At 39.1% G+C, this 70,907-nt stretch overlaps 9 protein-coding genes across 12 annotated transcripts in view; 6 read left to right on the top strand and 3 right to left on the bottom strand.

Moving 5' to 3' along the window:
- LOC109830360 (filament-like plant protein 3) overlaps nucleotides 1-7,824 on the bottom strand; it is a 12,931-nt gene extending 5,107 nt beyond the window's left edge. Inside the window, exons 1-2 of one of the 3 annotated variants that reach the window (XM_020397609.1) lie at nucleotides 7,341-7,824; nucleotides 6,997-7,181 (exon numbers count right to left, since the gene is read on the bottom strand). In XM_020397609.1, coding sequence (XP_020253198.1) covers nucleotides 6,997-7,107 — 111 coding nt within the window. In that variant the 5' untranslated portion in view covers nucleotides 7,108-7,181; nucleotides 7,341-7,824. The remainder of the gene's footprint in view (nucleotides 1-6,996; nucleotides 7,182-7,340) is intronic. The other 2 variants (XM_020397608.1, XM_020397610.1) reach the window with 2 other exon arrangements.
- LOC109830359 (fructose-bisphosphate aldolase, chloroplastic) lies at nucleotides 9,992-13,550 on the bottom strand. Its single transcript, XM_020397607.1, has 6 exons — nucleotides 13,401-13,550; nucleotides 12,477-12,746; nucleotides 12,006-12,115; nucleotides 11,824-11,914; nucleotides 11,082-11,351; nucleotides 9,992-10,423 (listed from the first exon to the last, which is right to left on the bottom strand). The coding sequence occupies exons 1-6, from the start codon at nucleotides 13,548-13,550 to the stop codon at nucleotides 10,145-10,147; spliced, it is 1,170 nt and encodes a 389-aa protein (XP_020253196.1). The 3' UTR covers nucleotides 9,992-10,144.
- LOC109830357 (dehydrodolichyl diphosphate synthase 6-like) lies at nucleotides 20,892-23,845 on the top strand. The gene is made up of 3 exons (XM_020397606.1): nucleotides 20,892-21,011; nucleotides 21,098-21,157; nucleotides 22,835-23,845. Exon 3 carries the CDS (start codon nucleotides 22,844-22,846, stop codon nucleotides 23,696-23,698), a length of 855 nt encoding a protein of 284 aa, XP_020253195.1. The 5' UTR covers nucleotides 20,892-21,011; nucleotides 21,098-21,157; nucleotides 22,835-22,843; the 3' UTR covers nucleotides 23,699-23,845.
- LOC109830869 (calcium-dependent protein kinase 28-like) lies at nucleotides 28,237-46,154 on the top strand. The gene is given in 12 exon segments (XM_020398230.1): nucleotides 28,237-28,341; nucleotides 28,609-28,737; nucleotides 37,033-37,195; nucleotides 38,526-38,540; nucleotides 43,788-43,913; nucleotides 44,175-44,267; nucleotides 45,096-45,158; nucleotides 45,232-45,347; nucleotides 45,481-45,648; nucleotides 45,729-45,953; nucleotides 46,031-46,093; nucleotides 46,095-46,154. Coding segments are annotated over 12 exon segments (1,326 nt in total).
- On the top strand, nucleotides 47,207-51,861 carry LOC109830356 (calcium-dependent protein kinase 28-like). The gene is made up of 7 exons (XM_020397605.1): nucleotides 47,207-48,004; nucleotides 48,366-48,509; nucleotides 49,577-49,729; nucleotides 49,803-49,921; nucleotides 50,946-51,113; nucleotides 51,198-51,421; nucleotides 51,498-51,861. Exons 1-7 carry the CDS (start codon nucleotides 47,413-47,415, stop codon nucleotides 51,502-51,504), a joined length of 1,407 nt encoding a protein of 468 aa, XP_020253194.1. The 5' UTR covers nucleotides 47,207-47,412; the 3' UTR covers nucleotides 51,505-51,861.
- LOC109830355 (calcium-dependent protein kinase 28-like) lies at nucleotides 52,830-56,373 on the top strand. Of its 2 annotated transcripts, XM_020397603.1 has the most exons (7): nucleotides 52,830-53,892; nucleotides 54,402-54,545; nucleotides 54,836-54,988; nucleotides 55,061-55,179; nucleotides 55,239-55,406; nucleotides 55,592-55,816; nucleotides 55,891-56,373. In XM_020397603.1, the coding sequence occupies exons 1-7, from the start codon at nucleotides 53,316-53,318 to the stop codon at nucleotides 55,957-55,959; spliced, it is 1,455 nt and encodes a 484-aa protein (XP_020253192.1). In that variant the 5' UTR covers nucleotides 52,830-53,315; the 3' UTR covers nucleotides 55,960-56,373. The 2 variants fall into 2 exon arrangements, with proteins under 2 accessions (XP_020253192.1, XP_020253193.1); XM_020397604.1 differs by lacking the exon at nucleotides 55,891-56,373 and having other exon boundaries at nucleotides 55,585-55,725.
- LOC109830354 (integrator complex subunit 3-like) lies at nucleotides 56,455-58,759 on the bottom strand. Its single transcript, XM_020397602.1, has 2 exons — nucleotides 58,521-58,759; nucleotides 56,455-58,448 (listed from the first exon to the last, which is right to left on the bottom strand). Exon 2 carries the CDS (start codon nucleotides 58,071-58,073, stop codon nucleotides 56,592-56,594), a length of 1,482 nt encoding a protein of 493 aa, XP_020253191.1. The 5' UTR covers nucleotides 58,074-58,448; nucleotides 58,521-58,759; the 3' UTR covers nucleotides 56,455-56,591.
- On the top strand, nucleotides 61,864-63,042 carry LOC109830868. The gene is made up of 2 exons (XM_020398229.1): nucleotides 61,864-62,174; nucleotides 62,265-63,042. The coding sequence occupies exons 1-2, from the start codon at nucleotides 61,864-61,866 to the stop codon at nucleotides 63,040-63,042; spliced, it is 1,089 nt and encodes a 362-aa protein (XP_020253818.1).
- LOC109830867 (AP-3 complex subunit beta-1-like) lies at nucleotides 68,899-70,032 on the top strand. Its single transcript, XM_020398228.1, has 5 exons — nucleotides 68,899-69,223; nucleotides 69,301-69,474; nucleotides 69,571-69,630; nucleotides 69,688-69,747; nucleotides 69,821-70,032. Exons 1-5 carry the CDS (start codon nucleotides 68,899-68,901, stop codon nucleotides 70,030-70,032), a joined length of 831 nt encoding a protein of 276 aa, XP_020253817.1.

Genomic DNA, 70,907 nt, shown 5'->3' with positions numbered 1-70,907 from the left:
CGAAGAAGTTGGAGCTTCCGACCATCGATCTGAAGCTGGATGGACCTAGTACGTACCTGAGCTGGTCACGACAGGTGAGATACACCCTTGCAAGGAGGAACCTGGAGGGTTATCTGACAAGAGAGGCGACAGAGCCGGATGAGGACTCGGAAGGAAGAGATGAGTGGAAGTCCACTCACATGTTGGTGTATATCTGGCTCCTCAACTCATTGGTCCAGTCGATCGCCGTCACAGTTGATGGCATTGAGAAGGTGAAGGACGTCTGGGAAAAGTTGAGGAGGACCTATGATGGAGTAGGGAATAACTTGCGGGTGTTCCAGATTAAGGGAGAAATTAACGCCACAGTCCAGGGAGAGCGGACTGTACAGGAGTATGCTACAGAGCTGGAGCGTCTGTGGCTAGATTATAATCATTTTTCCCCCCAGGCTAGCTGCAAGGACTTGGGATGTAAAGAGCGGGAGGCCTTTCTACAGGAGAGGACTATGGTGTTTCTCAAGGGATTGACATCAGAGTTCACTCGGCGAATCGCATTGCTGCTAGCTCAGCCGAAGATTCCCACGCTTGAGGAGGCTGTCTTTGCTATGATCCAAGAGGAGACTCGCATTCGGCTGCAGGCGGGGACATGTGGACTTCCTATGGTGAAGTCAGCACTGGCAGCCTCTAGCAACACTGGATCTAGGGGAGAGACTCGGCAGTGCTACAACTGCGGTGCGGTGGGTCATCTACGGCATGCTTGCACCAAGCCATCCAAGGATGGAGATTCGGGTGGACGTGGACAGTTCGGAGGTCGTGGTCGTGGCCGTGGGGGTCGACGAGATGGAAGAGGAGCAGGGAATCGGGCGAATCTGACGGTAGCAGAGGAAGAAGAAGCTGAGGTGGTTGTTTGTTGTGAAAGTTGTTGTTTTCATTGCTATCGAATCTATTACAACTTTAGTCGTTACAATAAACTCGAATAAAATAAAATAAAAGTTGATCTTTTTATAAGATCTCCTTACACAATGAAAATAAAAAGTTTATAACTTTATCAAACAAACGCAGAGATCGTTTATCGGTCTTCTGCTTGCGTGGGTGTCTTTGCCTGTGCCGGGGTTTATCCGTGGACCACCGTCGATCAGATCTGATTGCTGAAAAATTGGGCAGAGCTTCGTCTATCCGCGAAGGGATCGAGAAAACTGTAGCGCTTATCTCGATAAAAGCGAGATAATTGCTCTTCTTAGAATTACCACAACGGGATAATACTAAGGATTGGATGCGGGTGATGTAGATCTGACGAATCTCTCTCTCTTGCTTTGAAGAACTAGATCCGATCTCTCCTCCTCCTCTCTTAAAATATGTGCACTTTAAGTCTTCAATCCGGCAGGGCTTCGCCGCGGCACCAGAATTCCCGCCTCTCAAAAAATAAGGCCTAAGACTTGTATTTACAGGCTTGAGGGGATAACGGAGCGGTTAAAACTGATCGAAAACCGTCAAAAACACGTCCCAAGTGCGAGACAGCTCGGGGTGTCTCGCACCCGTGCGAGACAGTCTGTACCTTATTTAGTATTTTGGCTCTAATTTTTTCATCTGAACTCGGATTTGAGTGATTCAAGATGTGTTGGAAAGCTGACAAAGAGATCTACAACTTTCATGTTTTGAGTTTCTTCAGATTCTAACGAAATCATGGTCAAAACAGCTCCACAAGTTCCAAGACACCTTTGGGTGTCTCGGCCAGGTTTGTTTTGAGTTTCTTCAGATCTGATTCCCACTGTGGTCGCCAGTTTGTTTTCGTCGAAAGTTGCCTTCATCATTGATTTCATTAAACTTTAAACGTTACAAATGAATTCAAACAACAAAGAATAAAAATTATAACTTTCTTGAAAATAAACACAAGATCCGTTCGTCGTCTCTTGCTTGCGTGGGTCTTTAGCCTGTGACGGGGACGTCGATATCCGTGGACTACCTGGCAATCAGATCTGATCCAGAGCTTCGTCGATCCGCGAGGAGATCTAGAAACTTAAAGCGCCTATCTCGGATAAAGCAAGATATTTGCTCTTCTTAGTATTAACAAAACGTGATAATACTAAGGATCGGGTACGGGTGATGTAAATCTGACGAAGAAACTCTCTTACGTTGAAGGGCTCGATCACTCTTCACTCCGGCAGGGCTTCGCCAATTCTTCAAAATTCCAGATCTTGAAAAATGAGGGCCTAAGGCTTTGAGGGGATAACGGAGCGGTTAAAAATGCTTAAAAGCCCAAATCTATCTTGGAGACACCCCAGGGTGTCTCCACTTGTTCGGAGACACCCTAGGGTGTCTCCCATTGATCCGAGACACTCCTTTTGGTGTTTTTGACGGTTTCCGCCGTAATTCCTTCGTCTGAACTCAGATTTGAGTGATTTGAAGTGCGTTGGAAAGTCGACGAGGTGTTCTATAAGCTCCGATGGTTGGATCATCTGTAGAATGAATGAGGCACGAAGAGCATTGTTCCTTTTGTAAACATCGCGGGGCTCCCGATTAGCCTGTACCTTCGTTAGTTCACGTAGTTCGTCGATTTACTTCAAGCGTTCATCGACATCAATCGAACTCCTGTGAACCGGATAGTGACGTTCATCGTCATTCCTTAACACCGAGCTGTTCGTGGAGACCTATAGGTAATTTTCGATGCCTACAGTGGTCTTTACAGAGGAGGATCGTGCTCTCCTGACGATACTCAGAAAAAAATAGCAAGTAGCAAGGGATGGAAACTTGAGGAGTGGGACTGAGGAGGCATCCACTTCGTTCTTCGCCAGAGGCAACACTGCTACCTATGCTCATCCGACTAAAGGTACTGATGACATACATGCTCTTGCTTCTATGTCTCCTGACAGATCATCAGAGTGGATAATCGACTCCGGTGTGTCTCGACATGTGACAGGTAATGCTAGTGAGTTCTCATCATATACTCACTTAGCATCGCCTGATAGTATTCAAACAGCTGATGGTACATTTCAGCCGGTGGTTGGTAAGGGTACAGTCGATTGTACTAGTTCTGTAACTTTGTCCAATGTTTTGCATGCTCCTTCCTTTCCAGTCAATCTTTTATCCATTAGTTCTATCATCCTCCAACTAAAATGCATTATTTCTTTTGATATTCCCAAGGTGATCTTTCAGGAGAAGGGGACAGGACGGAGACTTGGGACTGGCACATGACGTAATGGACTGTGGTATTTGGATCGTGAAGGGCTAGATTCAGCTTTGGTGTCAATGGTAGAGAGCGCAGAAGTAGGATCTGAGATGAGTGCTGAGAGTGTGTTGATGCTTCATCACAAACGCTTGGGACATACTTCTTTCGGTGTTTTAAGTAGGTTGTATCCATCTTTACTTGAGAAAGTAAATAAAGAGAAACTTGTGTGTGATGCATGTAAGTTGGGAAAGCTTACTAGAAGCTCTTATGTTAGTTTTGATCATAGAAGTTCTCATTATGAATGGATACAAATATTTTGTTACCTTCATTGATTGCTTCTCTCGCGTTACTTGGTTATACCTGATGAAGAATAAGAGTGAAGTGTTTGGCTGCTTTCAAAACTTTCATAGGTATGTTCAGACTCAATATAGAGCAGTGGTGAAGGTATTGAGATCTGATAATGGGACAGAGTACACCAACAGGGTGTTTGGAGAATACTTATCATCTCAGGGAATACAACACCAGACTACATGTCCATACACACCAGCTCAGAATGGGGTAGCGGAAAGGAAGAACAGACATCTTTTAGAGGTTGCTAGAAGTATGATGATCTCCATGAATGTCCCAGAAATATTGTGGGGGCAAGCAGTATTGACTGCAGCGGTGCTGATCAACAGAATGCCCTCGAGAGTACTGAATTGAAAGTCTCCGTGTGAGACGTTGAAAGAAGATAATGGTGGTATTCTTCCACTGAAAGTATTTGGCTGTGTGTGCTTTGTGAAGGATAACAGACCATCAGTCGGGAAGCTTACCCCTAGAGCGGTGAAGTGTATTTTTATGGGATATTCTGCTACTCAAAAGAGATATGTTTGCTGGAGCCCGGTGGAGAAAAGGATGTTCATGAGCATGGATGTGTGCTTTCGTGAACTTGAGCCATATTACACACAGAAGGTACCCTCATCCGTTGGTGACTCGCCCAATACTGGAAGTATGAGGCGAGAAGAGGAGAATGGTAAGAGGCAGATGAATAATGTAGAGAATAATATGGAGAAATCGATTTCTCTAACGATTCCTTGGGAAGGAGAATTGGTTGAGGAGGAGCAGGATAATAAAGAAGAAGAGGATAAGGAGACAAGAGGTGTTAGGCCCACGGCTCAAGGGGAGCTACTTACCTATAGTAGGAAGGGGAAGCAAATTGCAGAAACAGTACCTACAGTGCCACTAGTGCCAAGTCCCTTATCAACGCCTGTCCCGACTCCTGAGACACCTACACCACCATCAGATTCCTCTCAAGGTGATATCATTCCTCTCCTTACTCCTCCCACACCAATGTCAGTACGGAGGACTACTCGCAGCAATGCGGGACATCCTCCCGATAGATATGGTTAGGATCTTGCCCAGTTTGTATCATATTCTAATATTCATCCTGCACATGGAGCATTCATTGCATCATTGGACTCTGTTACTGTACCTAATAATTGGCAGGTTGCTAAGAAGGACCCAAAGTGGAAAGCAGCTATGCACGAGGAGCTAGGAGCTCTGGAGAAGAACCGCACTTGGGAGCTAGTAAAACTACCAGAAGAGAAGAGAGTAGTTGGATGCAAGTGGGTCTTCAATGTGAAGCAGAATCCAGATGGACAAGTTGAGCGCTACAAGGCTCGTCTGGTGGCAAAAGGGTATAACCAGACGTATGGAATCGACTATGATGAGACTTTTGCACCGGTAGCGAAGATGAACATTGTTCGGACCTTGATTTCTCTGGTAATAAATGATGGATGGAAGCTACACCAACTAGATATGAAGAATGTATTCCTTCATGAAGATCTGGGGGAAGAGGTATACATGAAAATACCACCAGGATTCGACACAGATCAGACAATGGGCAAAGTCTGCAGATTGAAGAAGTCTCTCTATGGCCTGAAGCAGTCTCCACGTGCTTGGTTTGACAGATTCAGGAGTGCTATGATTGGTATGGGATACCAGCAGATCAACGCCGACCATACCGTGTTCTTTCGACGAAGTGGAGGCCACATTACCATGCTGGCGGTATATATGGATGATATGATTATTACAGGAGATGATGAGAAGGAGATTGCCCAACTCAAAGTGAGACTGGGTAAGGAATTCGAGGTGAAAGATCTTGGCTTGCTTCGATATTTTCTTAGGATAGAGATAGCTCGAGGAGCTGAGGGGATTATTCTCTCCCAAAGAAAGTATGCACTGGATCTTCTCAAAGAAACAGGGTTGTTAGGGTGTAAACCTGCAACTACATCGATCGATCGATCAGAAGTTCAAACTGGGTGTTGAGGCTGGAGAACCAGTTGATCGTGACAGATACCAGAGACTGGTGGGCAGGTTGATCTATTTGAGTCACACACGTCCCAATATCTCTTTTGCAGTGAGCGTGGTAAGTCGCTACATGCATGATCTGAGGAAGGGTCATATGGACGCAGTATACCAGATTCTTAGGTATTTGAAAAGTGCCCCAGGAAAAGGATTGATGTTCAGGAAGAATGAACAAATGAGCATTGAGGGTTATTGTGACTCTGATTGGGCTAGCTGTGCTGATGACAGGAGTTCCACCTAAGGATATTGTATCTTTATAGGAGGTAACTTGATCTCGTGGAAGAGCAAGAAGCAATCAGTGGTGGCGAGATCAACAGCTGAAGCAGAGTATAGAGCTATGACCTTAGGAGTTGCTGAGTTACTATGGTTGAAGAGTATGCTGGTGGATCTGAAGCTGGATCAATGAGCTAAGATAAAGTTGTGGTGTGATAACAAGTCAGTCATCAGTATCGCCAACAACCCAGTGCAGCATGATAGAACCAAACACATTGAGATCGATAGGTTCTTCATCAAAGAAAAGTTGGATAGTGGACTACTTGAGCTAAGTCATGTTTCAACTAAGGATCAGGCAGCAAATTGTCTGACTAAGGGACTTAGCTCAGTAGATATGGTTAGAGGATGTGACAAGATGGGCTTAGTGGATATCTTTCGCCCATCTTGAGGAGGAGTGTTGACATATGAGTAATATGTAGGGACTTATTTGTAAGTTGTATTTTGTAGGGCTTATATAAGCCCAAGAGATCTCATAATAAGATTTAGGGTTTTCTCATATATTTCAACTAAGATCATCATCTAGGTCAGCAATAGTCCTCATGGTCTTGATTTAATTCACTGCATTCAACAGCATACTACTAAACGTAGAATCGAGAATCAATTCGATGATCTTGTCTTCTGCGCTCACTGATCAAGTTTCATATTACTGTACCAAATTGGGTCCCGAGTAACATAATGAAAGTATATCATCATGCCAGAAAGAACATACGATGAGATATATCTAAAATCAACTGTTTATGCTGCATGTGCTTACTCTGATATCAAATACATGCAAGATCTGATATCTGACAGTTATTCCTAAAAACCGAGAAATGATGAACCCCAGATATCTGAAGATTTAATCGGCCTACTATCAAATATAAGGCAGGTTACTGATAGAGCCAGGCTAACCTTGTAAATGGAGAATCTGCAGATACAAATGGACTCAATAATTAAAAAGAAAGTTGATTACAGCTGCGACATGTAAAAAGCCTGTCGACTTAAATGTAATATCAAAGAGGCAGACTTTTCATATCATTTTAACGTTTCAATATGTTTGCCAATAAAGCAAACGGAATGAGAACATAAAGCTCGAATATACACTACAGTCAAAGATTTAACAAGAGCGTATAGATTTGCTAAGAACTGCAGCAAAATTTGAACGGCCCAAACCTTAAAAATCACATAAACTTTGAACAAGATCAATTAACTCAAACTTAATTACAGATCAAAATGCTGGTAGCATTAAAATTCACCTGATCATCTGAGTATCTCTCAGAATGGGATGACGCCGATCCTGAGCTCTCGGTCTCTCCTGGGCTCTTATCAGAAGATTTCCTTCTCCATAGCCAGCTCTTGGGGTCCATATTTCAATTCTTCAGGCATTCAAGGTTTACTGACGCCCAAATTTCAATATTTAAATCCCCAGTAGATCAAAACTCTCCGAAACACAACAAAAAGCCATAAGATAAACAAGAGAGCTAGCAAGATAAATTTTTTTCCTTAAATACACAGGTGAAAATAGGAACATAATGCAGCAAACAAAACCCAAATAAATAATTTCCCTTCAAATGTCCCAAAAAATACATATAAATCATACCATAAAACTCAAACGTAGTGAGTACCCGTCACTAAAAACCTCAAAAGAGAGCCACCCACAAGCTCAAAATCTCATCTTGGCGAGGATCCATTGAGGACTCTCACTCAGGCCATTGGGAAAAGAAGGGAGGAATCCTTGAAGGAGCTATGGAATGTTGGGATATTGAATAAATTCTTCAAAATATAACCATAATTGATGCAGGGGAACACTAAAAAGCTATTCTTCAATTAGCTTAAGCAGTAAAACTCTCACTTTTTTTGGGAGAACGCATGTGAAGAGGAAGAGAAAGTCACTACTGTTGGTTTCTTTTTCAGTCTTTGGTCAGAGGGAAACCCATTTTTTTAGTATTTTCTTATTCTTTTGAAAAATAAAAAAATTGGGTTCAGCCTTATTCCCGCCAGATAACCCAATTCTTTTGTTTCCTCAATAAAGTTCTATTTTCTATCTCTCTCTCTCTCTCTCTCTCTCTCTCTCTCTCTCTCTCATATGCTTTAAAAAAAACTATTTTCTCTCTCTGCCTGCAGTTTGAGTATTAAATAACAACTCAAATTTTTAGTACTGTGTGCAGGGATTAGAGATTGAGTAGTTCTTATTGGCGATAAACAAGCAAGGACTAGTACAGATAATTGATATTTCAGAAAAAGTTTCTTCCTTGATTTGGGCAAGGGAGCAAAGCTCATAACCTTGTCAGCGGCCCCACAAAAAAAGTCTATTACTTTACTCAATCAACTTCATTTGGTGTTCATAATTTTTTTCATCCTTTACACTTGAGGTTATGAAATTTTTAGAAGTACTGGATTGTTACTGTTCAATATTCAAATTATTAAATTCAAATTCAAAGTGTAATGGTTACTTGTACCTTAGTTAATGTACATGATTTGGATCCACTAGAGCATCTCCAACCCAACTCCAAATACCTATTTTGATGCAAATCCAGCGCCAATTCTTCCTCCAACCCAACGCCAAACTTAGCGTCATTTTAAAGGGGTGCTACAGTATTGTGCCAGGAATGGCGCAACACTGTAGATATGGAGATTTTGGTTTTTCCCAAGTTTGCCCTTATAGTTTGTTATAACAAATTAAATATTCCAATCATATCTCATTTTATAGTTTGTAAATATATAGAAGGAATAATCTTTTTAATGTAAAATTTGGTGTAATGGTTGGAGATAGAATAGTGATTTGGTGTAAAAACTACACCAACTTGATGTAAAAACTACATCATTTTGGATTTTTGGGTAGGAGATGCTCGGTTGTGATATTTCATACTTCTAAACATCAACAAAATCAATACATCGATGGCAACATAATCTGACTAAAGATGCACCTACTGTTTACATAGATTAAGAAACAGACCTGCATTGAGGACATTGGCTTCCTCAAATTTGAGATTTAGTTTCAATAAGACGAATGAATCTTTAGTTTTAAGCAAACCATAAAATAATCTTCATCAAAAAGGGAGAAGGTGGATGTATTCTGTTGACTGATATGATATCAAATTTGTTGGGATTACTTGAACGTAAAGGGATTGCATACTATTTGTAGTGGTCCTAGGGAAACAAGTACATCTAACATAAGTTTAGACAGTTCATATAGAATTAAAGAACATATAATTCACCAATATCATAGTTATGTATACTTGATGTATGTGACAATGAATCATAAAAGCTTTATGCCAACAGAAAAGGTACAAATATCTAGATATTTTGTATTTTGATTTTTGGACTGAACATGATCTGAATTCAAGAGAATTAATGTTAAGAGTATGTTCTTATATATCCAACAAATATATTACATTTTCAATGGATAAATAAGATGATCAATCTAAACTTTTTTGCAACATGAAGCACAAGTGCCAACAAGGTGGCTTCTCTTTTCAATCTCTTATTTAAACACAAAATAGTACAGGTTCAACAGGCATTTTCGTAAGAATGTCTATTTATGCAGTTAAAGTTGTGCAATTAGACCATGCATTTGTAAAGATAGATAATGAAGCCATCTAATAAAGATTGATGCTTTTGTAGCAATTAGACAATGCATTTGTGAGAAAAAATTTGTATTTATCCTCCAATTTTTGCGTTATCATTTCCATTTCTTTAACCATTTGGTTTATTAGAACAAGTAGAGCAATGTCACATATAGAACCAGAACCTGCACAGACCTGCATTTTTCACCAAGTAAAAATAAATTCTAAAAAATTGTTATAACCTGGTTCATAGTCTTAACATTAAGTACCAGATTAAGCTTTTGTTCTTATTGTTATCTCGATATTTTTTCTGTTTGTTCTCTAATTTAAATTACTTTTATCAAAAAAAATCCTAATTTAAAATTTTAAAGGTTGAGAGGATCCTATGTTCCAGTCCGTCTACTAGTTTGGTTTCTGTCAATGAAGCAGAATCTATTCATTTTCTTCTACAGAGTGAATGGTCCTCTTCTTGCAATCCGTCGAAGTGTCAATAGTTCATATTCTTAGTTCAGTGCATTTTATTTTACTTGTTCAAATCTTAATGAAGCCTCAATCTTTATGTGATCTTATTGCACCTTTGATTTATGTCAATTTGATTGCTATCAGTATCCTATGACTTTGATATATAAGGAATTCCTAAATTTAAACTTTAATTGTATCAAACAGTAGCTCTTTATCTCTTACATCCCATAAAAATGATATACTCTAAAATACAACTCTAAACATCCACAAACACCTAGAAATCAAATTTATCGAATATATCATCCATCCTCTTTGTTTTCAATCCAAACAAGCATTATCACATTACAACACCAAACACAACCTCAGGTACTACTACTTAGTAGCTGTAGTTCTTGACATACATCCCTTGCTTGGATTCTTCAGACTCTCCTTCACCTGTGTACTTTCCGAGCTGAGCGAGCGAGTTGGCCTTGGCTCTTATGAGCAGCGCATCCTGAGCGGCCTTCACGTTCTCTGGCCTCCCTCCCCAAGTCTTCAAGCATGTATTTTGAAGCGCTCTCGCGTAGGAGAAAGACACGTGCCATGGGTTCGGGCTCTGGTTCATTGCATTCAGGTTCAGTGTTGCCTCAACTTCAGACTGGCCTCCTGACAGGAACTGTAATTTAGCAAATAGTCAGTTTCTTGAGGTTCAGAATGATGAAATTTCTGTCCTAGAAATTCCCTAATCTTTGTGGTGCTTTGCACAAGACCCTAATAAACATGGGTAAATTCACATGTGACATGTCTAAGACATTTTATGGACTTTTGGATTTACTGCGAGAGTTTTTCAGGTTAGGTACCTTACCTTTCATGTTAACGCTGTTTATGAAAATTTTGAATGGTCCTAGGGCTTTTCCCAAATTTATGTTGGTTTTGTGGAAAATTCCCCAAAGTTTGCAAAACCCCTTGAATTTTGGTGGTTTTGCATGACATCACCATAAACTTTATGAATTAGAGAAATCCTCCTCAACTTGTTTGAGTATGGTGACTACTACAGTTACTTTAAGTTAATGTAACCTGCACTTCTTGGATTGTTATACCTCCCTCATTTATGAAATATAACTTCTATATTATCCTTTTCGGGTAAGGATAGATAAAAAGTAAAAAAGTGCAGTTTAGACTTTTTCCTCCGCATGTTAACTCCATAGATGAAAATTTTAAATAGTTCAGAAAAGTTTTTTGTAAAAAATAAGTTTTAAGGATTTTTTTGGTGCAAATCACCCCCAAAATCAAGGGTTTTTTTTGTGTGAAATTTACCCTTCTGTTTTCCTTACCATGATTCCAGGAACAGCTGGTGGGATTCTTCTGTGAAGGAGCTTGAGGGTGTATTCTGCAACTTGTCCAGGGGTTGCTCTCTCTTTGCATTCAGCTCCAGGCGTGACCATGCTCGGCTTTAGTAGGATTCCTTCGAACATGACATTGTTCTCGGCTAAGTAAAAGAAGACCTCAGCCCACACTTTTTGTGCAATCTCGAAGGTTCTGTCGATTCCATGCTCACCGTCCAACAGTATCTCTGGCTCGACTATTGGAACCAACCCGTTGTCCTGAAATCACATTGACATGAACAAATGATCGTTTTCCCCCTTTTTTTTCCTTATGCATCCATGATATTACTTATTATTACTATGTAATTATAACTGGATTACGAAAACAATTAACTGAGAAATTTTATTATATTTCAAGTAATTCCTTTTCCGCTAGCCTTCATATGTTTTTCTTCTTTGTATGATAAATGCTTGGAATGATTACTTATTACTATTGGGTACTGATTACTGTTGTGTATAGTCATAGTTTCAGTACTAACACAATTGGTTTACATAGACGATATTTCCGTTATAACTGACTTATGATGAATATTAACTGATATTTATGTGAATTTATCATGTTCATGTATTTTCTTTATTGTCAGGTTCGATTTGTTTTCTTCTTCGTATGTAAGCATGATTACTGCTTTAAATTTTTGCTGAAATACTTGAATTATAATGAAAGCTAGCCAAGAAAAATTATGAAATTTACTTGTGCGATGGCAGCATATCGAGCCAGACCCCAAGCAGCTTCCTTCACTGCAAGAGCTGATGGACCGTTGGGGATGCTGACAACTGTGCGCCTGTAATATTCACCAACAGATGTAAGTCTGTGAAAGAACATGCAAACCCAAGTAAAAAAGCAACCGTATTGAGAAAACTATGTATATTCACCATTTAGCAAAGCGTGCGCCTTGCTGATAATAAGCCGCGCATCTTGATGCAAGCCCGTCCAGCCCTTGGCACCAGGATTCGTCGTTCGAGCCTGCAAGCGGCACTAAACCCTGACATACAACGCAAAAGTCTCATGCCATGAGACTTCATAATCAAACAATGGTAAATATATTCAGCTAAATGATCATGTTCTTCCATTCAGTTTTATTTTATTAAGGGTTATCTCCTCCTAAGGGTTGTCTTCTCCTTCAAGTTACATATTATTGTATCATTTTTAACTGCTGTAATCTTATTGCTTCTGCTAACTGGTTTATTTGGCCTCATGGCACATGATCAAACCATCTTAATCGAAATTTCCCCATTTATCCTCAACAGGAGCAAGCTAACCTTTTAGGGTGTCTCCACAAGCCCCTTGTAACATTCTCACATCAGCTACACTTACAAACATTCGTGTAACGAACATTTAAATACCTTGTCGACTTTGATCCCTGGCATTATGTTCTGGCTCGTGAGAACATCAACCATCTTCTTGCCATCAACAGTGGATTGATAGAGAGTTTCCTCGAACAGTATAGCACCTGAAATGTACTGGCCTAGACCGGGAGCTGAGACCAGCAGGGTCCTGTAAGCCTGTCGGTTGGCCTCGGTGTTCTCTAGTCCGATTGAGGCTAGACGTTTTCCGCAAGTTGCATTTGATTCATCCATGGCCAATATTCCTCTTCCTGGTGATGCTATGCTTTTCTGCAACAATTTTTAGTTTTGTCCAAGTTTAGTTGACTCTGTTTTTCTGAACATGTCCTAAGAATTAAGCTCATGTATGCTATGAAGATTTCTGAATGCAAAAAGTTTGGTTGACTCAAGTATTGATCTGACAAGAAATCCTTTACATCAAAAATGGGTCATGTTATCTTTTACTGTTAAACTGTGAAGAGACCTGAATCTCTTTAACACAAACACGTACTGATAATTTGTATGTTGTTGGTGCTTAAAGATTGTACCTGGATACAATTTCAATAACCTGGAATTCTAATCATTGAAGATGGTATACTGATACAATTTCAATAACCTGTAATTCTAATCATTGAAGATGCTATACTGATACAATTTCAACACATAACTCTAATCATAGAATATATGCTTCATGACTAATCTCCAATTCTTCATTAATCTGATGTATGTTTCGTATAGTTACAAGCAACACATATTACAACCTATAAAGATTTCTGATTCTACAAACTTCTGTTTATTCAAGTTTTGATCAAGCACATAATAGCTTCCATGTTTTTTTATAGTACTACTAGATTGAATTCGAAGCTAAATATATGTTAATTCTGTTGTTTGCATACATATGTTTGGTATGTCTGAAAATAACATAAATGATCTTTAAGTACCGACCGCAGTTTTGACAAGCTCGTCAGAGTAAGCACCAGCGCGAACTGTGAACGAGACAGCTATAGGCTGGCTGTTTGATACAGTACTCTTTGCTCCGAGCCATTCTGATTTCCTTGGGAGGAAAGAGGACTTGAGGAGAGTAGCGGATGCCATTTGGACTGGATGAAGGCAAGAAGAGCAAGAAACTAGCCCTCTCTCTTTGCTTGCAGGCTACTGTCAAATGAGTAGATGGTAGTTAAGTAATATAAGGTGATCGAGTGAGGATATGAGATGTGAGGCTGAGGTTGGCCTCAGGATTTCAAAGGTGATGAGTGCATGATAAGCTGCAATCCTTTTGCTTTTTGTCTTTGTGTTGAAAATCTTTCAGTCGGAAATACATGTTTTTCTCATCATTGAGTATTGATTTATTTTGGTCCATGTTAAATGTTTGTGGTCATGTGAGAATTGGTTAAAGTGGGGAATTTTTCTGGTTTGTGTTTTTGTTGTGCCTTAGAATTTCACTAGTGATTGACATGAGACTTGTAATGAGTGGTAGAAATTTTTGTTGTGTTTCATGTGTGAGGACTGAGGAGCTAGAGCTGTACATGTCTGTGTATACTCACAATCATGAAAAATATCATTCCTTAAAAATATTACTGTTAAAAGTTTCCATAAATATGTTGGATCTGGGTGTGTAGCCCAAACTCACATGCAGGCGAGCTTCTCCAGGCGAGGACAAAGCTCAGGTGAGGGTGAGCTCCAGTCGGCGAGCTAGAGATCTCATGACCAGGCGAGCTCGGCAGGTCGTCAGCCTGTCGCTAGGGTTTCCCTATAAAAGGGAAACCCCGGGGCACGGATCCAGTGCTTCTTCTCGCGCACAGATCCAGCCACGGATCCAGTGCTTCTTCTCGCGCACAGATCCAGTGCTTCTTCTTTTCTCCAGCGCTTAGGGGGTTATTCATTGGTGTAATTTGGGGATAATGAGATAATTTTTGGAACATCACTTTTTGGTGTTATTCATTGGGGTAATTGGAATTGGAGTCAACTTTGTAGTGTTATTGGTTTGTTGGGTAATTAGGGGACAAATACTCCACTTTCCCCTAAATTACACCAACTATATAAAGATCCCCTCCACCCCTTCCTCATAATTATCCCAAATTTACCCCATCCTCCATATTGGAACAATGTCGTTCCACTTTGAAGGCAATTAGGATAATTTTAAAATATTTTTATATTACTTAACTAATACAAGCTAATTATATTATAAATATATGATATGATATATAAAATATAACATATATTAATATTTTAATAACATAATTTAATAACATATATTAATAATATTATATAATAGTAATTATAGTATAATATATTTATTATAATATTATATAATATTGTAATAACATATATTAATAATATTATGTAATATATTATTATATAATATTAATTAGTAATTATAGTATAACGTATTTATTATAATATCATATAATATTTTAATAACATATATTAAAATTTTAATAACATATATTAATAATATTATATAATAGTAATTATAGTATAACGTATTTATCATATTATATTATACTAACATATATTAATAATATTATATAATAACATATATTAATATTTTAATAACATATATTATTATATAATATATTATTATATAATATATTAATATATATTTATAAATATTTATTATGAGTTATTATATATATATGACACACTATTATAATATAATATAATGAATTTACTAATATTATAAAATTTATGATATATAGTAATATAATACATATAGTTTGAAATATATATATATTATACTAAACATTATACCTATTAATATATATTATTGGTAATTTATCATGTTATATATATATTATTTTAATTTTAATATAATACTTTTAAAAATCATTACATTGAATAAAGTAAAATATTATAATATTTAATAAAGTACATTAATATTCAATGATAGCAATATTAAATATATTAAATGGTAAATAATATATTATTAAAATATTATATTAAATATATTTATTCTATATATTATATCAATTATATATAATGTAGCATACCTAATATAAAATGTTAATTAGTAATTATTTGTATAACATATTATATTTTTGTATAAATAAAATAATATATTATATTATTAAAATATTATATTAAATATATTGATTATATATATTATTAATTATTATATATAGTATAGCATGCTAATATAATATAATACAATATAATATAATAATTAATAATAGTAATTTGTAAGTATAGTACAATATATTATATTTTAATATAAAGTAAAATAATATTTATAGTATAATAATATACTAAATAATATACTAAACCAATTGGATAAGTTAATTTAGAAGTAATTAATAGATAAAATTATATTTTAATAAGGTGCCACATCATCAATTATCCCACATGAATTGTCAAATCAAATGCTAAAATTATTCAATTATCCCACTTTATCCCACTTTACCCCACTCAAAATATCTCAAAGGGGTAAAATTGTTCCATTGGAACACTTTTCTCCCTTGACCCCAATTTATCTCAACCAATAACCCCCCCCCCCCTAAGGAGTGATTTTGGGGAATTAAAAAGGGACAAATTTAAGAAAAGGGAATTAAAGAGAGAGCATTTAAGAAGAGGAGTTGTATAACACTGTAGCTATTGTGTTGTGTATTTATTGAGAGATCTCAGTTTGAGATCTGTTATAAGCGTTGTAATTTCTTGTTGATTAATAAGAAATTTACTGTGTGGCTCCCGAGGACGTAGGTAGTTGTCGAACCTCATTAAATCTTGGTGTATTTTCTTTATACTGTGTTTATGCTGTTTTAAGGATTTTGACATAAATTCCTAACAACTAGTATGAGAGCCTAAAACGATTTAGAGGAAGTCAGATTCAAGTGGAAGCGATGGTCGCAGATGAAGGAAATATGAGATTAGAGAAGTTTGATGGATCAGATTTTGGATTCTGAAAAATACAAATAGAGGATTATCTGTGTCAGAAAAATCTATATCAACCTCTTTCAGGGAAGAAGCCGGAGGGTATGAAGGAAGAAGATTAGAATCTTCAAGACAGAAAGGCCCTTGGGGTTATTCATTTGACGTTAACCTGCAATGCTGCTTTTGACATTGTAAAGGAGAAGACCACGGTGGGTCTTATGGCAGCACTCTCAAATATGTATGAGAAGTTATTAACATCAAATAAAGTCCATTTGATGAAGCGGTTGTTCAATCTGCAAATGACGGAAGGTGTGTCGGTAGCACATCATCTCAAAGAACTCAATACAGTCACGACTCAATTGAGTTCAGTTGATATTAAGTTTGTTGAGGAAGTTAGAGCGTTGATCCTTTTATCTTCCCTACCAGAGAGTTAGAATGCTACAGTCATAGCTGTAAGTAGCTCGACGAGAAGCAACAAGTTAAAGTTTGACGACGTTCGTGATCTGTTTCTCAGTGAAGAGATCCGATGGAGAGAGTCGAGTGAAGCTACAACCTCTTCAATATTGCATACAGAGTCAAAAGGTAGAAATTCAACCAGAGAAAATAGATCATAGGACAGGAGGTCTAAATCCAGGAATCCCAGCGGTCCAAGGCTATCGAGTGTTGTAAGTGTGGAAAAACCGGGCACTACAAGAATCAGTGTAAGAGTGCACAGAAGGAGTGGGAGGCAAAGACAGATGCAAATGTTGCTTCCACCTCAGGAGAGTGCACAGAAGGAGTGGGAGGCAAAGACAGATGCAAATGTTGCTTCCACCTCAGGAGGAGATGATGCATTGATATGCTCTTTAGAGAGCAAGGAGGAGTCTTGGGTGTTGGACTCTGGAGCATCATTCCATGCTACTTCTCAAAAAGAAATCCTCGAGAAGTATATCTCCGAAAACCTTGGAAATGTATACATTGGTGATGATTAACCATGTGTCATTATTAGCAAAGGTATAGTGAAGATTAAGTTAAGTGGGTCGGTATGGGAGCTGAATGATGTCAGGCATATTCCCGACCTGAAAAGGAACTTAATCTCAGTAAGTCAGCTGGCTAGTAAAGGCTACAGTATGACTTTCCATAGTGATGGTTGGAGGATTTCAAAAGGCGCAATGACGATTGCTAGAGGCAAGAAGACTGATACCCTGTATATGATAGCAGGTGCACATTGTTTGATCTCAGTTACAGTAGGTAATGAGACTTTAAAGCTGTGACACCAGAGACTCGATCATATGAGTGAAAAGGGGATGAAGATTATGCACATAAAGAGAAAACTCCCGGGTTTACAATCAGTAGAGATTGATATGTGTGAAGAATGCATACTTGGAAAGCAGAAGAGAGTTAGCTTTCAGACAAGTGGCAGAACCCCATGAAGCAGAAGCTAGAGCTCGTTCACTCAGATGTTTGGGGGCCAACCACCACCGCGTCTATTGGTGGGAAACACTACTTCGTGACTTTTATCGATGATCACTCTCAGAAAGTATGGATCTACTTTCTGAAGTACAAGTCAGAAGTGTTTGAAGCTTTCAGGAGATGGAAAGCTATGGTCGAGAATGAGACCGGTCTGAGAATAAGGAAACTCAGAACAGACAATGATGTTGAGTATGAAGACACCAGATTCAAGAAGTTCTGATATGAGAACGGGAACAGGATGGAGAGAACCATGTCCGCCACATCTCAGCACAATGGTGTAACTGAGCGGATAAACAGAACGTTGACATAGAGAGCCAGAAGCATTCGTATACAGACAGGTCTACCAAAGCAGTTCTGGATAGAAGTAGTCAACATAGCAGCTTACTTGATCAACCGAGGTCCATCTGTTCTATTGGAGCACAGAATACCAGAAGAGGTATGATGCGGAAAGGAGGTAACCCTCTCACATCTCAGAGGTTTCAGTTGTGTAGCTTATGTATATATTAGTGACCAAGGTAGGAATGAGCCTAATCCCAAGTCTAAGAAATACACATTCATCGAGTATGGTGAAGATGAGTTCGGCTACTGTATTTGGGATAATGAAAACAAGAAGGTGATCAAGAGCAGAGATGTGATATTCAACGAGAAGGTGGTGTATAAGGACATACATAAGACAGATGCCGGTGACTCAAAGAGCGAGTCAACATTTGTAAATACAGATGATGTCCCAGATAACCTCTCTGAAGAACCCAATACAGAAGGTCCTCAGCCAGAAGAGCCAGTTGGATAGAACGGTGCACAGAAGCTCAACACACCAGCTTCGATATTGAGGAAAACTACTCGTCCTCCTGTGCCTAACAACAGATATGTGAATTATATGTTGCTGGCAAATGGAGGGGAGTCTGAAAGCTTTAATAAAGCTTGTCAGAATGGAGATGCGAGCAAGTGGGAGTTTGCTATGAAAGAAGAGATGAAATCTCTGATCTCCAACCAGACATGAGAACTAGCTGAGTTGCCCATGGGAAAGAAGGCACATCACAACCAGTGGGTGTATCGAGTGAAAAAGGAACAGGATGGTTCTAGAAGATACAAAGCCCGACAAGTTGCCAAAGGATTTCAACAGAAGATCCAAGGAAGTAAGAATCAAGCGGATATGTTGACAAAGGCAGTGACCTTTCAGAAACTGGAGTTGTGCGCAACTTCAGTTAGCCTTCATGCATAGGTGATGAGGGTGGAGCCACACAAGAGGAAGTGCTTGTTAATATAGCCTGCTGACGACGATTTGGTCTCCAAGTGGGAGATTGTTGGATCTGGGTGTGTAGTCCAAACTCACCTGCAGGCGAGCTTCTCCAGGCGAGGACGAAGCTCAGGCAAGGGTGAGCTCCAGTCGGCGAGCTCGAGATCTCATGAGCAGATGAGCTCGGCGGGACCCTCAGAGCTCGAAGTTGCAGCAAGCGAGCTCAAGACGTGGTCCAGGCGATCTCGAGCTGGTGGAGCGCGGGCGAACTCGAAGCAAGCAAGATCGAATTGCTACAGGCGAGCTCGAGCTTGAGCGCTGCAGGCGAGGGCGACAGGCTGTCGCTAGGGTTTCCCTATAAAAGGGGAACCCCAGGGCACGGATCCAGTGCTTCTTCTCACGCTCAGATCCAACGGCGGCCTCTTCTCTCTATTCTTTTCTCCAACGCTTTTTTCTCCAGCGCCTAAGCAGTGATTTTGAGGGGATTAAAAGGGGAGAAATTTAAGAAAAGGGAATTAAAGAGAGAGGATTTAAGAAGAGGAGTTGTATAACACTGTAGCTACAGTGTTGTGTATTTATTGAGAGATCTCAGTTATTTTGTTTGAGATCTGCTCTAAGCTTTGTAATTCTTGTTGATTAATAAAAAATTTATTGTGTGGCTTCCGAGAACATAGGCAGTTGCCGAACCTTGTTAAATCTTGGTGTATTTTCTCTATACTGCGTTTCTGCTGTTTTAGGGGTTTCGGCGTAAATTCCCAACAAAATAACATTTTTAAAGGAATATTTTTGCATCCGTCCAGTTCGATACATGAGCTTGGTCAACAAAGACGAGACATAGAGATTCTAATTCCCCATTGGAAAAACAGTTGAAACATTCCTGGATGATGACTCAATAAAAGTTAAAGGTTTTGAGTTAATTGTGTCCTAGTAAATTAACTATTTCATCTCTGTTTGATTGTGTTAAGACTTGCTACTATTGGTTAAGGTGGAGAGAATATGAGGCTGTATATGACTTCGATGTAACTTGGTTTGAAATGGGCTAGGGATGCCTTAAAATACACATTTCGTCGCATTGTCTTTGTTCGTTTACAAAGCGTTAAGTTGAGACACCATCTGCATTAGCCATTTGCACTGGACTCGAGTTGAAAGCAAACGTGGAGATATGTTAGGAGTGACTCACATACATTAGGTTCAACGTGTAGGGTTTAGTCTCACATGAAAAAGGCATGAGATGAGATTTAGTTCTATATTATAAAAAACACTTAAATGAATATATGGTTAAATATGTTTGAGCTTATAACTCAACAAGGATTAATCCTACTGAGTCCTAGAAGATTAAGATAATTCATGCCTGCTCATGGGTCTTTACCACTCGACACTCACTATAAGGTTTAGGGTTAATTGCGGATAGAACCCGGAGTGAGCTTTTTTGACTCGAGATCTATCTGCACCTATGTTTGAGCTTATAACTCAACAATGATTAATCCTATTGAGTCCTAGAAGATTAAGATAATCCATGCCTGCTCATGGGTCTTTACCACCTGACATTCACTATAAGGTTTAGGGTTAATTGCGGATAGAACCCGGAGTGAGCTTTTTTGACTCGAGATCTATCTGCACCTATGTTTGAGCTTATAACTCAACAAGGATTAATCCTTTTGAGTCCTAGAAGATTAAGATAATCCATGCCTGCTCATGGGTCTTTACCACCTGACATTCACTATAAGGTTTAGGGTTAATTGGGGATAGAACCCGGAGTGAGTTTTTTTGACTCGAGATCTATCTGCATCAATAGAGCTACATGGATCTATCCGCAATTGCGCTATAATAAAAGGGGTTTATCTGCAATTAACCCAACCATAAATAGAGAGTTAAAATATCTTTTTATAACAAGGAAGCTCTGAACGCAAATTTCGGAGATCATAAGGCCTCGCCTAAAATCGGCCATCAAGCTCTTATCCTGTGACCACTGACGATTAAGGAAAGTATTTATTTATCCGGTAAGCGAAAGTTTACCTTATACCCTAATCAACATCATAATCTCTTTCTTTGAGTCTTTGACTTCAAACTGCTTGTGTTGTTAAAGAGACCACCCCATCATCAACTACTTCAGATCAAATCAACTCTTGGGTTCCAACTGATCGAGGTAAAGATTCCATTTTGTTGGGTTTTGAGTACAAGAAAATAGTTTTCTTTTGCATACTAGATGTTTGTTTAAATGCCGCAGTAAATATTTGCATGATGAATATCTGTGGTTTTATTCCTTTTAAAGAACTTTCCCAGATTCTAAAGCAAAGTCTTTATTGGCTCTGAATCGAAGAATCTCAGTTGGCCATGAACTGTGAGATCTAGGTGGGTTCTGTAGTTGGATAGCTGGAATTGTAGTGTATGGAATCTTAAGTGCTGGGTATAGTGGTTAACGAAGTGGGTTCATATTTTTCTTTGTGGGGGGAGATTTCAGGGTATTTTGAGGTTCAATTTTCATTGATTAGTGTGATATGTCAAGGTTGAAAGGTTTATACTTCATACAAATATTATAGACACCAAGTAAAAATAGCATTCTTTTTCGGTGACTATAGTCTACTAGCATTTCTTTGGTAGATAAAGATTTTAGGTTCCCACCATCTAATACATGACTTCTAAATGTGAGTTCTCCTATGTCTCTGACGAATGGTTTTAGAATTAATCCCGTGACTTGGGCATCACAATGTTGCTTCTGAGCTTGTGCTGGGACAATATCCAAGAGGTGAGCTTGGTATTCCAATGGCACTGGAACTACAGAAGCATGATAGCATGCCATGCTCTAGTTAATCTCAGATTGACTATATTTGACAGTTTCTGTGGGTAAAGACAAAATTGGTTTCCCTCTCTAACAACTAGGTTTTAAACATGAATTTTCCTTGCCTCTAACAAGGAGGAACACTTTTGTTTCAATCTACTAGTTTGTACTATTAAGCTACTTATACTAAGATTCTAACTTGATAATGATTACAAGATACTGAATTCATTACATTCAAAAGCTTAAACTTGCAAATTGTAGATGATTAGCTTCATTCTTACAAAACAAGGTAATGCGAGTATTATATATTGACTTCTTTTTGTACATTTGATCAGTTCAAATAAAGGTCTACCTATTGTTTTCGCAGCTTTCACAAAATTTGATCATATGACACTAGCTCTAAACTTTGTCCTGGGGAAGTGACTCTTGAATATTAACATTGAAAGTTGATCATGCTGGTCTAAACTTTGTCCTGGGGAAGTGATTCTTGAATATTAACATTGAAAATTGATCATGCTGGTCTATGGAGATATTTTCTATGTAGTATTTTTATTTTAATATAAAATAAAAAAATTTCTTGAGATAAAAAAGATTAAATTTTGAATCTATTGTTTAATGTTAGATATATTTGTGTTTACATGTATAGATTTGTGGAATTCTGATTATTCTCTTAATTGATATACAATGTACATTGAATTAAGTGCTATATTTTGTTGTAACTGTAAGGATAAGCAACAGCATGGATAATATTCTTTTGACATATGCACATTTTTGAATTAATTTTTGAAGCATGTTTGTCATCTCCGGTTCATGAAGCATTTCCTAATTAAAAAGTCTCACATTTTTTCTTTAAGATCAGATTCTTCTGATTCGCTAAGAATGACAAGGAACCATATTTATAGTGATTATGCATCTGCGTATAAGTTAGAACCAAATTATAACACGTCCTTAGATAAATATTCAATAAAACTTATCTAAACCCATTTCTAGATAAACTGGATGCATCATCTTATTTCTATCTTGATTTGTGCTATTTTTTTGCAGAATCCGTTAATGGAGAAAAAATTTGAAATAAAAGGGTCCACTCTCCTGGAAAGGATATGGGGTTTCTTTAGAAGATGCCTCTTTTTAGTTCTCTCCTTTGGTCCGATGCCTAGCCATATAGCATTCATAATGGATGGAAATCGTAGATTTGCCAAGAATAAAGGAATTAAAGAAGGCGGGGGTCACAAATTTGGATTTGCCTCTCTCATCCATATTCTCCAATATTGCTATGAAATGGGGGTCAAGTATGTGACTGTATATGCTTTCAGTATCGATAATTTTAAACGAAATCCAGATGAAGTCCAATCTCTGATGCATCTGATGCAGGAGAAAATTGATGAATTGCTCAAAGAAGAAAGTATTGTGAAAAAATATGAGATTAGAATTAATTTTTTGGGGAACCTGAAGCTTTTGAGCGAGCCAGTGAGATTGGCAGCTGAGAAGGCAATGAATAACACTGCCAATAACAAAGGACCAGTTCTGTCCGTATGTGTAGCTTACACATCCACCGATGAAATCATGCATTCCATTGAAGAATCATGTATGACTAAGAAGAAAAAGATACAAGATGGACATGCTAATGGTTATGACGATGATGATGATATCAGAGATTTCATTTCAGTATCTGAATTGGAGCAACATTTATATACAACAGATTGTCCTGAGCCTGATATTTTGATTAGGACTTCAGGGGAGACTCGTTTGAGTAATTTCCTTCTATGGCAAACTGCCTTTTCTCACTTGCAGAGTCCAGTCGCTCTATGGCCTGAGTTCTCTCTCAGGCACTTGGTATGGGCTATATTGGAGTATCAGAAGGTCTGCCCTTATTTAAGAGAGTTAAGAAGCAAAAATAAGAAGAACTGAGGGTGTGCTTTATGAAAGCTGTGTACTCTATAATTATTGCACTAATGATTCAATATGCTGTACACCAGTTGTAAGTTAAGCTAAGATATGGATCTGAAAGCAATACTTGCTAAATATGCAGGCTCTTGTACACTCTCTTGCAATGGAAGTGGCTATTTTTGTGAAGTTTCCTTTTTTCCTCTCTCTTGGCAGATAATTTTGATCTAGATTTGTGTTTGCTTTATTTTTAACTGTTTTTTAATAAACCTGATTAAAATGTGTTATCTTATGTGCATTATGCATTTTTTTACTTTCCTTGTATTGTACATTACTAATGGATACAAGTGCTCTTGAATTAGCCGAAGTCTGAAAAGGTTACAGTAATTACTCTTTTTTATCTTGTAAAAACTGAATGCTTCATGCATCGTTCTAAATAAAGCCATTAATATTGCTGATTTGAAAGCGGGTTGACACTGCTGTAGTATTTGTCTATGGACTCTATACTAATGTGTGAATCTTAATTAACCATTTAAAAGAAACTACTCACTTATTATGATTTCAGCAAGCATTGTCCCAAGACTTCAATCAGTGCATCTCCTGTGAAAGTTTCATCTTCATTGTTGTTTACCTGAGTTTCTTTCAATAATGGTTTGGTCTCTGAGGTTTACAGAATGCTGACCTATCTACTATCAATCTTTTATGTTCAGAAAAACCCCCAACTCTAAAGTTTTTACGAAATTGTTTTTTGATAAGGTTAAAGGGGAAAAAACCCATATGCCATCAAGGTGCCAGGTTGAAAAAATTGGATATATGATGGGGTTTTTGCATGGATGGTTGAAAATTTTGGGGGTTGTATGACAATTCCAAAATTTTGGGTGGTTATCACAAAATGACAAGCTTTTGGGGGGTTATGTAAGGTTTATCCTTGTCCTAAACCCACATGGTAACTATATATGACTGTCACACTCTCTGTTCTGCTAGACCACGTTAGCCCCAATTTCACCACAAAAGAAACCACAACCAAGTCTCTAATGCTCCGTTTAGATACCATGATGTTTTATTTGTTTCCATTGTGTTTTTGCCAAAAACAAAACAACATGCGTTTGGTAACCATAGTGTTTTTTTAGATAAATCATCCTCAAACTAAAAACACAACACTTATTTCAAAACACCTTTTAGGTGTTTTAAGTTTGGTGTTTTGATTTTGAGTTTGAGAATGTGTTAATATAATATCTAACATAATATATTAAATGTAATTAATATAGAGTTATTATCAACATGCTTATTATACTATACTATACTATATTATAGTTAATTTAATATATTAGTAATATTTATTAAATAATATAAAAATATAATAAATAAAATATCTTTTATCAATATTTAATATGTTAATAATGTATTATATAATAAATAAATAATAATAAAATATAAATAAACTAATAAAATATAATAAAAAAGATATTGATAATAATAATAATATAATAATGATATAATAATATACTATACAATAGTATAATCACTATAATATTATTAACTTTTAATAAATAAACTATAATAAATTAATAATTATAAAATATTATATAATAGTAACATAAAATATTATATAATAGTAACATATTAATAATACCATAACAATATAATAATATTATTATAAACATATTGTCTAGTAAATACAATATAATATATAAAATATTAATATATTATGTAATAAATAATATACTTTATCATCAAAGTTAAAATAATTTTAATAATAAAATAATTTATTGCTAACAAATGTTTAATGTAAAATAATATTTTCATAATATAATATATTTATTAATATCACAAATACAATAATATATATTAAAGTACTATTAATAAACTCTAACATATTAAAACATAATATATTATATAATATTAAATATTTATAATATATTAATTTATTATTAATAACATACTAGTAATAACATAATATTAACATTATTAATAATATTATATTATATGAATAATAATATAATATTCATATTATATTAAATAATAGTATAATATTATATTAATAAGAAAATAACATTATTTAGAAAATTTTAATATAATATCATACATAATAAATTTTGATTATACCAAGAATAACCATCTAAATATAAATGTATTTAAAATTAATAATGGTATACTTAATAATTATAATATAATATAACTCATTAAAGTATAATATAATATTATAATACATTATACAATATTATATTACATTACATTTAATACTTATAATACTATAATAATATAAACTAAATATTATAATATTTTATTTATAATATATTTTATTATAATTAATATATAATATATTAATTATATGTTTAATACTAATATTATAATGGCTCAAACTAGTGTTGACAAAAAATACTTACATTGTGTTTTAAAAATATTTTAAGGGAAAAACACAACACCATGGTGTTTTTTTTCAAAAACACAACAAGAAAAATACCATGGTATCGAAACGAAGCCTAAAATTATTGAAGTGTATTTTTTTATTTTTTATTTTTAGTATTTGCCCATGAATAACATTGTTGGTATCTTCTCTCAAAATTTTTGAAACAAATCTCCATAATCCTATACCAATAACTAATACTTGATCACCATTATCAATGCCTGAACATATTTACCAATCCCTGGCTATCAATTTTCCAAAGCAGCACTCACCATTATTTCCATGTTGGGACAAACCCGAGGTCCAATAGAGCAATGTCCCAGCGAATAATAGACCATAAGTAATAAAATGAACACAGAGATTTACGTAAAAAACCCCCTAAATGAATTTTGGGTAAAAACTACAGACAAAGATAGAAGAATCCACTATGAGAAAAATTTAGGAGTTACAATCCCTCTTCTCAATGAGAAACTCTCTCTATTTTTCTCTCCTTCTCTCTCCCTCTCTCTTTCTTTTCACTCTTAATTGGAGACACCGAGATGATAAGAACTTAACGCCAAGAAGAGCTATATATAGGTGAGTTTGCGATAGGTGCGCACTGTTGCTATAATGTTGCTACAGTAATATTTAGTAGCCCGCGGTTGGTGATTACTGTAGGGGGGCATGTGTTTACTGTAGCGACATGTGTTTACTATAGACACGTACAGTAACTTTCCATCAATCTCCCACTTGAAGATTTGATTGAGTATCAATCATATCTTCACATCATTCTTTCTATCTTGCCATTTTCATATTGCTCACGTCTCCGACAAACCACAAGAGGATCGACACAAAATAAATTTATCAGTATTAATTGCTTTTGTCAAAAAATCTGCTAAGTTGTCTTTGGTATGAATTTTCTGCATATCCACTGTTCCTTCTTCCACTTTCTCACGAACGAAGTGGTACTGAACTCGAATATGTTTTGTCTGTGATTGAAAAAAGATGGATTTCTTGCTAAATGTAAAGCACTCTAACTGTCACAAAATAGAGAAATCTTATTTTGTTCATGTTGAAGTTCCTCGAGCACCATCTTCAACCATATCGCCTCTTTACTAGTTTGTGTAGCTGCTACATATTCTGCTTCTGTTGTTGAAGTAGCCATAACTGACTGCAATTTTGAAATCCATCTTACAGCTCCGCGAGCAAGTGCAAACACATAGCCTGTGGTGAATTTGCTATTATCATGATTACATGCATAATCAGAATCAACATATCTAGTGACAATAAAATCTAATCCCCAAAACATAATGTAACATTTGGGGTTTTCTTAATGTATCTTAGGATCCTTTTATAACATTCCAATGCTTTTGACTAGAATTCGCCATGTATCGACTAACCACTCCCACTGTTTATGTAATGTCTGGTTTTGTACAAATCATAACGAATATTAAACTTCCCATTGCTGATGCATACGGTACTCGAGACATCTCCATCCTCTCTTCTTCACTGCTAGGACTCATACAGGAGGATAACTTGAAATTAACAGGAAGTGGGGTAGAAATTAACTTACAATCTTATATCTTAAAGCGTCACAAGATTTTCTTCAAATAATTCTTCTGAGAAAGCCAAATCTTCCTATTAATTATGTCTCGATAAATTTGCATCCCTAGAATCTTGTTTGCAGATCCTAAATTATTCATTTCAAATTCCCTAGCCAACTGCCTTTAATTCTTTGATACGATCTTTGTTGGGGTCTACAACCAACATGTTGTTAACATACAACAATAAGATAACAAAATTATTTTCACCAAACCTCTTGAAATATGCACAATGGTCTGAATTATGTCTATTGAATTCAAGGCTCATGATGAATGAATCAAATCTCTTATATCAACACCTCGGCACCTGCTTTAGATCGTATAGAGATTTGTTTAATTTACAAACCAAGTTCTCTCTTTTTTTCTTCAAAACCATCTGGGCGGAGCATATAAATTTCTTCTTTAAGACCACCATGAAGAAATGTTGTTTTCATATCTAGCTGTTCTAGATGTAAGTTAAATATAACGCTCATAGCCAGGACTATTCGGACTGTTGTAAGTCGAACTATAGGAGAAAATATTTTGTTAAAGTCAATACATTCTTTCTGAGCATATCCTTTTACCACCAATCTAGCATGATATCACTCTACTTGATCATCGTCATTTCGCTTGATCTTATAGACCCATTTATTTCCAATGGTCTTTCTTCCTACATTGCTACCATCCACAAAAATGCACCTGTATTATTTATAGCTTCATAAAAAGTTGATGGCTCTCCATCCTCTGTTAGAAGACAATATGTAACATTACTCTTCGTAATATACTCCGAGTGCCAAGTCGGTGGTCTTCTCTCATGAGTTGACCTTCAAACTTCTGGATCCTCGGACTCGACTGGTTCTTGTACATCATGCTCTGATGTTACTTCAGAAGAATTTGGATTTTCTACCTGAATAGCTACACTCTCTGAGTCCTTTATTGAACTGCTTTTTTTTTTCTTCACTTTGCAGTTGGTTCTCTATAAAGATAACATCTCTGCTGATAATAACCTTGCGGGCCGTGAGATCCACAATCGATACCCCTTTACTCCTTCAACATACCCTAAGAATATGCATTTTCTGGATTTTGAATTCAGCTTTGTAATTTCTTGGGCATGGTATATTACGTACATTGGACTTTCAAATATATGGAGGTTGGAATAATCAGTTGGCTTGCCTGTTCACATCTCTATCGGTGTCTTTAACTATATTGCAGTTGATGGAGGTCGATTTACCACATAACAGGTGATCTTTACTGCTTCCGCCCAAAAGATTTTATCCAGATTTGCAGTTGCCAACATTACTCTTGTTTTTTTCAATAGAGTTCTGTCCATCCGCTCCGCCACTCTATTTTGTAAAGGGATTGTAGGCTGTCTAAAAATCATAATAGATAGCTGATCCCCATCAAGCTTTAATGATGGGAGTTACAATCCGACGACTCCCATATCTCGATGATGAAAGTTACAATCAGATGACTTTTATGTTAACAAATGAAAACTACAAATGGAGGATTTTCACATAGATCGAGAAGAGTTATAATTCAAAGATACTCCCGACAACTGATGAAAACTCTATTCAGTGTTCTTCACAATCAACGGTGAGAGTTACAGTCTAACGACTTTCACACCCCATAACAGCTAAAGTAAAGGTTATTGAACAATAGTCCTTGCAACGCTCTACAGAAGAGGTTACAAGTCAACTAGGCCCTTTTAAACGTGGAATTCATTTTCGTGTTTCAATTCCTGAAACGCAGGCGACCCCCGTGTTTCCAAGCTTTAACAAGCAAAATGCAAGCGACCCCGTGTTTGCAAGACTCAACAAGCAAAACACAAGCGGCCCTCGCATTTTCGATATTTGGTCAATACCCAACTCTGCGTCTCAATCCTAAGACGCGGAGTTAGGGTCCTGAACGCCAAATTGGGTGTTTCCGAGCTTTCAAATGTCGTCAGAATCAAGGAAGCTTATGAGGATTCTGAGTCTGTTCATTTGGTGATGGAGCTTTATGAAGGTGGAACATTATATGAAAGGATTACTCAGATGGAGGATTGTGTTGTGTGCGGCGCGGAAGCGGTCGAATCACACACAATCCAAACAAGAGAGATCACAACCAAATAAACAAGCACAATCACCACGGAAGCGGTCGAATCACACACAATCCAAACAAGAGAGATCACAACCAAATAAACAAGCACAATCACCAAATAACACAAATCCAAACAAGAGAGATCACAACCAAATAAACAAGCACAATCACCAAATAACACAAGAGATTTACATGATTCGGCATATTGCCTACGTCCACGAGGCAAGAAAGTGGATGGGGTTTTCACTAATAGAGCAAGAGTACAAACTGAGATTACAAATTACTCGAAAGAACAAACTAATCTCACCAACAAGCTCTTAATCTCTCCAAACAAATAACTTAGAAAATACTTCTTTTCTGTGCTCCAAATATCCCCAATTTTCTTCTCTATTCTCTCTTCCAAATATTCCATATATATAAAAATCCTAAAATCATAAATATACTAGGAATTCTAAAACAAAAAACAAAACAAATTAGGAATCCTAATAACCTATTACCAAAATAGATTAGGAATCCTAATAACCTCATGTTACTAAAATAGATTAGGAATCCTAATAACCTCATGTTACCAAAATAGATTAGGAATCCGCTATCCAACAATTCTCCACATCGGCGAAGTTTTCCCAAAACTAAGCCGACAACAATACTAACCAAACGTCTCACTTGTTACGTCCAGTACGAAGTGGAACAAATCCACGACAACGGACTAAATCCACAACAAGTCGAGAACCCAAACGAGAATGCGAACAAACTCCAAATGTCGGTATCAACTCACCAAATCAGCTGCATCATAAATGACTGCTTACGTATCCTCTTGCCCAAGGAATCAAGCCTTCACGTAGTTCATCAAAACGGCATCCAAAGGCCTCAATCCACTAGAAAAGTTTGCAACCCTTCTCCAACATCACGATCAAGTCTACGGCTGATAGCACCTCCAATGGCTCCAAACTAAAATAATCCAAACATCTCCACCTGAGATGAACCAATGGCCATATCCAGACTACATCTATTAGCTGTACTCGAATCAATCAACCTATCATATGCATCCAAATCAACACGATTCCAAATCTGTGTCACATCATCTGGAATCCCAACTGATACAGTATGATCTGGAGTTTCCACCCCATGTGGAGTAGCATCACTCTCCACCAGCTGTGATGTCCTAAAGATCTGATCACCACTCTCCACCTACCGAGAGTCAAACGTGACATACTTGCTCAGAAAAAAGTTAGAAGCCAATACCTGATAATCAAACACGTCTCTGAATCCTAAATGTGCTATCAGATCAAATCCCATATCCACGATGTGACCAAATGCTGGGTAGCCAAACATCCGACGTAACCCAAAATCTAAAGCAGCTCCACCAGATCCCATATCTCTACATACAGCAGTCGGTAACCTATGACCGAGATGACCCAAATATGTCGAAGCTCCAAAACCAATGCCAATGCTAGACATCAAATACCTATCCTCCTCCAGAAAGGAACAGCTCCGCAAATCTACCATCTCATCACGTCGTCTTAAAGTTTCCACACCAATGAAGTGTCTCCTATTGCCGTGAGCTCGACACAATCGTAAGAAAGAACCCCTACCATAATCAGAACGTCGGGTCATCTTTCTACCAACATACTTCCTCCATCTGTTACGAGCTTCTAGGACTTCACACCAACGAGACTTGGTTGTAACCCACTAATGCCTAGAGCAATCCTCAACTACGAAAACCACATACCTATTACCTCCCAATGATGCTCTCTTATAAGGCCCCCGAATGCCTGAATGAACACCCCTCAGAAGACCCCTCGAATGATGGATAGAAGTACCAAACTCTACCTCGGTCTTCTTGATCATACCAATGGGTTTACAGGACTTCAAACTGCAGGTCAAAACACTCCTCAACAACCTATACACGGCATTACCAATCAAATAACCCAGCATCAAACAACGTCACAGTCTAGACGAATCTAATAAAGTCGTCAGCTCCCTATCAATCACCGTGCATCCGAGCAAATAATACAAATTGCTCTTTCTGACGCCCTTCATCACAATTATGGACCCCAATGTGACCTTCAAGCGTGCGTCCACCAAGGTCACCCTATAACCTACTGCCTCCAAAGCTCCAAGTGAAATGATGTTCATCTTCAATTGCGGAACGAACCTTATATCATCCAACTCTCGCATCATCCCATCACTCATCCTAATCCGAATAGTATAAATACCACCAATAGAGCATGCATGTCCATTACCCATCATCCCATCACTCATCCTAATCCGAATAGTATAAATACCACCAATAGAGCATGCATGTCCATTACCCATGAGCACGACATCCTCTCTTTCCAACTTCTAAAAGGTGGATAACCAATCCCTCCTAGGACAAACGTGGTAAGAAGCACCCGAATCCAACATCCACTCCGTAGAGTCGGCATCACAAACTGATGATAGTGTGGATAACGAATAGCCTGAAGAATCTGAATCTGAATTGTTACCACCAGTCTTGACAACATTCACCTCTAAACCTTGTACAACTTTCCCCTTATTCTTCTCGGCTCAATCCAACTTTGGGCATTCAGCTTTCCATTGTCCATCCTCTTTACAAAAGGCACACTAATTCCTATGAATCCCACAATGTGTACCTCTAGACTGTAACCTCCTGCTTCGGTTTGAACCATGGCCTTGAACTACTAATGCATCTCCCGATGCCTTCTCGGAGGACTCATCAACACTCTTCCTCAACTCATAATTCACCAACACTGAGGTCACCTTCTTATAACTAACAGTAGTTCTTCCATTAATCATAGTGAGAACAAAGGTACCATAATCATCCTCGGGCAACGAACACAAAAGTAACATCGCCTTGTCTTCATCCACAACCATAATATCCACATTGGCCATGTCTGAAAGTATCTTCGTGAAGTTGTTAACATGCTCCCTGATGGAAACTCCCCTCTTCATCTTGAACTGGTAAAGCCTCTTCTTTAAGTGAAGCCGATTCTCAATGCTCTTAGTAAGATACTTTTCATTGAGTGTTTCCCATATCTTCTTCGCCGACGTCTCGTTCATTACATCATAAATAAGATTCGACGTCAAGCATGGCCGAATAACTCCACACGTCCTACTATTCATCTTCTTCTAAATCTTTTCTTCCATATCAGCAGGTTTCTCTTGCAACTCAAGAGTCTCTTCCAAGTTTTGAGCGTCCAACGCATCCATCACTTGGCACCTTCACAAACCAAAATTGATTTTGCCATCAAACTTTGGAACATCGATCTTCATGTTATTGATGCTCAAACTATGTATCGTTTTCGTAAGAGAAGATCTCGTTGTGCTTGCTTCACCCATGTTGTCGATCAAACTCTTCAAATAGGAATCCTTTCAAAGAATCCATCAAACAAGCCTCATGTCGAACCCGAAGCTCTGATACCAATTGTTGTGCGTGGTACGGAAGCGGTCGAATCACACATAATCCAAACAAGAGAGATCACAACCAAATAATTAAACAAGCACAATCACCAAATAACACAAGAGATTTACGTGATTTGACAAATTGCCCATGTCCACGGGGCAAGAAAGGGGATGGAGATTTTACTAATAGAGAAAGAGTACAAACTGAGATTGCAAATCACTCGAAAGAACAAATTAATCTCACCAACAAGCTCTTAATCTCTCCAAACAAAACCCTAAACAAATAGCTCAGAAAATACATCTTTTTTGTGCTCCAAATATCCCTAATTTTCTTCTCTATTCTCTCTTCCAATTGTTTCATATATATAGAAATTCTAAAATCATAAACATACTAGGAATTCTAAAACAAAAAATAAAACAAATTAGGAATCCTAATAACCTATTACCAAAATAGAATAGGAATCCCAATAACCTCATGTTACCAAAATAGATTAGGAATCCTAATAACCTCATGTTACCAAAATAGATTAGGAATCCGCTATCCAATAATTCTTCACATCGGCGAAGTTTTTCCAAAACTGAGCCGATACCAATACTAACCAAACGTCTCACTTGTTACGTCCAGTACGAAGTGGAACAAATCCACGACAAAGGACTCAATCCACAACAAGTCGAGAACCCAAACGAGAATGCGAACAAACTCCAAATATCGGTATCAACTCACCAATTCAGCTGCATCATAAATGACTACCTACGTATCCTCTTGCCCAAGGAATCAAGCCTTCATGTAGTTCATCAAAACAGCATCCAAAGGCCTCAATCCACTAGAAGAGTTTGCAACCCTTTTCCAACATCACGATCAAGTCTACGGCTGATAGCACCTCCAATGGCTCCAAACTAAAATAATCCAAACATTCCAACATCACGATCAAGTCTACGGCTGATAGCACCTCCAATGGCTCCAAACTAAAATAATCCAAACATCTCCACCTGAGATGAACCAATGGCCATATCCAGACTACATCTATTAGCTGTACTCGAATCAATCAACCTATCATCTGCATCCAAATCAACATGATTCCAAATCTATGTCACATCATCTAGAATCCTAACTGATACAGTATGATCTGGAGTTTCCACCCCATGTGGAGTAGCATCACTCTCCACCAGCTGTGATGTCCCAAAGATCTGATCACCACTCTCCACCTGCCGAGAGTCAAACGTAACATACTTGCTCAGAAAAAAGTTAGAAGCCAATACCTGATAATCAAACACGTCTCTGAATCCTAAATGTGCTATTGGATCAAATCCCACATCTACGATGTGACCAAATGCTGGGTAGCCAAACATCCGACGTAACCCAAAATCTAAAGCAGCTCCACCAGATCTCATATCTCTACATACAGCAGTCGGTAACCTATGACTGAGATGACCCAAATATGTCGAAGCTCCAAAACCAATGCCAATGCTAGACATCAAATGCCTATCCTCCTCCAGAAAGGAACAGCTCCGCAAATCTACCATCTCATCACGTCGTCTTAAAGTTTCCACACCAATGAAGTGTCTCCTATTGCCGTGAGCTCGACACAATCGTAAGAAAGAACCCCTACCATAATCAGAACGTCGGGTCATCTTTCTACCAACATACTTCCTCCATCTGTTACGAGCTTCTAGGACTTCACACCAACGAGACTTGGTTGTAACCCACTAATGCCTAGAGCAATCCTCAACTACGAAAACCACATACCTATTACCTCCCAATGATGCTCTCTTATAAGGCCCCCGAATGCCTGAATGAACACCCCTCAGAAGACCCCTCGAATGATGGATAGAAGTACCAAACTCTACCTCGGTCTTCTTGATCATACCAATGGGTTTACAGGACTTCAAACTGCAGGTCAAAACACTCCTCAACAACCTATACACGGCATTACCAATCAAATAACCCAGCATCAAACAACGTCACAGTCTAGACGAATCTAATAAAGTCGTCAGCTCCCTATCAATCACCGTGCATCCGAGCAAATAATACAAATTGCTCTTTCTGACGCCCTTCATCACAATTATGGACCCCAATGTGACCTTCAAGCGTGCGTCCACCAAGGTCACCCTATAACCTGCTGCCTCCAAAGCTCCAAGTGAAATGATGTTCATCTTCAATTACGGAACGAACCTTATATCATCCAACTCTCACATCATCCCATCACTCATCCTAATCCGAATAGTATAAATACCACCAATAGAGCATGCATGTCCATTACCCATGAGCACGACATCCTCTCTTTCCAACTTCTAAAAGGTGGATAACCAATCCCTCCTAGGGCAAACGTGGTAAGAAGCACCCGAATCCAACATCCACTCCATAGAGTCGGCATCACAAACTGATGATAGTACGGATAACGAATAGACTGAAGAATCCGAATCTGAATTGTTACCACCAGTCTTGACAACATTCACCTCTAAACCTTGTACAATTTTCCCCTTATTCTTCTCGTCTCAATCTAACTTTGGGCATTCAGCTTTCCAATGTCCATCCTCTTTACAAAAGGCACACTAATTCCTACAAATCCCACAATGTGTACCTCTAGACTGCAACCTCCTGCTTCGGTTTGAACCACGACCTTGAACTACTAATGCATCTCCCGATGCCTTCTCGGATGACTCATCAACACTATTCCTCAACTCATAATTCACCAACACTAAGGTCACCTCCTTATAACTAACAGTAGTTCTTTCATTAATCATAGTGAGAACAAAGGTACCATAATCATCCTCGGGTAACGAACACAAAAGTAACATCGTCTTGTCTTCATCCACAACCATAATTTCCACATTGGCCATGTCTGAAATTATCTTCGTGAAGTTGTTAACATGCTCCCTGATGGAAACTCCCCTCTTTATATTGAACTGGTAAAACCTCTTCTTTAAGTGAAGTCGATTCTCAATGCTCTTAGTAAGATACTTTTCATTGAGTGTTTCCCACATCTTCTTCGCCGACGTCTCGTTCATTACATCATAAATAAGATCCGGCGTCAAGCATGGCCGAATAACTCCACACATCCTACTATTCATCTTCTTCTAAATCTTTTCTTCCATATCAGCAAGTTTCTCTTGCAACTTAAGAGTCTCTTCCAAGTTTTGAGCGTCCAACGCATCCATCACTTGGCACCTTCACAAACCAAAATTGATTTTGCCATTAAACTTTGGAACATCGATCTTCATGTTATTGATGCTCAAACTATGTATCGTTTTCGTAAGAGATGATCTCGTTGTGCTTGCTTCACCCATGTTGTTGATCTAACTCTTCAAATAGGAATCCTTTCAGAGAATCCTTCAAACAAGCCTCAAGTCGAACTCGAAGCTCTGATACCAATTGTTGTGCGCGGCACGGAAGTGGTCGAATCACACATAATCCAAACAAGAGAGATCACAACCAAATAAACAAGCACAATCACCAAATAACACAAGAGATTTACGTGGTTCGGCAAATTACCTACGTCCACGGGGCAAGAAAGAGGATGAGGTTTTTACTAATAGAGAAAGAGTACAAACTGAGATTACAAATCACTCGAAAGAACAAATTAATCTCACCAACAAGCTCTTAATCTCTTCAAACAAAACCCTAAACAAATAGCTCAGAAAATATCTCTTTTCTGTGCTCCAAATATCCCCAATTTTCTTCTCTATTCTCTCTTCCAATTTTCCATATATATAAAAATCCTAAAATCATAAACATACTAGGAATTCTAAAACAAAAAACAAAACAAATTAGCAATCCTAATAACCTATTACCAAAATAGATTAGGGATCCTAATAACCTCATGTTACCAAAATAGATTAGGAATCCTAATAACCTCATGTTACTAAAATAGATTAGGAATCCGCTATCCAACAGATTGTACTGAAAAAAGGCCACATGTTTGATTAAGACAATAGCTGAAGTCGTGGAGGGTTGCCATTCTCTTAGAGTGATGCATAGATATCTAAGGCCTGATAATTTCTTGTTTGTGAGTAAAGATGAGGATGCTGCTCTCAAGGTTATAGATTTTGGGATGTCAGTTTTTTATATGCCTGGTTAGTATTGAGTTTTTCTTGTTTCTTGTTTCTTATTAAATTTGGGTTTTAGTTCTTTTTCTAAAATCTTGAGGTGAAGAGCTGTAAATGTCTTAATCAGAACTTCTGACAAATGTGGATTGCATAATCACGCATTTTTGTCTTATCGGCTAAATTAGTTGATAGTGAATTGATAACTTTGGCAAAAAATATACAAAAGTTAGATAATTGAGCACAGTTTGGCTAAATTCTTATTTTTGTTTATTTTTTTCATGGTTATAAGAGGAAGATTTTTATTATGGTCGCTACATGCTTGTAAGTTATTTATTGGTATTATTTTGTTCTTGTTTACCGTTTATATTGTGTAGTTCCCATGAATGCATTGAAATTGATTGAAAATTTTGGGTTGTTTTTTGTTACTCATATTGTTTCTGGACAATGAAGAAAATCTTTAAGGAAAGGTAGATGTCCTAATCAAAACTTCTGATAAATGTGAACGCACTTATTTATGTCTTATCTTTTAAATTATAGTCGATAGAGAATTACACCAATAATTCAGCACATCTTGGATAAATTCTTGCTTTCTTTACTCTCTTCATCATGTGAGGAAGTCTTTCTTTCTGATAACCACTTTATTTAGCTTGTTTCTGTTCTTGGATTAAGCACTCTTTCTCATATTAGTTTTCATTAAGGGTTTTTATGATCATTTTTCATCCACATTATGGTCAATGGACTGACATTTTTCATATAGGGTTGTTAAAGTTAAGCAAACATTTTGTAGCATAAATTTTTTTATTGTATTCTGATCTTACTAACAAGTTTGGAAATAAAATGCCCCTGCTAGTGTAGTCTTTAGTTTTCCTATTGTTAAGACTCTATTTGGGATACCATATATAATTACATTGTTAACCTGCTTTGTAGTGGTCTTCTCTCTAATTTTTTCAACTTTTGTATACGTGGATGTTATGAACTCCTAATTTCTTCAACTTTTGCTACATCATGTCTGTCCAAATGACCAGAATGCCTCTGATGGAATAACCCCTTTTATGTCTTTTTTGATAATTATAAGGTAATATCATAAACCATCTTTAAGTTTGGTCCGAGCTCTAACCCTATCCCCCATTTAATTTAATTTAATTTAAGAATTGCAATGTTAACTTGACATGGTATTTTGGTCTTTTGCGAGTTCAACGGAGCCATTGAAAATATTTGGGCGGGCTTTCTGAAAACCCCGGAACTTTAGGGGGGTTAAATAACATTTTTTAAGTTTAGAGGGGTAATCTCAATATAGACCACACTTAAAATGTGGATTTTGTGAAATTTAGTTCTGTACTAATCTTTTGAACTTCAGGTGATGCATTTTGCGGTTTAGATTTGTTGACATATTAGTATTGTTAGGGACTTAATTGTAAGTTTTGTAGGGGCCTATATAAAGCCCAAGAGATCTCATAATGAATTAGGGGTTTTCACATTCTTTATGGTATCAGAGCCACCAAAACCCTAGCCGCCGCCCCCCCCCCCTTCTCAACCGGCTGCCCTAACTTCCCCCCCCTGCCTTCTCCCTCGTCCTGGCCGCCCGCACCTCCACCATCGCGCAAACTCTATCCTCTGTTCAGAACCCCCCCCTCCTCCTCCCCCTAACTCCGCCACCCCCTGATCCTGATTTCCGCCTCATGCAAACCCTGTTCCGCCTCGAAACAGCCCCCTGTTCCGCCTCCCCCCGTCGCTGCATTCCCTGCTGTCCGATCCAACGCTGAACAGCCCCCCTGTTCCTCCTCCCTCTGCATCCGATGTCAACCTAGACCCCCCCCCTTCCTTTCTCGATCAACCAGATCCCTTCCAAAACACCTGACTCGACCCCAAAACCGCCTCGTGACCTGACCCCCCCTGACCTTCGAACAACCCTAAAACAGGCCTGTACTGACCGCTTCTAGCCGCCGGCTTGCCACTCGAACCCGCCCCTGTTACATTCCTGTCGACCTCGAGTTTGGCATGGGTTCCCTTGACTCAGTCCTCGAACTGATGACAGGAAGAGTTTATATCTCACATCGATGAGATATATAACTGGTTTTGATTCTTGTTTCCTCTGAGATACGAGAATTTGTTTGAGCTCCTACTCTTGTTGTGCAGCAGAGGTGCTGCCGAAATTTTTACTGCACACAACAAGGGTTGGAAGAGAAGGTGAACAGGTGGTGGGTCTGAAGCCTATTCGATGGAGGAGATCATCAAGAAGTTGAACCCCGCGGAGGTGTCAACTTTGATGAAGCTAATGAAGTTGTCGGCTGGTGAGAGCGCGACAAAACCATCGAAGAAGTTGGAGCTTCCGACCATCGATCTGAAGCTTGATGGACCGAATACGTACCTGAGCTGGTCGCGACGGGTGAGATACATCCTTACAGGGAGGAATCTGGAGGGTTATCTGACAGGAGAGGTGACAGAGCCGGAGGAGGACTCAGAGGGAAGAGATGAGTGGAAGTCCACTCATATGTTGGTATACATCTGGCTTCTTAATTCGTTGGTCCCGACGATCGCCGCCACGGTGGATGGCATTGAGAGGGTGAAGGACGTCTGGGAGAAGTTGAGAAGGACATATGATGGAGTCGGGAATAACCTGAGGGTATTCCAGATTAAAGGAGAGATCGACGCCACAGTCCAGGGAGAGAGGATTGTACAGGAATATGCTACAGAATTGGAGCGTCTGTGGCTGGATTATGATCATTTTTCCCCTCGAGCTAGCTGCAAGGACCCAGGGTGTAAAGAGCGGGCGGCCTTTCTACAGGAGAGGACTATGGTATTTCTCAAGGGATTGACATCAGAGTTCGCTCAGCGAATCGCATTGCTGCTAGCTCAGCCGAAGATTCCCACGCTTGAGGAGGCTGTCTCTGCTATGATCCAGGAGGAGACTCGCATTCGGCTGCAGGCGGGGACAGGTGGACTTCCTGTGGTGAAGTCAGCAATGGCAGCCTCTAGCAACACTGGATCTAGGGGAGAGACCCGACAGTGCTACAACTGTGGTGCGGTGGGTCATCTACGGCATGCTTGCACCAAGCCATCCAAGGATGGGAGGTGGAAGAGGAGCAGGAAATCGGGCGAATCTGACGGTAGCAGAAGAAGAAGAAGCTGAGGTGGTCTTTACAGAGGAGGATCGTGCTCTTCTCACGATACTCAGGAAAAAACAGCAAACAGTAGGGGATGGAAATTTGAGGAGTGGGACTGCGGAGGCATCCACTTCGTTCTTCGCCAGAGGCAACACTGCTACCTATGCTCATCCGACCAAAGGTACTAATGACATACATGCTCTTGCTTCTATGTCTCCCGACAGATCATCAGAGTGGATAGTCGACTCCGGTGCGTCTCGTCATGTGACGGGTAATGCTAGTGAATTCTCATCATATACTCACTTAGCATCGCCTGATAGTATTCAAACAGCTGATGGTACATTTCAGCCGGTGGTTGGTAAGGGTACAGTAGATTGTACTGGCTCTGTAACTTTGTCCAATGTTTTGCATGCTCCTTCCTTTCCAGTCAATCTTTTATCCATTAGTTCTATCATCCTCCAACTAAAATGTATTGTTTCTTTTGATATTCCAAATGTGATTTTCCAGGAGAAAGGGACAGGACGGAGACTTGGGACTGGCACATAAACAGAAACTTGTGTGTGATGCATGTGAGTTGGGAAAGCTTACTAGAAGCTCTTATGTTAGTTCTGGTCATAGAAGTTCTCATGCATTTGACCTGGTACATTCAGATGTTTGGGGGCCTTGTTCCACAAGTTCTATGAATGGATACAAATATTTTGTTACATTTATTGATTGCTTCTCTCGTGTTACTTGGTTATACCTGATGAAGAATAAGAGTGATGTGTTTGGGTGCTTCCAAAATTTTCATAAGACTGTTCAGACTCAATACGGAGCAGTGGTGAAAGTATTGAGGTCAGATAATGGGACAGAGTATACCAACAGAGCCCTTGAAGAATATTTGTCAGCTCAAGGAATACATCACCAGACAACCTGTCCATACACTCCAGCACAGAATGGGGTAGCGGAAAGGAAGAACAGACATCTTTTAGAGGTTGCTAGAAGCATGATGATCTCTATGAATGTCCCAGAGACATTATGGGGACAAGCAGTATTGACCGCAGCAGCGTTGATCAACAGAATGCCCTCGAGAGTGCTGGATTGGAAGTCTCCGTGTGAGATATTGAAGGGAGATAATGGTGGGATCCTTCCACTCAAAGTGTTTGGCTGTGTGTGCTTTGTGAAGGACAACAGGCCATCTGTCGGGAAGCTTTCCCCTAGAGCTGTGAAGTGTTTCTTTGTGGGATATTCTGCTACTCAGAAGGGATATGTTTGCTGGAGCCCGGTGGAAAAAAGGTTGTTTGTGAGCATGGATGTGCACTTTCGAGAACTTGAGCCATATTACACCCAGAAGGTAACTTCATCTGCTGGTAACTCGCCCAATACTAGAAGTATGGGGCGAGAGGAGGAGAATGATGAGAGACCGGAGAACAATGTGGAGAAATCCATTTCTGTATCGATTCCTTGGGAGCGAGAATTGGTTGAGGAGGAGTTGGTTGAGGAGGAGCAGGAGAATCACGAAGAAAAGGAAAATGAGACAAGAGGTGTTAGGCCCACTGTTCAAGGGGAGCTACTAACCTATAGTAGGAAGGGCAAACAAATTGGAGAAACAGTATCTACAGTGCCACTAGTGCTGCCAAGTCTCTTGCCGACGCCCACCCCGACTCCTGAAATACCTACACCACCAATTTCATCCCAAGGTGATAACATTCCTACTGATAACATTCCTCTCCCTACTCCTCCCACACCAATATCACTACGGAGGACTACTCGCAGTAATGCGGGACATCCTCCCGATAGATATGGTTGGGATCTTGCCCAATATGTATCATATTCTAGTATCCACCCTGCATATGGAGCATTCATTACATCATTGGACTCTGTTACTGTACCTAACAATTGGCAGGTTGCTAAGAAGGACCCAAAATGGAAAGCGGCTATGCACGAGGAGCTAGGAGCTCTAGAGAAGAACCGCACTTGGGAGCTAGTAAAGTTACCAGAAGGAAAGAGAGCAGTTGGATGCAAGTGGGTCTTCACTGTGAAGCAGAATCCAGATGGACAAGTTGAGCGCTACAAGGCTCGCCTGGTGGCAAAAGGGTATAGTCAGACATATGGCATCGATTATGATGAGACTTTTGCACCGGTGGCGAAGATGAGCACTGTTCGGACCTTAATCTCTCTGGCAGTAAATGGTGGATGGAAGCTACACCAACTAGATGTGAAGAATGCATTTCTTCATGGAGATCTAGTGGAGGAGGTATACATGGAGATACCACCAGGATTTGGTACAGATCAGACAGTGGGAAAGGTCTGCAGATTGAAGAAGTCTCTCTATGGTCTGAAGCAATCTCCCCGTGCTTGGTTCGACAGATTCAGAAGGGCTATGATTGATATGGGATACCAACAGATCAACGCCGACCATACAGTGTTCTTTCGACGGAGTGGAGGCCACATTACTATGCTTGCCGTATATGTAGATGATATGATTATTACAAGGGATGATGAGAAGGAGATTGCCCAACTCAAAGTGAGACTGGGTAAAGAATTCGAGGTGAAAGATCTTGGCTTGCTTAGATACTTTCTTGGAATAGAGATAGCTCGAGGAGCGGAGGGGATCGTCCTATCGCAGAGAAAGTATGCACTGGATCTTCTCAAAGAGACAGGAATGTTAGGGTGCAAACCTGCAACCACACCGATTGAGCAGAAGTTCAAGCTAGATGCTGAGGCTGGAGAACCAGTTGATCGTGACAGATATCAGAGGTTGGTGGGAAGGCTGATCTATTTGAGTCACACACGTCCTGATATCTCTTTTGCAGTAAGCGTGGTGAGTCGCTACATGCACGATCCGAGGAAGGGTCATATGGACGCTGTGTACCAGATTCTGAGATATTTAAAGAGTGCCCCCGGAAAGGGGCTGATATTCAGAAAGAATGGACATGTGAACATCGAGGGTTATTGCGACTCTGACTGGGCTAGCTGTGCTGATGACAGGAGGTCCACCTCAGGATACTGCATCTTTATAGGAGGTAACTTAGTCTCGTGGAAGAGCAAGAAGCAGTCAGTGGTGGCGAGATCGACAGCTGAGGCAGAGTATAGAGCTATGGCCTTAGGAGTTGCTGAGTTACTATGGTTAAAGAGTATGCTGGTGGAGCTGAAGCTGGATCAAGGAGCTAAGATGAAGTTATGGTGTGACAACAAGTCAGCGATCAGTATTGCCAACAACCCAGTGCAGCATGATAGAACCAAACACATCGAGATCGATAGGTTCTTCATCAAAGAGAAGTTGGATAGTGGACTACTGGAGCTAGGTCATGTTTCGACTAAGGACCAGGCAGCAGATTGTCTGACTAAAGGACTCAGCTCAGTAGATATGATTAGAGGATGTGACAAGATGGGCTTAATAGATATCTTTCGCCCATCTTGAGGAGGAGTGTTGACATATTAGTATTGTTAGGGACTTAATTGTAAGTTTTGTAGGGGCTTATATAAAGCCCAAGAGATCTCATAATGAATTAGGGGTTTTCACATTCTTTAAGATTGGAACTCTGTATATGCTGCACCGGAGGTATCACTTGAACATTATGGCCCAGAGGCAGAAATATGGAGTGTTGGAAAAATCTTACACCTTTTGTTGATCATTTGTGCAGGTACAGTGAAATTTGGTACCTCTATTTTTGTACCTTTTAAGGGTAAACTCATGGAAACATCATGAAAGTTTTTTCAATAAAGTGCCATGTCTAACAGTTGTTACATTTTTGTCCTTGTGTACCTTATATATCTTCTCTGTTATCCTTATGAGTTTTGTGGGCAAAGATATATAGATGAGCGCTTTACTAACAATTTTATAGCTCATGGTGTTTTATGCACTTTTTGAATGCTCATGATACCAAATATGTTATACTTATCTCTCATGTTAATTTCAGATGCGGGAGATGAGGCCTCCTCGTTGATCATACAAAAGAATGTTGATTTTGAATCTGAACCATGGCCGTCCATTTCTGATGGTGCTAAAGATTGTTAGAATTAGGGGTGGAAACAAACCTCCGCCGGCGAAGAGGAGCTCCGACGAGCTCCGACGAGTTCGATGGTCGCAGGCGAGCTCCGGTAGCCCAGGCGAGGTTGTCGACGACCAGACGCAGGCGACAGGACGAAGCTCGAAGCCCCCAGCTCTGCGTTCGAGCGATGGCGAACTCTGCGTCACAGCGATGGCGAGCTCTGCGTTCGTTCGAAGATGGCGTCGATGGCGAGCTCTGCGTTTTTTGGGGGGGGTCCGAACTCTGCGTTCGTGCGAAGCTGGCGTCGAAGTGAACTCTGCGTTCGCACGAGTTTGGCGTCGAAGCTATCGCTGGTGACAGGCTGTCGCCAGCTCCTCCTCCTCATCCGCCTATAAAAGGAAACCCAAGCTAGGGTTTTCGGCGCTGATTCTCCCCCCCTCTCCTCCGATTTCTCCTTCTCCGGCGGCGGCGATCTGCCCTAAAACGCAGCAGCGTTTTCCCCAAATCGCAGTGGCGATTTTCCCTCTTAATCTCAGCTTCCAACAGTGGTTGTTAAAGGGGATTTAAGAGAGAGAGAGATTAAATAAGAAAGAGGGGTTTTATTGTGAGAGAAATTGAAAGGGTTCATACCCTTTGATTATTAACACTGTAGCTACAGTGTTCAATCTGAGAAATCTCAGTTTAGAGATTTGCTCTTGATTTGTAATTTCTTGTTAGATTAAATAAGAAATTATCTGTGTGGCTCCCGAGGACGTAGGCAGTTGCCGAACCTCGTAAATCTTGGTGTACTGTTCTCTATACCGCGTTTCCGTTGCATTAGGGGATTTAGGCGTTAAATTCCTAACAAAGATCTCCTTCTTAACATGCTAAATCCTGATCCCACGAAAAGATTTACAGCTCATCAAGTTCTCTGTGAGTATTTTGGTGAGTTTTTAATCATCAAATTTTGTTAAGTGTGATTGAAGTTGGTAATATCTATGTGCAGGTCACCGATGGATCGTTGGTGATGGAGTGACTCCTGAGAAACCTTTGGACTCTGCTGTTTTATCAAGACTGAAGCGGTTCTCAGCAATGAAGAAATTAAAGAAGATGGCTTTGAGGGTAAGCCACTATTACTTTGTATAGTGTTTTCAAATTGTTCCTGAAAATTGTAACTTGGGAGGACCTTTTTCCATAAAGCTTACATTATGGTATTTGACATATTTGGTATGTATTATATGCTTATATATTGCAGTTTATAGGAGAAAAGATGTCAGACGAAGAGACCGGGGGCCTCAAGAAATTGTTCAAAATGTTCGACACATACAAAAGTGGGACAATAACATGTGATGAACTAAACAAGGGTTTAAGAAAATTAGGCTCAGATCTCATGGAATCTGAGGTCCAAACTCTTATGCAAGGGGTATGTATTAATATTCAAAATACCTTTCCATAATAAATCCATTTGACAAGTTGCTTATACATTTTTTTTATTTATGATAGGCTGATATAGACAACAATGGCACAGTAGACTGTAGGGAATTTCTCTCTGCGATGCTTCACGTTAATAAGTTAGAGAAAGAGGAGAACTTGAGGAATGCTTTCTCCTTCTTTGACGAAGACAAGAATGGCTACATAACCATCGATGATCTCTCACAAGCATGTAAAGATTTTGGCGTCAGAGATGTCAATCTTGATGAAATGATCAAAGAAGTTGACCAAAATAATGTAGGTTCAGTTCTCTACTATCGCAAAACTTGCAGGCGTCACTTGCACAAATTTGTAATGAACTCTCTTTATTGCAGGATGGGAAGATCGATTACAGTGAGTTTGAAACTTTGATGAGAAAGGGAAATGGAGGAAATGGAGGCATTAGCAAGAAGAACCAAGCAGGAGAGTCTAAATGTTGAGGAATTCAGAATACAATGATTAGTATGAGAGATACAGAACGTTAAATAGCTTGGAGAAAACATTGAACCGATAGGAATTCAGAATACAATGATTAGTATGAGAGCTTCAGTAAACCCTTCTGCTGGAATGTGTAATTAGTTTAATACCATTTTGAATGAGTAAATGATGAAGTAATTGAGTAAATAGAATGGCAAATTTGTAGATAATTTTGGAAAATTCATGTTATTGTGGTACTGTGGTAAGAACTACTTGTTCTCCCTTTTTAGTCCTATGACGCTTACATATTTCCTTTATATCTAGAATGCATGCATCAAATTCTTTTTAGCTGAAGGATGATTCACTGAACCAGGGAGCAAAATCTACAATCCCATGTCCACTATACAAATGAAAAAAAATAATGAAAATGCATAATAAAAAATACACACGTTGATAAAAAGAATTTTGATGGGTCTGAAGTCAGCTTGAGATTGTCTTTTATGTAGCACTAAAACTCCCCATATTTTGGTCCCATATTTTGGGTCCTTAAAGAGTTTTTCTTTGTAGAAAACAAACAACATATTTTGGGTTAATTACACTAAACCACCAATAACTTTCAAAATGCATATTTTTGTTGTCTCTAATTTATGGGTGTAATCTACAAAATTCGGACTGTTCTTGGAGGTTTTCTGCAATTTCAAAAAGTTATTTAGGATTTAGTGCAATTATGAAAGTTCATTTGGTGGGGGAGGGGGTTACTGCAAAAAGATGAAAATTCACGGGGGTTAATTACTCTTTTTTCCGGTCAAAGAAACTGGGAAGCAATTTTTTTCCAACTACAGGGTGCGTGAGGCAATTTTCCTGATATAAACACCCACGCTAACTGTTTTAACGGCCACATTTCTCTGCCCTGCTGGACCACGTTAACTCCAGCCTCATCTCCAAACAAACCGCAACTAAATTTAAAATTTTTACTCCATTCTCCACCCCTAATCATGAACCAGCGGATCATCAGAACCCAAGTCCCGTGTCTCTTTTTTTAATTCCCCACAAAACCCAACAGCAAATTCTCATATCATACACAATCCTAGAGTTTTCCTTGTTCCAATGAGCAAACAGAATCCAACCCATCAAAAACTCAGAAGCTTTTTGATCTTCAAAAACCCCATCAAACTCCAATCTTCATAAAACCCATTCTTCAAACTCAGCCTGAGAACCCATCAGCAAGAACCATTCTTTTTCAAGAAACCAATCTCAGCACTCATTTCTTGGCAAAACCCAGGTTCTTGTTTCTTTTAAGATGAAGAAATCTGATCCAACTCCTCCTCCTTCTTCTTCTTCTTCTTATTGTTCTTCTTCTTCTTCTTCTTCTTCATCAAAACCATCCTCTGTCCTGCATCACTTGACCCCAAACCTCACAGATCATTATACACTTGGTGAGGAAATTGGCCGGGGTTCAAATGGCACTACTTACATCTGCATTGACAAATCAAACAGTAAACGATATGCTTGCAAGTCAATCCTGAAGAGCACGCTCAGTTCCAAAAAATATTTTGATCATGTTCTGAGAGAGATAGAGATAATGCACCATGTCTCTGATCTTCCAAATGTGGTCAGAATCAAGGAAGCTTATGAGGATTCCGAGTCAGTTCATTTGGTGATGGAGCTTTGTGAAGGTGGAGAGCTGTTTAACAGAATTATGGACAAAGGTCCTTTTACTGAGAAGAAGGCTGCAAGTTTGATTAAGACCATAGTTGAAGTTATGGAAGGTTTCCATTCTCTTGGGGTGATTCATAGAGATCTTAAGCCAGAGAATTTCTTGTTTGTGAGTGATGATGAGGATGCTGCCCTCACAGCTATTGATTTTGGGTGGTCGGGTTTTTATGAGCCTGGTTAGTATTGAGTTTTTATTGATTCTTGCTTATTTTTGTGTAACATCATATTTGGGTTAATCTTGGAGGGGAGGGATGGAGATATCCTAACCAAAGCTTCTGATAAATGTGAACTTTCCAAGTATATACTTATTTATTTCTTATCTGTCACATGATTCAGGACATCCAGGATAGTTTCTTGTTTTGTTTATTTTCTTGGTCACAGGAGGAAGTCTTTCCAAGCATTTTATTTAGTTTGGGACTGCTCTTAGTCTTGGATTATTACTTGATTGCTTGAACATTCTGCAATTTTTTAGATTTTATTGAGTTTTCTCGTGGCTTTGGAACCTGAAGCCTGTACTAATACTTTGTTTTTTTTCAGGTGATATACTCTGCGATGTGGTGGGGACTATACAATACGTTGCACCGGAGGTATTGGACGAACGTTATGGCCCAGAGGCAGATATATGGAGTGCTGGAGTGATATTATACGTTTTACTCTGCCGTGAATATCCATTTTCTGCAGGTACATTGAATATGGCACCTCTCCTCTCCTAGCGTTCTTTAGAGTAAATCTTACAGACAGTACCATGAAAACGTTGGGTGAATTTCAGAAAACCATCTTTAAGTATGGGAGTTTCTCAGATAACCCCCCTTTTAACTTTAAAAATGTCACAAAACCTCTTTATGTGTTGGGGTCCTCAGAAAACCCTGTTCAATTTTCAATGTTTTCTCAGAAACACCCCTTAATGGCATCAAATACATTCTCACATGTGTAGGTAAGATTACGCTGGGAGATATATATTTTTTAAATGTTGAAAGTTGAAAGGGTTTTCTAAGAACCCAAGACTTGGGGTGGACACCGGGTTGGGGTAGCGGGAGGTGGGAGCTTGGGGTTGGGGGTGGAGGCGGAGGTGGGGAGGGGGGGGTTGGGGTGTGTGTGAGGGAACTGCCCCAAAGCTTAATGGCAGGTTTTTGTGGAAATTTACCCAATCATTTAAGAGTACCTTGTCTGAGAATAGTTGGAGTTTTTTCCCCCTAACGTATATCCTTTTTTGTCCTTAGGAACTTTGTGGGTTGATAGATATAGATGAGTAGTTTACCAACAATTAATTAATCTTTTCCAGAGAATAATTAATCTTTTTCCAATGTAAATCAATCATTATTGCAACCGAGAACCACGAAGAGAGGGGGAAGCACTATCACGTAGGAATATGGACAAACGATGCGTCAAAGAACACACTCAGAAATCAAATAAGAAAGACTTTTCCAGAGTGGGAAGGAAGAGCCATAGAAGTGAGTGTACATAAAGGGTGGGGATCCATATGTAAATACACGTTAAAAGAAGATAAAAGAACCAGAAGTGTGGGGAGAGTTTACCTTAGAGCAAATAGAGGAGGTTGGGAGGGCACAAAAGGATAGTTCATGGTAATTCTTTTGCAGTTTTGAAATGTCATGATAGTTTTCTTTGATAAAAATAGTTGTGTGGTAGTTTTCTGCATAACCGCCCAAAAGTTCACATTGATTTTGCAAATTTTACGTTTTTTTCTTATTCAATACCAGTGTCATACTTGTCTGTCATGTTCCCTTCAGATGATGAACTTGCGACTGCCAAGCAGATCAAAGACGGGCATTTGGATCTTGAGTCAGGCCACTGGCTATCGATTTCTGATAATGCTAAAGACCTAATACGTAACATGCTAAATGTTGATCCAGAGAAAAGATTTACACCTCATCAAGTTCTCTGTGAGTATTGTAGTAAAATTTTATTTACAAATTGTTTGTTAATTATGATTAAAGTCTTTAATGGTTATGCCAGGTCATGAATGGATCGTTGATGCCACTGGAGATGCTCCTAAGAAACCTTTGGAGTCTGCTGTTTTATCACGACTGAAGGGGTTCTCATCAATGAACAAATTGAAGAAAATGGCCTTGAGAGTAAGCTACACTTTCAGGATTTAACAATGTTCATGGTTAAAATATGCTTAACTGCAATTTTGCAAGACATGTATAAAGTTTAGTAGGAGATGGACATGCCCACTGTTTTAAAAAACCTCCGTCTAGTCCGCTTAGGCGTACGCCTAGGTTTAGACGGTACCTAGGCCGCCTAACTAGTGCCTAGCACCTAGACGGTATTTAGGCTGCCCATCTAGATTTTACGAGCGTTTAGGGGAGCATTGTTTGCTTATGTGGATTGCACTCTATAAGTCTTGATTGTGATTTTATGTGTCGTAGCCTACACATCCTCCAAACTCCATTAACCTCCAAATATGAACATCTCCACTACCTCCTCCGACCTTCAGCAATTAACCTCCAAATATGAACATCTCCACTACCTCCTCCGACCTTCAGCAAAACCTCATCGATCACCACTTAAATGAAGAAAACATCTCCACTACCTCCTCCGACCTTCAGCAAAACCTCATCGATCACCACTTAAATGAAGAAAAAAAATGCCCAGAAACTGCTTGGACGCCCGCTTAGGCAACTAAACGCTGGGCGCCAAGTCCGACGCCTAGAAGCGCCCAGCGTTTAATGTAACACTGGACATGCCTATTCTCAATTAACAAATTTTCTCAGGTTATTCTGCAAATTTTACTTTTCAAAAGAATTTCTTAAGTTTCAGTTTGTGGGTTGCTTTATAATTATTTTAACAACCTGACTCCAGCCTTCAATATTCTTCTTGATGGAATCTAAGTTATACACATCTTTTGAAATGGTTTTTTGTGTTTTCATATAAGTTACCCAGTTTTGTAAGGTAATTCCATTTTATTCACATTTAAACAATGATTTATAGGCTATAGTGGGCCGCTCTAGAATGTATCTGTTTCCTGATTTTTTTTACCATTTATGTGTTTACTGATTTTTTTTAACCATGTATATGATTTGAGGATCTTTTTCATAGAGCTTCCATTATCGTGTTTATCATATTGGGTATATATTATCTGCTTGTATGCTGCAGGTTATCGTGGAATGGATGTCAGAAGAAGAGCTAGCGGGACTAAAGAAATTCTTCAAAATGTTCGACACAGACAATAGTGGGACGATAACATATGATAAGCTCAAGCAGGGTTTGAGAAAATTAGGCTCGGATCTGATTGATTCTGAGATCCAGGCTCTCATGGACGCGGTATGCATTAGGTTACTGTATGAAAGTTTCCTTTCATAACAAAACTATTTGACCAGTTTTTATAAATTTGTATATTCATGACAGGCTGATCTAGACAACAATGGCACAATAGACTGTAATGAATTTCTCGCTGCGACACTTCACCTGAATAAGCTGGATAAAGAGGAGAACTTGAAAAAAGTATTCTCCTTCTTTGACATAGATGGGAATGGTTATATCACCGTTGACGATATCTTGCAAGTGTGTAGAGGTTTTGGTCTTGGTGATGTTAATCCTGAAGAAAGACCAAATAAATTGACCAAAACATTGTAGGTTCAGTTCTCTGCTAACGCAAACTTTCAGACATCACTCAAACAAATTTCTAATGAGTTCTCTTAATTGCAGGAAATGATGAGAAAGGGAGCTGCAGGAAATGATGTCTTGAAAGATGCAGACCACTAAATAACTTTGGGCAGACATGGTACAAATAGGAATTCATAATGTAGTATGTGAACTTTTAAGAAGACCTGCAGCTTGGTATTTTGATGAGTTGCTGTGGAGGAGAGTTTTGGGTAATGTGCCATGTGTAACTAGTTAATTTCAGTGGCTAGAGATGGAAACTGCTTACAGGAATTAATGTCAGCTATACTACATGATGTACAGAATACTGTCGTGACAATATTTTACAGCTAATTGAAGTGAACTAAGAATAGCGAAACTGCACTTTGCATTGAATCTAAGTTGTATGTATGGAGACAGGTACTGGTAGGAATACGGATACGAGACATGGCAAAGAAGATACAGGGACATGAATATATACATATATTGAAATTAATAAATTTATATGAGGTCAATTCTATTATCTATTCAAATGTTATGAGAATTAAAATTTCTATGACGTTTTATGTACTTAATGTAAATTATAACTTGGAAAAAATGTTAGTTTTTGTACAGATACTAATTTTATGAAGTGAAAGTGAGGTGTAGGATAACTTCCAAGAAGTGTATGACAAGTGTTTCAAATTAGAGCATGTATTATGCAACCGAGTACACGTTTGAATAAACATAGCCATATGTTCAAGGAGTGCCCGAGGTGTGTTGGTGTCCGAAACATATATATTACATGATAGAAGTGTTCAATGAGTGTCAATACGTATTGGTGTGTGGTATAGATTGGTTACTTGTACGGCTTCACAATAGAAGTACCCAAGTAACTTACAATAGAAGTGTTCTCTGTTTAATCCCATTCGTAGAAGTGCATAACAAGGAATAAAGTCGTGGGTCTGAACTACTTTAAAATAGTATCCGGACTATAAGAAAAACAAACATGGCCTAAAAGGATAAAATTCTTTTTTCAGTTGCTTTTAGATCTGTAGAAATTTAAGAAGTTTACCCCACAAAAAAAACCCCTTAGTTGAGATTAATTAGAATTAATAACAGCCAAGTGTGATTGACATGTAGGCATGCCACATTTGTTGTCTCATAGGTCTACCTCATTTTATCAGTCCTCCCAGATTCCTGTGACTAAATTTCCTGTAACATGAATGCATCTGTGAATTAGGTTGATTAAACTTTGAGAGTCAAATCTTGATAATTTCTTTATTTGCAAATTTAGAGCTAATGATAATTCACTTGACTAATCAACAGAATCTACAATCCCCATGACCACGTTAATCCTAGCTAATGAACAATGCATAATAAAAGATACATATATTGATAATAAAAGTTTTGACGGATCAATTCAGCTTGAGATTTTTTTTCCGAGTACAGGGAGCTTGAGGCAATTTTCCCAACTGTATTAACAGTCACACTCTCTGCTCTGCTAGACCACGTTAATCCTAGCTCCCCTTTCAAACAAACCACAGCAAATATCTAATTTTTACTTTGTTCCTTCACCAATCATGAACCAGCGGACCATCAGAACTCAAGTCCCTTGTCTGTTTCTTGATTTCACAGAATCCAACAGCAAATTCTCATGTCATGTATATAAAGCCTACATTTTTCTTTACTCCAATGAGGCAGACAGAATCCAACCCATAAAAAGAAAAGGAAAAAAGAAATCAATCTTTTTCAAGAACCCCATAAAAGGCCAATCTTCATAAAACCCATATCTTAGTTTCTTCAAACTCAGCCTGAGAACCTATCAGCAAGAACCAATCTTTTTCAAGAAATCAATCACAGCACTAATTTCTCGGCAAAACCCAGGTGCTAATTTTGTTCAAGATGAAGACTTCTTTTCAGACTTCTTCTTCTTCTTCTTCTTCTTCTTCTTCTTCTTCTTCTTCAACAACGCCATCATCTGTTCTCCCTCAAAAGACCCCAGACCTCACAGAGCATTATACACTTGGCGAGGAACTTGGCAAAGGTTCATATGGCACTGCTTACCACTGCATTGACAAATCAAATGGCAAAGAATATGCTTGCAAGTCAATTTTAAAGAGAAATCTCAATTGCAAAGAGTATGATTATGTTCTGAATGAGATCGAGATCATGCATCATGTCTCTGACCTTTCGAATGTGGCCAGAATCAAGGAAACTTATGAGGATTCTGAGTCTGTTCATTTGGTGATGGAGCTTTGTGAAGGTGGTGACTTTTTTAAAAGAATTATAAACAAGGGCCCTTGTGCTGAGAAGAAGGCTGCAAGCTTGATTAAGACTATAGTTGAAGTTGTGGAAGGTTGTCACTCTCTTGGGGTGATGCATGGAGATCTTAAGCCAGAGAATTTCTTGTTTGTGAGTAATGATAAGGATTCTTCACTCAAGGCTATTGATTTTGGGTCATCGGCTTTTTATAATCCTGGTTGGTGTTAATTTTTTATTCTTTCTTGTTTATATTGTGTAATGTCACATTGGGTTTGAGTTCTTTATGACAGGCAAATGAGCACATCTTGGCTAAATTCTTGCTTTCTTTATTTTCTTGGTCTTAGTAGGAAGTTTTTTCTTATAACCACTATAGTTGGCTTGTAGTTTTTTTTTATTGTATCACATTTTTCTTCTTTCTTGTTTATTTCGTGCTAAACCATGAATGCATTGAAATTAACTGAAACTTTTGGTTCTAGATTTTTGTTACCCATTTTGTTCCTTAGCAATATAAGGAAAACTGGAAGGGAAGGGATGTAGATGTCTTAATAAGAACTTCCAATGAATGTGAAGCATATAAGTATATACGTATTTGTGTCTTTTCTGTTAAATTAGTCGACAGGTAATTATGTCAATAATTCAGCTCATCTTTGATAAATTATTGTTTTGTCAATTTTCTTCATACAGCTAGTACTAAGACTTTTGTTATGTTTTGTTTTTTGTTTTCAGGTGATATATTATGCGATGTAATTGGGACTTCTTATTATGTTTCACCAGAGGTAGTGGAGAAACATTATGGCCCAGAGGCAGATGTATGGAGTGCTGGAGTGATCTTATACATTTTGTTGTGCGGTGACTTTCCTTTTTATGCAGGTACATTGAATATGGTACCTCTCCTCTTGTACTTTTTTAGAGTAATCTCAAGGAAATACCTTGAAAGTATTTCACTAAAGTACCATGCCGGACGATAGTTAGGAGTTTGTCCTTACATAGTTTATATATCTTCTCTGTTATCCTTACGAAACTTTGTGGTTAATAGATATAAATAAATAGTTTTATGGTAGTTTCCTGCAAAACCGCTCGAAGTTCATGGTAGTTTTGTGAACTCTACAATTTTTCTTATTCAATACCAGCGTCATATTTGTATGTCATGTCACCTTCAGATGACGAGGATGAGACCTTCAAGCAGATCTTAGAAGGGCGTTTGGATTTTGAATCTGATCGATGGATACCCATTTCTGACAGTGCTAAAGACCTGCTACGTAACATGCTAAATGTAGATCCAACGAGAAGATTTACGACTCATCAAGTTCTCTGTGAGTATTTTAGATAATTTTAATCACCAAATGTTTGTTAAGCATGATTGAAGTTTTTAATGGCTGTGCCAGGTCACCGATGGATTCTTGATGCTGCTGGAGTTCCTCCTAAGAAACCTTTGGAGTCTGCTGTTTTATCACGAATGAAGCGGTTCTCAGCAATGAAGCAATTAAAGAAGATGGCCCTGAGAGTAAGCTACTATTATGGTAGTTGACACATTGGGTATGCATTATCTGCTCTACATTGCAGGTTATAGCAGAAAGGATGTCAGAGGAAGAGACGGGGGGCCTAAAGAAACTATTCAAAATGTTTGACACAGACAATACTGGGATAGTAACATATGATGAGCTAAAGGAGGGTTTGAAAAAATTAGGCTCGAATCTGATCGATTCTGAAATCCAGGCTCTTATGGATGCGGTATGCATTAGGATTCAAAATACTCATGCACGAATAGATAATAATGACTGTGCTGACACATATGTCATCAAGTGTCATCCTCACATTCCTCAGTACATGATACTCTGAAGAGAGGGCCCTCATTAGGATTTTACCATTTTTTACATTTTTAATGATAATGAATCCATTGTCTTAATAGTGTACAGGTTGATATGGACAACAACGGAACATTAGACTGTAATGAATTTCTTGCTGCGACACTTCACCTGAATAAGTTAGAGAAAGAGGAGAACTTGAGGAATGCTTTCTCCTTCTTTGACAAAGACGGGAATGGCTACATCACCATCAATGATCTCTCACAAGCGTGTACTTATTTGGACATCAGCAATGTCAATCTTGATGAAATGATCCAAGAGATCAACCAAAACAATGTATGAGTCTCTGCTAATGCAAAACTTTTAGGTATCACGTATAGCAAAATTCTTATCAATTCTCTTAACTGCAGGATGGGCAGACAGATTATAGTCAGTTTGCATCTATGATGAGAAAAGAACTGCAGGAAATGATGTCTTGAGAGATGCAAAACATTAAACAGCTCGGAGAAAACATTGTACAAAAAGGAATTCAGAATGTTGTATGGGTACTTCAAGGAAACCTGCTGCTTGCGTTTTGATGAGTTACTGTGGAGCAAAGTTTTGGGTGATGTGCTATACGTATCTCCTATTCAGTGGCTAAAGACAGAAACTGCATGATGTACAGAATATTGTCATGACAATGATTTAGACATATCTCCTATTTTCAGTTTGCAGGCGTAAATTGGTCTTTAAGATGTAGGAATGATTTAGTATTTGAATAACACTTTAGATAAATTAGTTGATTTCAAGCTGACTTTAATGCTGCAACCAGACTGTGATGCATTTGTTGAGAGGAAATGGGGTTGAAAATTCTGTTCACTGGTTCAGTGAGTCATTTCATCTAAAAATCTAAATCAGCAAATAATAACATTCTCTTGCTCTGACTCTGCAAACTCAAACGACAGAACCTCCACATAATAGTAACAAGGAGAATATTGAGAATCAAAGAATTCCTAAAATCCGATGATATTAAATTCAAACAATTTACAGAATCAAGCCTACCAACTGGTAGTGCTACAAACGGAATTAAGAAAAAAGCCGTCTTCAAAAGCTTCTAACATTCTCACTGATGTTACTTACTAACTTCTACATGGCATTCTGCAACACGAGTCCTCTCTAACTGCCTACTGCAAAAATCAGATGAACCCTTCATAACAACTCCAAGGTTCGAAGTAGAAACAAAAGTGCTGAGCCTCTCTCTGAGCAATGGTGAAAGCAAACTACAAGAAATAAGAGGCTCCAAAGATCGAATCACTCCTTTCCTCACAAGTATTCCAAATGATGTCGATGCTCCCCTAGCAATCATTTCCTTTCGATGAACATCATAATTATCGACTAACAGAAACAAAAACTCCAGAAGGGTGTGAGTGATATCAACATATTGTGGCAAAGAATTCACCATCAAGAGCATTGCAGGCTCTATATTCATAATATTATCCACCTTCTCATCAAAGAACAGCCAATCATAGAACAAAGCAAGCTTCACATTTGCCAGAAAATAGTTCTTCCTACAACAAGTCAGAAGCCAACCAATGACTGCCCATCTTGATATAACATCTGAATGAATAATCTCATTCGAAGGATGATGAGCACAACATATAAACCGAACAATGTCAATAATAACAGTTTCACTACCGGGCAAACTTAAGTGTTTCTTAGCAAACCAAGCTTGATATCTCTTCTGATTCCCCCATTTCACATGAGTAAGCAAAAATCTCAAGTGGGTCTCCATTTCAGGACTAATTCTTAGCAAAAAATACTGACTTGAAGTCCTCACACAATACAACTGTGAAATATCTGTAAAGCCCGGTACCTGAAATTTACTAGGATCAAACAACAAATCTTTCCAAATTTCTCTAAATTCCGGGATAAAAACCAAATCCTGCAGCAGCCTAACCAAATCTCTACCAATTTTCATACACAAAGCAAAGCGTTGCCTCAATGCCTTCACACAAAAATCAGCCTCCAACCTCTTCAAATCATCCAAATTCCCAATACCCACCAACCTGTAATGATCAGATAACAACCTGAGAAACACAAACACTGCACTCTTCAATACCAATGGCTGCTCATCCAACAACCGATCCCAATTTTGATCGAAAATTTCGAGAAGTTTAACGCATAACCACAAGTTGGGCTCAGAGAAATCCCCACCAGAGATCTGCCTCAATAGAGAAATCAACAAGGAATCAACTTTCACTGCAGACACTTGAACTAATTGGGATGTGACCCAGATGAGCTGGGCTCTTGGGGTTTCGGGGAGTTTATGGTAATTTTGGTTGGTGAGGTTGATGAGAGTGGTCGTGAAGAGCTTGTACCCATCAACAACGATAGCGTGGAGATGGGTTATATGGGTTTTGGCGAGATTGGGCTCAGTTAGGGTTCCGTAAATTAGGGCAAGATTGAGATGAGAGTATTCAGTTGGGGATGGGATCTTTAAAGGGAATGGGGGTCTCAATTGAGATTGGCAGAGGGAGAAGGATTCTTTGAGGGAGAGATCGAGTGGGTTCTCCGATTCGTGGGGGTTAATTTTAAGGAGTTTGGATTGATTCATGAGGAGGAAGGGGGATTTCGGGGATAAAAATGAGATCTTTGTGCGTTTTTGACGAGGGAATTTGGGGATTAGAGATTTACTAGTGGTTTTAATGAGTGGGTTTTTGCATAGTACAGATGTAGCTCAGATTGTCCGAACGTTCTAGCCTGACAACTTTACTTAATGCACTCAATAAGTACAGATGTTCTGTTCCGTGTGCAAAGTTCAGGGGCTCTTATTTAAAACCCTTCAACGTTTAGGATGTTTCTAAAAATTTATACAATAATAACTACTCACTGTAGCTCAGAACACTTAAAACAAAACCTGATTTTTTGCCCGCAGCATCACGACTTTCGTCACGGTTCCAAACGGCTGCAACAACTGGAGCAAATCACTCTGCAAATAGAAAAAAAATTAGAAATTTATTCATTTAAAAAGGAAATATAGGATCTACAGCAATTAATGCACCTCGGCGATCTCGTGGCCGACGTTTCGGACGTGAATGACCTTGGACGGCTCCGCCATCAAACCCTAACGGCAAAGAAATCAGAGAAAAGACGGAAACTTTGATGGATCGAAGAAATTGGGGGCTTTGTTAGGGTTTTGGGAGTAGAGAAAGAGTAGATGGATTCGATTGACCGGGGTTTTTTGGCTAAGATTTTAGAGAAAGAGTAGACGGATCGGGAGCTCGAAGATAAAAATGAGAGAGGTTTGGTTGCCCTAATCTGCTGATTTCGCTCTTGTGTCCTTTTATAGATCGGCCGAGGAGAACTAGTGGGTAAATTTTATGGGCCCCCTGAACTTTTTGAATTTTGCACGTAACGTTTCGGAAGTTCGTGTAGGTTTTCTGTTTGGATTTTATCAGAACAACCCCGTGCAATTGGGTGATTTATGGCAGTCAGTGCCGGTAGGGGCTTAGTTTGAAAATTTTTAGGGTTTTTTATTTCTAGGCCCAAATGATTACCCATCTTTACCTATAAACCCATTTACTATTTCATGTATCCATAAACCCAAAGATCTTTGGGTATTTATCTTTAAACCCAACTTACAAAATACAATACTTGTAAGTGTGGGCCCCCCAAAATTTTTTAATTAATTCCAACTCTACCCTTTACACTTTAATAATGTGTTCTTTATTAGGTGGGCCCCTTTAAAAATGTAAAATATTAAAAATTTAGAGAGAGAGGCCCCTTTAAAAATGTAAAATATTAAAAATTTAGAGAGAGAGAGAGAGAGGAGAGAGAGAGAGAGAGACCCGTTCCCTGTTCCTCTACCCGCGCGGGAGAGGAGAGAAACGGCGGGAAATATATCCCGTTCTCTCCCTCCCTTTCTCTCTCTCTCTCCATTTCCTAATTAACTCCCTCTCCCATCCATTAATACTACATTCTTCCTTTAAACCCATCAATTAATTTTCACCCATTTATCAATCCTTCATTAAATTCTCAACTCCATTAATGTGTGTGTGATTTTAGTGGATATTCATCACTTTCTTAACAATTGAAGGTATAATTTTGCAATTTACTCATCTACCAAGTTTATTGCATTAATTCATCCTCTTATTCATGAATTATTTGACATTGCTATTCATGTAAACTAGTTAAATTTGTTATATTTGACAATATAACAAATAAAAATCATTTAAAATTGTTATTCATGAATTCATAAAAAATAGTTAAATTTGTTATATATTTGATAAAAATGTTAGTTACATTTGTTACTATTCAACCACTCATTAATTGAACATAATTTCACGTTAATTAATTATTTGACATTATTAGTTCACATTAATTTCTCATTATTAATCCTGAATTCATAAAAATTAGTTTCACATAATATTTGATTAATTTCACATAATTGACATAAATTTTTTTTTTATATTTTTAGTTAAATTTGTTAGTTACATTTTTGACTATTCAACCACACATTAAGGAAAAATTAGTTTCACATAATCTTTGATTAATTTCACATAATTAACATAAAAATTAGTTTCATATAATCTTTGATTAAATTCACATAATTCACATAATTTTTTTTTATATTTGATAAAATTTTAGTTAAATTTGATTTTATTCGATCACTCATTAATTCACATAATCTTTGATTAATTTCACATAATTTGATTTTAGTTGTAATTTTCCTTAAATTTGTTTTATTTTTAATGACAAACATAGATAGATGGATGAAGAATTGTATTGTGCATTGACCCACTACACTTACAGTCTAAGCCGTTACACTTATAATATAACCCGCTACACTTACAGTCTAACCCGCTACACTTACAGGATAACCCGCTACACTTAAAGTCTAACCCGCTACACTTACAGCATAACACGCTACACTTACAGGATAACCCGCTACACTTACAGCATAACACGCTACACTTACACTCTAACCCGCTACACTTACAGCATAACACGCTACACTTACAGTCTAACCCGCTACACTTACAGTCTAACCCGCTACACTTACAGGATAACCCGCTACACTTACAATATAACATGCTACACTTACAGGATAACCCGCTACACTTACAGCATAACACGCTACACTTACAGCATAACACGCTACACTTACAGCATAACCTCCTACACTTACAGTCTAACCAGCTACACTTACAGTCTAACCCGCTACACTTACAGTCTAACCCGCTACACTTACAGCATAACACGCTACACTTACAGAATAACCCGCTATACTTACAGTCTAACCCGCTACACTTACAGTCTAACCCGCTACACTTACAGCATAACAAGCTACACTTACAGAATAACCCGCTACACTTACAGTCTAACCCGTTACACTTACAGCATAACATGCTACACTTACAGAATAACCCGCTACACTTACAGTCTAACCCGCTACACTTACACTCTAACCCGCTACACTTACAGTATAACACGCTACACTTACAGCATAACCCGCTACACTTACAGCATAACACGCTACACTTACAGTCTAACCCGCTATACTTACAATATAACCCGCTACACTTATAGGATAACCCGCTACACTTACAGTATAACCCGCTACACTTACAGCATAACACGTTATACTTACAATATAACCTGCTACACTTACAACATAACACGCTACACTTACAGTCTAACCCGCTACACTTACAATATAACCCGCTATACTTAAAGGATAACCCGCTACACTTACAGCATAACACGCTACACTTACAGTCTAACCAGCTACACTTACAGCATAACCCGCTACACTTATACTCTAACCCGCTACACTTACAGGATAACACGCTACACTTACAGTCTAACCATAACCCGCTACACTTATACTCTAACCCGCTACACTTACAGGATAACACGCTACACTTACAGTCTAACCAGCTACACTTACAGCATAACCCGCTACACTTACAGCATAACCCACTACACTTACAGCACAACACGCTATACTTACAGCATAACACGCTACACTTACAGCATAACACGCTACACTTACAGTCTAACACGCTACACTTACAGTCTAACACGCTACACTTAAAGTCTAACCCGCTACACTTAAAGTCTAACCCGCTACACTTACAGTCTAACCCGCTACACTTACACTCTAACCCGCTATACTTACAATATAACCCGCACACTTAAAGGATAACCCGATACACTTACAGCATAACACGTTACACTTGTGTAACTTGCTACACTTCCAGTGTAACACGCTACACTTGCAGGATAACCCGCTACACTTACAGGATAACCCGCTATACTTGCAGTGTAACTTGCTACAATGATTTGTTTTATTTTTGATGAAATTTTCCTTAAATTTGTTTTATTTTTGATGACAAACATAGATGGATGAAGAATTGTATTGTGCATTGACGGATTTTAGAGGAAATAATCACTTCTTAAAATTAAATGTCAACGGGAGTTACAATGATTTGGCGGTTGCGGTGCAAAGTCTAATTGCTTGTAATGCAAGCATGATGAAGTTGACTTACAAAGTACCCCACACACAAGAAATGTATGTGCGTGTATGTGATGATGATGATGTATTGATAATGTTCAATATACATCGATGTTGCAAGGAGAATGTAGTTGTCATGAATGCTGACATGGATCGAGAGATATTATTTGGGCAACAATGTAATACTGTCCATATAAGGTAATTTACGCATTTGATATACATTAATACTTTTACCATCAATTTTAAAGTTATGGATTTCTTTAAACTCTTGTACAATTTTTTATGCAGGAATCCGTACATCCCTTCTAGTGAAGAACATGTATCTTATTCACAAAATCCTTCTTCTTCACAAAATATGTCTCGGGAAGTTGGGAGCTCTAGTATGATTCCTCTTGCATGGCACAATGCAATTAGAAGTGTTGGTCAAGAATTTGATGATGTTGAGCATTGTCGGCGGAGTTTAAGTAATTACTCTATTGCACGAGGGTTTAACTTTGCTTTTGTAAAAAATGAACGTAGAAGAGTGACAGTAAAATGCAAGGCCATAAACTGTGCTTGGATGGTTCATTGCACCCGCCGTAGAGATAGTGATATATTCTATGTAAAAAAAATTTGTGGTACTCATAGTTGTTTGGGAGGAGGCATAGGAAAGGAAGGATATAGCCGGGCATCTCGCAAGTGGAATGCTAATCATCTCAAATCCATCTTAAAGGAACAACCCACTTATCGTCCTATTGATTTTCAGAAGAAGCTTAAAGCAGAATTTGGATTGGACATCCCTTATCATAGGATTTGGTGGGGAAAAGAGCTAGCTCAACGTGAATTGTATGGTGATACTAAATATTCATATGACCAACTCCGATGGTATAAAGATAAAGTTATGGAAACTAATCCGGGATCAATTGTTCACTTAGAGCATGAAGATGGAAGATTTACAAGAGTTTTCGTATCTTATTATGCTTGTTGGAAGGGGTTTATGGAGGGATACAGGCCAATGTTGTTCTTGGATGGTACTCATCTTTTTGATAGGTATGGTAGAGTTCAATCTAATCAAAACTTGCATTAATGTACCATTCTTCATAAATTTATTATACTTTCATTCATAATTGCTACCATACCGGTTGTATTATAGGTATAAAGGAACCTTTACGAGATGAATGTGTGCAAATTATGAAGAGGGCTGCTTATGCATACACTACTCGTTCCTATAACAATGATTGCAACGAGCTACGGAACAAATCTGAGATCGCCTATAATGAATTGTTGCGGATGAGTCCAGAAAATTGGGCTAATAGCTATTTTCCTGGGAAGAGGTTAATATGAAAGTTTACTTACAATTTTAAATGCAAATCATTTAGTTATATGTACATCTCTACTTACCATTTATTGACATGCATGTAGATATGGATGGTTGACATCAAACCTAGCGGAGTCATTCAATGCTTGGATCAAAGAAGCTCGTTATTTGCCAATTACCCAAACACTTGATAATATTCGTAAGAAAATGATGAGGATGAGTTTCGAAAGGCGGGAGGCATCCCACAAGTGGACCACAACATTTGTTCCTACTGTGGAAGAGCACCTCATTCAAATCAATGAGCAATCACGTTGTCTTTTTGCTATTCCTTCTACTACGGGAAGGTATGAGGTCTATGATTTCCCTACCGTTGAAGTAGATTTGAATGAGCGTACATGCACTTGTCGTGAATGGCAAGTTGTTGGGCTACCTTGCAAACATGCGGCTACGGCAATTCGACAAAATAACGACATACTTTACTCATATATTTCTCACTACTTTAGTGTGGAAACATACCGCAAATGCTACTCCTTTCCTATATACCCAATTCCTGACGATGACAAGTCACATGTAGATGATGAAAATATGGTGATTCGGCCGCCGACAACATCAATTCTTCGTGGAAGACCAAGAACAAAGCGCATTCCTTCAGGATTGAATCCCCATAAAGAGTTAAAATGTAGTAGATGTCAACAGTATGGTCACAACCGTAGAACATGTAGACAACCTATTGCAGACTAGTTGCAGACTAGATATATTGTAAAAATGCATGACTTTTGTGTGTTATAGTTTTGTGTAAGTGGCATACTTTTGAATCAATGTAAGACATGTTTTTAGCATAATTTGCTATGTGTTTGTTATGTGTTTATATGATCGAGAGTTATGTGATACTTTTGGATCAATAGAAGGCATGTTTTGCTCTGAATTTTGGATGCAAGATATATGTTTGTGGCTTGGTTTGTCATAAGTCTATCTCGCTACGCTTTCATTCTATCACTATACACTTACAGCATAACACGCTACGCTTGCAGGATAACCCGCTACACTTACAGCATAACCCGCTATACTTACAGGATAACCCGCTACACTTACAGGATAACCCACTACACTTACAGCATAACACGCTACACTTACAGTCTAACCCGCTACACTTACAGGATAACCCGCTACACTTACAGCATAACACGCTACACTTACAGCATAACACGCTACAAAAGATCAAGTCAGAGCTTAGATCTTTGGGAATCGCCAAAAGCTTCTTGAAAGTGTTTACGAAGAATGAAGACTCTCTCTCTCTTCCTCAAAATCACTAAAAGCCCGAGTCTCTATGCTCCAATCTGCTCTCTGTCCTTTATTTCGTGTCTAGAGAGGTATTTATAGGGGTAGCAGTGCATAACAGTGAAAATGGGGGCGAGATAACTGACCAAACAAATGCTCTTTGGCCGCGTCAGTCAACACTGCCGCGGCTATTGGCACGGCAATGTGGGATGCCACGGCTAAAGGGGTAGTTACACACACGTTCCCTCGTACTTAAAACCGTTTTCCCATGACCTTTAACCACCTTTTTCTTGGTTTAACTGCTTGTCCACGTCAGCACACGTTCTATTTCTGATATGCTGCCACGTAGGCCTCAAAAAATCATCATATAACTGCCTTGTAACCGCCACATCACTCCTTTAATATAGCCGCGACACCCTAGGTTGCAGCGCCTAAGCCGCGACACAACATGCTGTCGCGCCTTAGCCGCGACACTATGTGCTGTCGCGCCTTAGCCGCGGCACTATGTGCTGTCGCGCCTTAGCCGCGGCACTATGTGCTGTTGCGCCTTAGCCGGGACGCCATGGGCTGCCGCGCCACCTTGTGTTGCCTGATGACATGTAGATTGTTCTCCCATATTGTTTTGAGTGGTATTTGGATGTCTGCAAGCATTTTTCGACGCCTACAGATACCCCCTCCAAAGTATCTCAGACTCATCATTTTTTCATTTTCATTTTTTTTAGAGAGGAGTCTGGGATACTTTGGATATGATAAGCTTTCCTTGCAATTTCTCCAGTGCTTTGTTGAAGAAGTTGCGTAGAATGATCTGTGAATGGCTTCAATCCTTGACTTCTTTATCTTTTAGTCTACTCAGTGCTTTGTAGAATAGCTAAGATTCCTCCGGTGCTGCGTTTATCGCGTGGCCGTTGTCGAAGTCTTGAATCAGAACTGTTGTTGAAAAATGGAGAAATAGTTTATACTCATATGCTCTATTGGAGTGTTCGGGAAACAGTTTAACCTCATATACCCGTTGGGAGGTTCAAGGAGATGCAGTTTATACTCATATACTCATCGGAGTGTTCCGGACTGTGTTCCAAATACAGGGTGAGATGTATCTGTTCAAATATCAAAAAAATTATTGTGTATGTATGATATTCCTGCGCGGCAGAAAGGCCCATAACAATGTAAATTACCGCGACAGCATGTACTGCCGCGCTTGAGCGCGACAACGTCAAGTGCCGCGCTTAAGCGCGACAGCCTCAAGTGCCGCGGACTGCTTCGGCCAGTCGGGTTATAAGGTTGCTGTTGGGCTCTTTAGGGTTACTTTTACCCGCTTCTTTGAGTTCGAAACTTCCTCCAAAGCCATATAAAGGGATTTTTCTGGTTTTCCCCTTCTTCAACTCTTCATATTCGAGTGCTATTTGCTTAAACAAGATTTAGGGTTTTTTGAGATCTAGGGTTTTGAATCCCCATTGATTTTGATCTCTTCCTTTGATCTCAAGCTTTTCCTTCAATCAAACTTGATTCTATTCTCCCTTGGCAAGAACCGTACCCCTATATCCTATTTTAGGGTTCTCTTTTGGTTTCTTGTTTGAGATCTGATACAAAACCCTAACTTTCTTTGCTTTTCAGGTTGATTTCACCATGTCTCCCAAGAAAGCTCGTGCTTCCAAGGGTAAATCTGCAGTCCCCGCATCTGAAGAGACGGAGGCCGCTGCCGCTTCATTTGGAGGTGAGTTTTCAACACTTCCCCCCTTCAAAACTACTGTTTTTGCACGTATAACCTCGTTTGCCTCCTTTGAGAGGCATTCGGGAAGAGTTGACATCCTCCATCGAGAGGATTGACGCTTTAAAAACACATATCTTGTTCAATCAAGACATGTACCACAGTCAAGATGCGAGTTTTTGTCGAACTTGTGCCTTGTCGAAATCAAGGGCCACTGTTTAGTTACCGCGGCAGTACGTGCTGCCGCGGCTGAACGCGGCAACATACCCTGCCGCGGTAACGCACGACAGTAAATGGTGCCGCGGTCACTTAGAGCGAGGTTTTGTTCTGTTTAGCCTCTTTTACACAACTGTTTTCCAACTTTTCTTTGTAGTCCCCTTTCCCTCTGTGGCCTTCTCTGATAGAGAGGACCCAGGCCAGAGTGGTACTCTTCACGCCTCCTTTCGCGGCGACTTTCTGGTTAGAGAGGCTCGCCAGTTTAGTGAAGACTGTGATAATAGTGTTCCAGAGTTGATTCGTGAGGGAGGTCGTCGCACTCTGCGCGCTTTGCTGACCGACTCACCCTTAACTCCAACTAGAGATTCTACCGAACCGTTGAAGAAGCCTGACTATCTGTTCGGAGATTCGATAGAAGATCCAGACAATCTCTGCCGTGGCTCTGAAATTTGGTTGAATGAGCATGAAGGTGCTTTTCTATTTCTTCCTCCATTCCCTCGTCAATATTCAATTCTGCAATTAAGGAATCTGGCTGTTTCGAGAAAAATGGCGTGGCATCTAACAGAAGACCATGAGCATATCCATTGTGGATTTATTGGCAAAGATGTCAGTGCTCCTGGCTCCATTGGCAGGCATAATGTCCGTGGCCTTCACCCAGGGATATTTGGACCAGATAGCGGGCCCCAGAACGAAAAATGGCGTGGCATCTAACAGAAGACCATGAGCATATCCATTGTGGATTTATTGGCAAAGATGTCAGTGCTCCTGGCTCCATTAGCAGGCATAATGTCCGTGGCCTTCACCCAGGGATATTTGGACCGGATAGCGGGCCCCAGAACGAACTGATGATAAGGGCCAATACCGTAAAGAATAGGCTCGCTCGGGTTGGCCGAGAACTCCCCATTCCGAAATTTAGATGTTATGGATGGGTTCATTCTCTTCCCGACAAATGGTGGGCTAGGATGACCAAGTATGTACTCAATCGTTGGGATCAAGAGTTAAGGAATTTGGGGTTATATGCTCCGATCCGAGCCAGCATGCATGGTCTTCCAGTCAGCGTAGATCATTTCCTTGCTTTGTTTGAGTCTTATATTCCGGAGGCCAATACATTTCTTACCAAGTATGGGGAGTTAGGGCTTCCGCTCCACGAAATGATGCAAGTATCTGGACTGCCATTGGGGAACACTCCTTATCAAGAATATTTTCCCAACAATCGTCAGCTCATGAAGATGAAGAAGGCTGGCTCTCCTGCTTATGACATACTCTGGGAATTAACTTGTCACTATCAAATAGCGATAGCCAAGATTGAAGTAAAGAGTAAGAAAGCGGCTCGAGTCAGTTTGCTTCCTCCGTTTTGCCAAATTCCTTACGATTTGGGAGATATCTGCGTTTTCCCCTTTTTCGCTATTTCGGGTGAGGTTTTAGCAGTTTTGTTCTGAACTTCTCTGATAAGGATTTAAAGGCGATTTTTATTGCCTACAGCCGTACACATATTTAATGGCGTGCCTAGTTCTCCATCGAGCGGACATGATGTCAGCACCTGACGCGTCTGATCCAGGAATCCCCTTGTTGCAGCTCCTAGAAGGATGTAAGTGGTTATATCCTTCCCGACCGTGGATTGACCGGGTGAGGCAATTCAAGAATGCCAAGTGTTGGGAATTTTACAAGTGTTTCCCTCAGTTTTCTGGTGCCTATAATGATACACTCGTTGACGAGGAAATGCCTGGAGCTAACAGGACTTCTCTCGATGTGGGTAGCTTTCATTGGCTCATGAACATTCGCCCAGGCTATAATGTTTTTCGGTCGAAGAACCTTTGCAGGATTGAGCCTTATTTTCCTTGCCGTTTTGCGCGACAATTCGGCTACGATCAACTGTACATCAGGAATCCCAATAAGTGGTTGATAACCTGCGGGAGCCTCATTGATGGAGTACGAGCCTGGTTCTGGAATGTTGCCGGCTGTACCGGAGCTCAGTTTAGTCTGCCTGTTGCTGAGCCTGAACTCCACATGACCTTTGTTTATTGCCGGTGGATTTTAGCCGCCAACACTCCTCTTGCGAAGAAGAAGCTTTCCGAACTGGAATCCGAGGCCGTGGTTCGGAGAATTGTATCTAAAAAAGGAAAGGAACCCGCTACATCTTCCCGCAAAGGAAAACAAGCAGCTGATTCCGAAGAGAGTGACGACTTCGAAACGTCCAGCGAGGAGGATGAAACCAAAGATGAAGCCGAGGCTGATGTCCCTCTATCTCCCGTGGCTCATAGGACTCGTCGAGCTTCTTCACCCAAATCACCCGGTGCTCCTTCTAAGGGTATTCGAATGATGGAGAAGAATATTCCCTTGATGTACCTTTGTCTCCCGTGGCTCACAGGACTCGTCGAGCTTCTTCGCCCCAATCACCCGGTGCTCCTTCTAAGGGTATTCGAATGATGGAGAAGAATATTCCCTTATCGTCTTCTAACAAGATGACAGTCAGATGGTCTGCGTTTGAAGAAGAGGAAGAAGAAGAAGAAGAAGAGGAAGATGCCACCCCGCTTGTTAGCAGAAAGAGATCCCGATCTTCTGCCTCTTCTGAAGTTCAACCCAGCCCTGTTCAAGGGTCTGAATTGCGTTCCAAGTTTCGCCATGAGAGCTCCGAAGTTCCTCGAGATTCTCGTGCTTCGAAAAGGGTTAAGAAGATGGCTCATCGACAACGTCAACTCTCCTCGTTGCCTGAAGAAGAGTTTACTCAGGATATTCCGATTGATCGAGGGGGTAAGATCTCATTCTTGTTTCTTTTTCATTATTTCATCTTTGAATATAGCGTCTTATTTCTCTCTTTGCCATTATAGCTGAGCCAGAAGAGGAAGGGGAAATCGTGCCCGAGCCTTCTTCTCCGGGTTTAATGGATGTTGATGAGTCCAGCTTCACTCAACAGGTGCAAAAAGCGATGAGTGAAGAACCCCTCAATGTGGACACTGCCCCTCCTCCGGCCACTACATCGACCTCACCAACTGCCGACACAGGTACAGATGTTTTCTCATTTGGGGGGCATTTCCGGAAGATAAGTGAATCGGAACGTGTTCCTCTCCTACTAACTTGTGCGCTTTATCTTCTTTTAGTTAAACTAAAGGAGGTGAGTGCGGATAGTAGCGCTACTGACCCCGCAATTGTTATTGAAGGTAACCTTATTTTGTTTGTTTCTCTCCTACTAACTTGTGCGCTTTATCTTCTTTTAGTTAAACTAAAGGAGGTGAGTGCGGGTAGTAGCGCTGCTAATCCCGCAACTATTGTTGAAGGTAATCTCACTTTATTTGTTTTGATTCTTTCATATTTCTTGCATATATGTTGACGGACTCTTCTGCTTAATAGACATCCCTGTCAACGAACCGAAAGACATAGAACTTACCCATGATATGGGTATCGGGGATTTCGATGAGCGAGACTTTGATCTTGACATTTCTGAAGATGTACACCAGGAAATCTCCGATATACTATCAACTCCGGTTCCATCTGCTACTGCAGGACCAACTATTCGAGTTGATTCAGCTGAAGTAGGTGCATCAAAAGGTATACCCTTTTAGACTCCAGTTTTCAACTGTACTTTCATCTTTTATTGTTCTTGGAGGACTGAAATAAGAATTTTAGACGTAGGACCAACCAACGAAGTTGATGCGTCTACCGTCATTGGTGAATGTGGTCAACCTGAAGGTCTGGGTTTCTTACTTTTGGCAAGTCCCCCAGCTGAAGTTGAACCACCGGCCACTGCTCCTCCGACTTCCGCTATTGTCGAAGCTGAACCTGTTGTGCCTTCTGCTCCGACTCCAGTGGATCATGAAGTAGGAGGGTCGAAGGCTACAGTGGAAGAGCAACCTCCTGCTACTTCGGCTCAACTTGGTATGTCTCATCTAGTTGTGCTTCGAAGTTAGATTAATACTTGCGGAGTGTTTATTCATCCTTTTCTCATTAACAGAACTTGTTCCTCAAGATCTTGTCGCTCTGGATCCGAAACCATCGGGGGTTTCAGGTGAACAATCGTCTGGTGTAGTGACTCAACCGACGAGCGTTATTCCTGAACAAATCCCGGTTGTTATAGAATCTGTTATGACCTCAACAAGCCAAGGTAACCCGGTCGTGAAGCCCTCCAGCGAGTGCATATGTTTTTGTGCTTACTCCATTTATTCTCTTTGCAGCTCTTTCTTCATCCTTGTCCGAGCGTATTCAAACTTTATTGGCAGATGAAGATGCGGACAAAGTTGTCCTTTGTGCTGATGTCCAAAGCTTCGTTTCTTTCTTAAACGTCATGGTTGATCGGATTCTCCTTAAAGGTTCACCCTTTGAACTTTTCAGGAAGTCTCTCGATCGCCATGTGTCAGGAATTAGAGAACAGGGGTGTGCTGAATTATCTAATTCCATTGAAGCCTATTTGGACTATCTTAAACAACACATTGAACAGTTG

This window comes from Asparagus officinalis, chromosome 2 (assembly GCF_001876935.1).
Source record: "Asparagus officinalis chromosome 2, Aspof.V1, whole genome shotgun sequence".
Classification (NCBI taxonomy): Eukaryota; Viridiplantae; Streptophyta; class Magnoliopsida; order Asparagales; family Asparagaceae; genus Asparagus; species Asparagus officinalis.
The sequence above is the reverse complement of the archived record's forward strand: the minus strand, read 5'-3'. Positions and strand labels throughout refer to the sequence as shown.

Bases quoted from the DNA above. Each gene is read 5' to 3' on its own strand.
- LOC109830356 (XM_020397605.1), top strand. From the start codon at position 47,413: ATGAAGAAATCTGATCCAACTCCTCCTCCTTCTTCTTCTTCTTCTTAT. The intron at 48,005-48,365 runs GTTAGTATTGAG...GTTTTTTTTCAG, and splicing joins GTCGGGTTTTTATGAGCCTG to GTGATATACTCTGCGATGTG. The intron at 49,730-49,802 runs GTGAGTATTGTA...TGGTTATGCCAG, and splicing joins TACACCTCATCAAGTTCTCT to GTCATGAATGGATCGTTGAT.
- LOC109830867 (XM_020398228.1), top strand. From the start codon at position 68,899: ATGGAGAAGAATATTCCCTTATCGTCTTCTAACAAGATGACAGTCAGA. The intron at 69,224-69,300 runs GTAAGATCTCAT...TTGCCATTATAG, and splicing joins TATTCCGATTGATCGAGGGG to CTGAGCCAGAAGAGGAAGGG. The intron at 69,475-69,570 runs GTACAGATGTTT...ATCTTCTTTTAG, and splicing joins CTCACCAACTGCCGACACAG to TTAAACTAAAGGAGGTGAGT.
- LOC109830357 (XM_020397606.1), top strand. From the start codon at position 22,844: ATGGAGAAAAAATTTGAAATAAAAGGGTCCACTCTCCTGGAAAGGATA.
- LOC109830354 (XM_020397602.1), bottom strand. From the start codon at position 58,073: ATGAATCAATCCAAACTCCTTAAAATTAACCCCCACGAATCGGAGAAC.
- LOC109830868 (XM_020398229.1), top strand. From the start codon at position 61,864: ATGGATGAAGAATTGTATTGTGCATTGACGGATTTTAGAGGAAATAAT. The intron at 62,175-62,264 runs GTAATTTACGCA...TTTTTTATGCAG, and splicing joins TGTAATACTGTCCATATAAG to GAATCCGTACATCCCTTCTA.
- LOC109830355 (XM_020397603.1), top strand. From the start codon at position 53,316: ATGAAGACTTCTTTTCAGACTTCTTCTTCTTCTTCTTCTTCTTCTTCT. The intron at 53,893-54,401 runs GTTGGTGTTAAT...TTTTGTTTTCAG, and splicing joins ATCGGCTTTTTATAATCCTG to GTGATATATTATGCGATGTA. The intron at 55,407-55,591 runs GTATGCATTAGG...AATAGTGTACAG, and splicing joins TCCAGGCTCTTATGGATGCG to GTTGATATGGACAACAACGG.
- LOC109830359 (XM_020397607.1), bottom strand. From the start codon at position 13,550: ATGGCATCCGCTACTCTCCTCAAGTCCTCTTTCCTCCCAAGGAAATCA. The intron at 11,352-11,823 runs GTAAATTTCATA...ATGTGATTTCAG, and splicing joins GATATGCTGCCATCGCACAA to GACAACGGGTTGGTTCCAAT. The intron at 10,424-11,081 runs GTAAGGAAAACA...GCTAAATTACAG, and splicing joins CAGCTGTTCCTGGAATCATG to TTCCTGTCAGGAGGCCAGTC.